At 37.4% G+C, this 71889-nt stretch overlaps 3 protein-coding genes across 5 annotated transcripts; 2 read left to right on the top strand and 1 right to left on the bottom strand.

The window, feature by feature from the left end:
* Window positions 1-35644: 35644 nt before the first annotated feature.
* Window positions 35645-38917, bottom strand: LOC116730300 (gamma-crystallin M2-like). The gene is made up of 3 exons (XM_032579394.1): window positions 38802-38917; window positions 37003-37245; window positions 35645-35967 (listed from the first exon to the last, which is right to left on the bottom strand). Exons 1-3 carry the CDS (start codon window positions 38832-38834, stop codon window positions 35689-35691), a joined length of 555 nt encoding a protein of 184 aa, XP_032435285.1. The 5' UTR covers window positions 38835-38917; the 3' UTR covers window positions 35645-35688.
* Window positions 38918-41300: 2383 nt separating this feature from the next.
* On the top strand, window positions 41301-51973 carry inpp5e (inositol polyphosphate-5-phosphatase E). Of its 3 annotated transcripts, XM_032579392.1 has the most exons (12): window positions 41307-41392; window positions 42278-42306; window positions 42499-43319; window positions 44891-45014; window positions 45089-45186; window positions 45261-45385; window positions 47370-47489; window positions 47610-47717; window positions 48256-48417; window positions 49138-49253; window positions 49330-49466; window positions 51042-51973. In XM_032579392.1, the coding sequence occupies exons 3-12, from the start codon at window positions 42565-42567 to the stop codon at window positions 51172-51174; spliced, it is 1878 nt and encodes a 625-aa protein (XP_032435283.1). In that variant the 5' UTR covers window positions 41307-41392; window positions 42278-42306; window positions 42499-42564; the 3' UTR covers window positions 51175-51973. The 3 variants fall into 3 exon arrangements, with proteins under 3 accessions (XP_032435282.1, XP_032435283.1, XP_032435284.1); XM_032579391.1 differs by lacking the exon at window positions 42278-42306 and having other exon boundaries at window positions 41301-41392; XM_032579393.1 differs by lacking the exon at window positions 41307-41392 and having other exon boundaries at window positions 41409-42306.
* Window positions 51974-57120: 5147 nt separating this feature from the next.
* On the top strand, window positions 57121-68624 carry pmpca (peptidase, mitochondrial processing subunit alpha). Its single transcript, XM_032579192.1, has 13 exons — window positions 57121-57214; window positions 58285-58487; window positions 59172-59251; window positions 59324-59406; window positions 60060-60154; window positions 60228-60328; window positions 61070-61333; window positions 63440-63532; window positions 63604-63722; window positions 63794-63884; window positions 65090-65152; window positions 65222-65366; window positions 65678-68624. Exons 1-13 carry the CDS (start codon window positions 57168-57170, stop codon window positions 65845-65847), a joined length of 1554 nt encoding a protein of 517 aa, XP_032435083.1. The 5' UTR covers window positions 57121-57167; the 3' UTR covers window positions 65848-68624.
* Window positions 68625-71889: the final 3265 nt, after the last annotated feature.

Raw genomic sequence — 71889 nt, 5'->3', positions numbered from 1 at the left:
AAGCACATTTTAAAAAGGAAAATGTGTAAAACTCATCAAAGATGCTGTTAAAGAAATGCATGGCAGTACATTTAAAATCCTAAAAACAACTGACTCTTTATCATCATACTTAGCTTTTTTAACAAAAAAAAATTATGCAGTTGTATGAATTCCTCATATTTACATTTATAGCAAAACAAATCAACCCAAAATTTAGCTTGTGAGTGATGATGCTAAACTAGTAAATCAGTTTGTTTAGCAAAAGAAAAATATTTTATTAAGTTGTTTTGCTTAAGTTCATTTCTTATTTGATCAAAATCTGAGCTGACAAACTTTAGCTTAACTGTGGAAAGTTTCGTTATTCGTCAAACCATTGTACAGTTACCATAGTTACAATTCATGCATCGAACAGATGCATGAATTTGCCATAACTTTCTCCAGCTGAACAGAAAGAAAACTGAAGTTATTCCTAAAGAAGAACGATCAAGAGAGACAACCAAAATCTGGGTGTGGCGACCTGAACCTTCAGGTCTGAGTCAGATAAAGACAGTTACAAAGTCAGTCTTCTATCATCTGAAAAACATTTACAGGATTAAAGGACTAATGTTCAGGAAGATCTAAAAAGACTTATCCATGTGCTTATCTTACTGCAACAGTGTCCTCATAGGTCTGCATAAAAAAATCAATCCTCCAGCTGCAGCTGATCCAGAACGCTGCTGCTGCAGTTCTGACTAAAACCAGGAAAACAGAGCACATCACCCCAGTTCTAAAGTCCTTGCACTGAGAGAATAGATTTTAAAACACTGCTGTTAGTTTCTAAATCACTGAATGGCTTAGCACCACAATACATTAAAGATCTGCTGCTGTTGTATCAACCTTCCAGACCTCTCAGGTCTTCTGGGTCTGGTCTGCTCTGCATCCCAGGAACCAGAACCAAACGAGGAGAAGCAGCATTTAGCTTCTATGCGCCACAAATCTGGAACAAACTTCCAGAAAACGGCAAAACAGTTGAAACACTGACTTCCTTTAGATCTAGACTAAAGACCCACCTGCACAGAGTTGCTTTTGATTCATAATAACACTGACTAACATGTTTGATATTTATTGATTATTTTAATGATGGCACTTGACAAAATGTCTGTTACTGGTTTTCACAACTGTTGACTATATTTGGGGGTTTGTTGCTGAAATGCACAATACAAATAAACATGATTGACATCTCTCTCCAGCTTTTCATTAAATAGATGACCTCCAGTGTCTGGGAGTCTGAGTTCCCATCAACATCTGCAGAAGGTGGAAATTAGATGTCTGGCGTGAGCTGAATGGAAAGAAAATGGTCATCTATTTTCTGGCAAGGTTAGGTGTAAAATAACAATCAAAAGAAACTTTATAAGCACACATGCTGTTGAGGATATTGTGTGTTTCTACATCACAATGTTTTTGGTAGACAGATTCACCGTCCAAGTTCAGCAGAAAATGTAAGATTCCCACCTCCAGCAACTCCAGCAGCTCTTATCTAGCCTGACATCAGTTTCCCACACTGCGTCCGCTGAGCACAACATTCCTGCTCTGTTTGCGGTTGTTTTGCGAATGCTTACGCTGCATGATTTATTTTGCTGCCAGCATCAGGTCAGGCGTTAACGCTTCTTGCTTCCCGCCCAGGTACTCTCAGAGGTGACACCTGCCATCTTGTTTCTTCCCAGCTTGTGATCCCTGCAGCATAACGGAAAAACGCCTGAGGGTTTTCACTATTGTTTACCCACCAACCCCCATAACTTTCCACTTCTCTGTACACATGATTTGTGGGAATTTTTTTTTTCTTCTTTCTGGAATCGTTTTGGGAAAAACCCTGCATGAGAAAATAATATTGCTGTTTGTGTTCAAACAAGCTTTTTGATTTGAAAAAGGCTTGGATTTCACTTTGTTTTGATTTTAATTAGTCTAGTCACACCTTTACATTTTACGTAGCTCATGTTTGACAACTCCCTTCTGAATGGGGGTAAAAATCAAAATAAATATCAGGGCGTCTATATGATCCACCTTTGGCTGCAACAGAAGACAGTTGATGACCTAATCTAGCAGATGGTATCATTTTCATGAACATTATCCTTCAAACTGCACCAACGCCGAGTGACTTTGCATAACTGAATTTCATTAAACAGTTCAGCTGTGTAAATGTTTTGTGTCAGTTTAGCAACAGAACAAAAATATTTATTTCAGCTGAAGATGGAAAGCTCCAAAGGATTTAGTTGTCTTTCCAGCATTTTTCTTTCCTTATTAAAAAATTAACATAATCCGCAGTGTTTTTCAGTCTTGTGATGATGTTCAGGAATATTCTGCTAGCTACATAAAGTTACCAGGTTTTGCTAAACATGCTAGGTTAACCAATTGGTTTCCCTGTGATACGTTCAGTAGGTATGAGTGTAACAGAGTATTATTTAAGTATTATTATAGATGTAAAGTTTGCCCGAATTGACTTAATATTCTTACAATTCATTTTGTTAAGTCAAAAAGTTATTTCTCCTAACATTTACGATATAAGTTAGCTATGGTGCGCTCGACGGTTGGTGGTTACCACAGCAACCAGTAACTGACAGCTCGTCCCCTTTTCCCCTTGTCATCTTCAGATGTTATTTCTTTACAAGCATTATGTTTGAACATATATTTTGGTCTTATTTATTATATTTTTCAACAGTTTTAACCTTTTATAAATAATTTGTGATCTTATTCGTTCATTTAATACGACGGAGTAGGCCTATTATAGCCACGCTAAGAAAAGGAAAAAATAAATAAAAATATTATTACATATGAAAGCCTGTTTCCGCAACTTTGATTAAAAAATATCTCATTATCTCACTATAATGATTTAATAATATTATATGTATTTTTTTATCAAAATAGAGGAAACGGGCTTTCATAATTACGAGAATACAATAGTATTATAATAGTATTACAAGAATTAAGTCATAATATTACGACTTTATTCTCATATTATTACAACTTCCTCCTTGTATTACTACTTTATTCGTGTGATATTATGACTTTATTCTCGTAATTTTATTTTTTTTAAATTCCCAGTATGACCCTAATGCTTCTAGTTTCCCAGTGATCAAGAGATAAACAAGTTTCATGTTATCCACCCTCAGTATCTGAAAAATGCCCATTTAGTGTAATGTTTGTTGCGCTCCCCTCTGACCCCAGACCGGTACAGATAACTGTGCGGACCTCTGCAGGGCAGATGACCTCCTGATGGGGGTGAACTGGTCATTTTCTCCATCGTTGTCTGCTCTACGCTGAGAATAAAGGCTCTTACTGTGCGCAAACGGCCCCGGTCGAGAACAGCCAGGCGCCTGGATCTGACACAGTCGAACCGGCGGCGGCGAGAGCCACACAGGCTCCCCGCCTTTCATCGCAGCTCTGTTCGGCCCCTTCGCTAATTGCTGAAAGCTGGCCGGAGTGAGGCGAGGATGGGGTTCAGACTTTTATTGAGCAAAGGACACTGGGTCACAGCCACTGGTGCTCATTAGTGATTGAACAGTGGCCAATCTCCCAGCTCCCTCAGCTCCACACAGAGATTACTCAACATCTATCACACAGAGACTTGTTTTCGACAAATGTTACTTGTCACTTTCTGTCAAGAAGATATGTAGTTTATTTTACAACTTTACAGTTTCTCCTTCCTTATGTCTTAGTACATTGTATATTTTCTTGATAGCTTCTTTCGACTCTTTGTGTGGACAGAAGGGAGGACTGCACACGTTTTTCAGAATGACAGTAGTGGCGTTTCCATTACAAATGTGCGTAAAACGTTGTCAATATTCCCCTAATGTCGAAAAAAACGTCACAATTGCGGTGTTTCCATTACATTAAAAAACATGAATAATTTTGTCTTTTCCAGTAGTTTTAACATCTGGCTACTGATCACATGTAATGCGGAAAAAGTGTTTGCAGTGTTGCAGTTTTGCGAAATACACTAGTTTCACACCACACACCTCACCCCCACAACTCAACATTTACACTCGCACGTGAAAACAACTGCAAACACATGCATAATTATATAACTGTACATCTTTGAAAAGCAGAATCGGAGCCTCCTGCACAACCAACAAAAATGCTGCAAGTGGTTTTCGATTAGTAAGTCCAAAACAAAACACTTATCTCTTCCAGCAGCCATTGTACAGCAAATACAATGGCTGGTAGGTAATGCTAGCAAGCCCTGCTAGGTAATGGCTTGGGTTGGTAGGTAACAGGGCACTGTCTTTTGATTGTGACTCAACAATGAGGTGGTTTTCGAAACGGCTCGTTCTTCAGACACCAAAAAAAAAGCTTTTTACCAAAAAACAACCAGTTGTTTTCATTAAGTGCCTGGTTTGTTCAGAAGCAGATGAAACCCAGACGGAAGTACAAAACATGCAAAATGTGAATTTTGCACAATAGATCCCCTTTAATTTAAGCCTAGTTGTTGTTTTTCTTGGAATGAAAATCGCAATGTTTCTTAGTGTTTTACATTAAGACAAGTGAAACAATAGGCTTAGAGTTATGGGTGAAAGTTTGTGTGTACATCAGCTTGTTACTGCTGGACCAACTCCTTGTGTGTTGGCGGCCTGACTGAGGTCATGGTTCCTGTAATGATAAGGTGAATTTCATGCTTGATTGTGCTCAAGAGTAAAAAAAAAAAATCTCCGGAAAGTATAAAGTTTGTTCCCTACTTGCAGTCTGGTGCCTTTCAGGAGGAAGCCAAAGTTGATTTCACTGCAGAAATGTGAACAAAACAATTAATCAGAGAGCATAGAGGTACTGGGCATGTACAGAATGCTGCCTTTAAAAGTTTAACAGTTTATATAATAAATGAGTTTTTCTAGAAAAGGATTTATGTTTTCTGATGTTTCTAAATAATTTCTCTTTTTATAAGTGAATTAAGTGAAAGAAAAAAAAACAAGATTATATATCTTTAAACGGTGTTGCAAGAAGGGAAATTTAGAAATAATCTCGAACATTTATTTTGGGATGATCTGACCCAGAACAAAGGAAATGCTTGAGGTAAGTTGTAAGATCAGGAGAGGACATCAAACGCAGGGAGCAAACCTATGCAAACAGGAAGTGATTATTATTAAAGCTCAGAATGATAAATCATCCTTAAAATGCTAAACTCCAAATTAAACTACAAGGTTCTGATAGCAAATAAGGGCAGAGTAAAGAGTAGTCTTCAATAACATGCTTTATTCAAAGAATATTCCCTTGATCACGCTGAAGAGTTTCTATTTAACCTTTAAACAAAATAGCCAAACAACAATAAGCGTTGCAGTAAAATAAAGCAGTTATCTATGTTTAAAATCCTGCTACCAGGACGAACGAGGCGCCAAATCTTGTACATTTATCTTCTCCAAAACATAGCTGACAGGCTTGTTCTTAACAGTAGCTCAGCACTACAGAACAGACAGGATATACTGTACACTGCTTAACTTTCTCCAGAGGGAGTTCTCAGTGATTTATGTCACGTCTGAAATGTCCGAGTTCAGACCCGGCTTAATCTGTCAGCATATGTCTGCCTCTGACTGAACGCCAGCCATGGCTGCCATGACAGGAATGTAAGGAACACCATGCTACTTCTGTGTCTTCTGGTAGACTGACTCACTGGACTGAATCTCAGACAAAGAAAGCCTGAATAAATACAAAAGACACATTTGAAATGTAAATTTTTATTTCTTAAAGCTGAAGTATGTAGCTTTTATATACAGTAGAATATGTTGGGTGTTTTTTACATATTGGTTAAAACTGTCACTATATTATGAGAAGAGGCTCTTCCACCTCCTCCCTGAGCTACTATGGCCTTCTGAAGAAATCTGCTACTCCCGACCAAAAACAACCAATCAGAGCCAGGAGGAGGGTCTTAGTGCTCTCAATCAAGCTCATGTATTCACTGCTAAATGTGCTAGTGGTGGAAAAACAACTTATCATTACAGGAAAACTGTGTATCTGCCATTATCAATGGGCATGCTAACTAGCCTAGCATTCACGACAGGCTCTGCGAGCTACAGCTTAGCAGAGAGCAAGGTGGGGAGGGAGCAGTGCCACACGTAGGGTGATTGACAGCGCTAAGACCCGCCTTCTGGCTCTGATTAGTGGTTTCTAGTTAGCACTGCAGGCAGAGGAGCTAATTTTTTTCACAGATGGTCTGTCTTAAAACAACCTGTCACAGTATAGTGACAGTTTCAACAAACAAAACAGTAAATAACATATTCTTTATAAAAGTTACATACTACAACTTTGAGAAATAAAAATTCCATTTCAAAACTGTGTGCTGTGTTTTTATTCCAGTTATCTCTGCCTGAGATTCAGTCCACTGGGTCGGTCTACCAGAAGACACAGAATAAGTTTGGGGTTCCTTACATTCCTGTAATGGCAGAGTTTTTAAATGTTTTTTTTTTTTTAAATAAAAGTTACATACTGCAGTTTTAATGGAAACATGACAATTTAAAAAGATAAAAATGTTCAATAAAGTGTTTTTGCGCTTGTGTGAATTTGTTTTTCAGCTGTGCAATTAAGGTTTTTTTTTTGTTGAAACTGGAGTCTAAACAATTTTTGGATCACAGAAGCAACTACTGGCAGAAATCACAAAGAAGATGACAGGAAATGGTAGGAGGATTATGGCGTTGCATGATTTTTAATAACTTATGTGAACAAATTTATTCACATGGGATTTTAATTGGATTTTTTTCTTATTTGTGTAAAATTTATAGCTCCACCTCCACAGATCATAACAGTTTAAACATTTTAATCTAAAGCATCATGGTGGAAATAGTGACTGCCTTATTATCATCCATGGAAACTTGGTAAATAACAGAAGCTGAGCTGTCAGAGTTGTCATTTGCTGTGTGAACATGCTAAGGTCATCGCCCATCATAAACTGCAGTCCCTGACATCTTCCACTGTCTGCCAGGAAGGAGCATCTGATGTCATAAAGGTATCCTGTTTCCTGCCAGACTCACAACAAATTAACATCAAACGCATAAGACATATTTGACAGATGATCCAGTTTCTCTGAGCAGGTCTGAGATGCTGTCAGGGGGATAAACAGGAATTTCTCCACATGCCGGAGTGTGTTTTGTTTAGGGTAGCACTTGTCTGAGTCTGGCAGAGTTTCCCGTCCCATGCTGTCAAATTATAATCAAGTTCAAATATATTGTTGAGTATTTATTCTCAGATTTTAAGTGTCAAAGCTAATATACAGACATGTCTACATCATTAGGGAACATCATTCACCAGATTTCCTCTTTAAAGAGGGAGTATTATGCAAAATCAACTTTTTAAAACTGTATATCATGACATAATGTTATTTCCTCATCAAAAACATTCAGTTTTTTAAACTATTCTTGATATAACTGAAGGTAATATAGTTGATTATGCTAGAAAATGGTATAATATACCACTTTAATTAAGCTTACACAAGATGCTCATTAAAGAGAAACTATTTTTCAAAAATCTAAATTTTTTCATGTTTTGTATTTCCATTTAGGTCTCTGCTGCTTCTAAAAACAGAAAAAGCACAAAGATGTTTTTTTTTTCTTTTGCAATAAGTCAAAAACTTTCCAGGCTAAACTGCCTGGAAATGAGCCGTTTCAAAAACCTCTGGAATGTAACGTCCCAAATAAGCAGGCACTGCCCGTTACCTAGCAACCCCAGCAAAGCCAAACCCATGACCTTGCAACCCAAACTGTGCTCAAGCACATTTGGTCACCTGGTTTTATTGCTGTATGCGCTAATGGCTGCTGGAGTGCTTTGTTGTTGACTTAACATCGAGAAACAACTTGCTGTATTATTGTTGGCTGTGCAGGAGGCTTCACTTCTGCTTCTCAAAGATGTGCAGCTGTAAATTTGTACAAGTGTTTGCATCCATTTTCATATGCGAGTGTAAACTTGACATGGGCAGCAGCAGCTTATTTGGATTTTAAGTGACAAGTGCCCCTAAAACAACTCATTCTGAAAGGAGCTCAAAATAGACAGAACTGATCAGACTAAAATCTCATTAGCTAACAATGATTATGAGCAAAAAAATCAACATTTTACACCTTTCTGAAAGAAGAAAACTATAAAAGAGTCAATATCTCACCTGTTCTCCTGAGTAATCTGAAAACACTTCCAGCTTATCTTTTCTCTGCCCGATAATATCTTGCTGCTTTTGCGCTTCAATAATGATATATAAAAAAGGAAATTGTCACCGTCCACTACTTTATTGGGCAAAAGTGTGATTTCTGGAACGAATTTTTCTCTAATAGTATCGCCACAGACCACTGGAGCAATTAGCTGCGAACATAAGAAGGTGGCTTCCATGCAAGCAGCTGGCTGCTGTTTTGTGGTCACTGACTGCAGGCCGTGCATGCTGCCGACAGCTGCAGCGCATGCATGTGTGCAAGCCCACAGCCGTAACAGACGTCTTTACACACACAGGGTGCCATTGTTAGCAGCTGGCAGGGATCTAAGTGCTGTAGTACTTTAGGCACGCAACGGGAGGCGAGATAATGTGGCGTGGTAACATTGACTGTCAAAACTGTGAAAAAAAATGAAACAATGCTGCATGAATGCTCATTTTGTTTGTAGGGGATAAGTATAAATCAAGAATAACATTGTAATCCCTCTGTAACCAAATAAGAACATAATCATGAATGACAGTGAAAAAAACACACATTTATACAGTTTTTTTTGGAAGGATACTGTGTTTGCTCTAGTGAGAGGAAATGCTATCTGTCCTTGCTTTGCAAATTAAATCACAGGAAAATAACACCAAAAAGACAGGAAATGCTCAAACACAACATACTTTTTTAGTTTGCTAGAAGATAGCATGGGGCAAATGATGTGACAAAGGTATGTTTCTCCTTCTTTCTCAACAAAACATGCATGTTAGTGGTTTAGTTTTTTCACAAAAGGAGAGCAAGAAAATGTATTGCTGCGTTTTCTTGCAGCAATACAGCAATAATTAAAAAGCTTTAATTAACTTTTTAAATTAACAAGGCTAGAAAAGCATCCAGGTTTACCTTGTGTGTACCATAGTGGTATACACAGGTAAAAAAAAAAGTTTTTGAAAGTGCTGAACAAACTCTTTGGCTCATCAAGTCATCTAAAGCAACACTTACAACAAATTCACACTAGTCCTGTTTAGTCCTCTTTAGTTTGTTTGCCTGGAAAGTGCGGTTCATTTGGGGAACTGTGATGTGGACCAAAACCACCTAAAAACCTAGTTCTTTGTTCAGTTGAAGTGAACTTTAGTGAGGTTCGTAGAGCAGGGCATTGTGGGTAAATACTACCAAAACAAACACGAGTCTAAACGGCTTCCGATTTTTAAAAAAATCCAAAGACAAAAGAGAAACCCTACAACCGTTAAAATTTGACGCTACTCCATTTTTGTTTACATTTTACGAAGAAAGACGTATCTTCTTCTGAGTTTTTTTTCGTGATATTTCCTTCAGTAGTTCTTGGTGCAGCGCCACCACAGGCTGGGCGGTGAACAGGTTTTTCACCACCCAGCTGGAAATGTAACAAACGTTGCAATTTTGGTCGCCAATTGAACCGAGTCTTAATGGAAACACCCTTAATTTCTACCTTATTGGTGTCCAAATATCACAAAGATTATTAACATGAAGAGTTTAATGTTCTATTATTCTAGTTTTAATGGATCCAGTTATTTTGGTCAGGTAAGGCTGAGACCTGCACATACTCTGTCGTGTTTATAGTAGAAAGCACCCAAATGCACAGTAAAATATAGTTGAAACAGAGTGCTTAAATAATAAAATGCTTAAATAAAAAACTTTAATACATAGGCAGATGTGGAAAATCACAAAGATTCAGATGAGCTAATCAGCGGAAATGTGATGCAGCTGTGGTTAAGAGAACAGCACAAAAAGAAACTAAAGGACTTGGAATGTTGTTCCAGTGTGCTTTATTATAAATTCTGGCATTTTAAAATAAAAGAATAATAATTGGGTCTTTCAGCAGAAAATGACTCAAATCCTATAGCTGAATCACCAGAGGAGTAAGTCAAATACAAACATACTTTGTGTTTTTTTAATTATTAGCTGGACAGAGCATTAGAATAAGAAGCTTCTTTTTACCATACAGTTATCTCATTAAATATGACTAACTTATATTTTGGTGTTAAAATCATTAAATTTTAAATCTAATCTCTAATACGCTTCAACTTCTCTTTTTGAATCTCACGTCCTTGTTTGTCTGTAACTCTTTCCTGAAAAAGGAGCCTTGGATAAAATTAAACTTTTCATTCCCATGGAGTCAAATACTGCTGTTTTGTCAAAGTTGGCTATTTCCCAAGAGAAAAAAGAAAAAGTATTTTCATTTTCCATGACACAAACAGGGAAGGCGGTACTGGGAGGAGTGGAAATAATGGGAAACTTGTGACACTTTTTCCCTTAAGTCCGGTTTTCTGTCTCTTATCTTCTGGTTTGTCTTTTTAACCCTTAGCTAGGTTTTAAACAACAAATCCATAGATCATATAGAACTAAAATGAATCCAGATGTATAATGTAAGCTGAAATTAAAAGGTAGCACTTTAGTTTTCTAAGGTTAAATAACCAAGGCAAAGCCCTGACTTTGAAAACATTTGATAAGAGACAGATAAGACCGAGGGAAGGGCTGACCCGTGGAGAATTTTGCTGATCTGCAGCACAAATACAAGAGGCAAAGACTGAAATGTGTCACACGGAAACAAGTGAGAGTGGTGGGGACCCATTTCTGCTCAGAGACCAGTAAGAGCACTGGGGGTGTGGATGAGCATGGTTCCCATGCCCTAGAGGCCCCTGGGGTGCGGTGGTGGCAGATGTGAAGTCTAGGGGCCAGCCTCCTTCTCTTCATCTCTGCTTCTCTTCCTCTCCAGCCTGAATGTCGCTCTTCCATGTCCCAGTTTGTCAGACTAAATCAAAATGGTTTCTAATCCATCACTTTATGCTCTTTACTATAGAAGAGACTCATAGTTTACTTCCCAGCAGTGACACAAAGTCTTAATCTATTGTTTCTTTTTTTCCAGATTGTTTTCTCATTTGTTGTTGTCTTTTGTAATGTTTTTTTCAATTATTTTAATTCAAAAATACTTTACTGATACTAAAACAAAACTAAATAAGTATTAGATATTATGTAAAGCATTTTGAACAGTGTAAACTGCACATAGATGTGCTATAAAAACAATATTTGCTTTCTTTTATTCTTATTTTTGACTTTTTCATGTGGAAAAATGTTGTTTATTTAATTCACATTTTGAGCGGTTTTGTACCATTTGGGTCTAAAGTGCTTTTGAAAACAGCCCAAGTGTTTAAATAAGAGACCTAGCAGTGTTTTTTGGCAATAAAATAATATTTTTTCTCCTGATTCCTAAGTTGCATTCCGGGGGGGGGGGATGTGCCGTTACCTAGCAACCTCAACCAAGCCCAGCCCTATTACCTAGCAACCTAACCTGAATTCCAGCACATTTGGTTTTACCGGCTGCTGAAAAAGAAGTGTTTTGTTGTAAACTTTACTATCCAGAAATCACTTGCTGAATTCTTGTTGGTTGTACACGAGGCTGTATTTTTGCTTTTCAAAGATCTACGGTTGTTTAATTGGGCATCTGTTTGCAGCCATGTTTGTGCCAGTGTAAACATTGAGTTGAGGGGCTTATTTGGATTTAAAGAGATAAGAGGCCCTAAAACAGATCATTCTTAAAGGAGCTCACAGTTAAAACACATTTTGTACACCCAGCAGACCTATTCTAACATGTTCAAGGAAGCAAAATAGGCAAAAAAAAAAAAAAAAGTTTGAACCCATTAAAATATATTTAATTTGTCAAATGGATTTATTTTTGAGGTATTTAACACTTGATCTATTATTTATCAATCATTTTCGACATGCTTTATGATGCTTGTTACATCCCTGAACATATGAGGACAGTAAATAATAAAGTGAGCTAATATGTGTCAGAGCCAACAGCTCCAGGGTGGATAAACGGGTCTGTGTCACTGTTTGCTTCGAAACAGCTGTTTGCTCACAAGCTGCAGGCAGCTTTTGATGTCACCGGGTTTAATGGACTGAGTGTCTGAGCCACAAGAAGACTGAATTTTAACTTCTGTGTCTCCCTTTTACTGGTTTATTTCAATTTTATGGGGCAGAACATGTCAAATTTATGTAAGATTTAAATTGTTAAGACAAGAAAAAAACCCATCTTGGGTGGTATTGGCCCATGCTGTCTATTTTGGATGGTCCTCCATGTTCTCCAACTGGTTGTGATTACCATGAGCCCATCGACACTATTTGACCAATAATTCCTCCCTAAAAGTACTCTGACATGATATTTTGCACAATGTTTTTTTATTTGTTAAATACACATACAAAAATGTCTACATGACATATTTACTCTGCTAATGGAAAGTCAAACCGTAAACTTCAAAACACAGAAGAAACATTGTCTTGAGTTAAATAATATTTTATTGAGTAACATTTAAAAAGTCTGACTTAACTGTTTTAACCAGATATTTACGATAAATAATCTGTGTTACTGCCCTCATTAAAAATACATCGTTATATTACCGATGACTATTAAACTACAGCAGTTTTTTTTTTTTTTTTTTAAATAATGCCGTTTTAAGTAGAACTACTTAAATCATCTTTTGGGGAAAAATTACATTTTGCCATTTGGGCCAAAAATGTTAAATTGAAAGCACTCAAACGCCACGTTTATTTCTTAAGACTTACCATATACTGAATAGGCAATATTGTAATAAAGCAAAGTAGTTTTATAGTAAATCAATCGATAAATCCTTGTCCATCCAAAATATAAGCAGGGTCTTGCACAGTTGCTGTTTTAACTAACAGGTAAATATTTTTGAAAACTGTTTTGGGATTTATTCTTTCATGTAATTATAAAAGCTATTTATGATGTTGCAATCTACTGCAGTAACATGATGTATTATATAAATATGAGGATGTATTTTGAACAATGAACGTTTGTAATCAGTTCTTATTTTGCTGGGGTGGCAGCTCCACTTTTCCATAAAGGAACAAAAAAGTTCTTTTCTTATTTTAAACCTAAATATAAGTCCTTATGTGGCAAACAGATAAAGAAGACTCACATCTTTGATAATTCTCGTGTCTGAGAAACTCTTGAAAAATTGCTGAGGCCTTGCGGAGAGGTGAACTGTGTTATGAACCCGAAACCTCAAGGAGTCGGATGATTAAAGAGTTTTCAGGGTAAAAGTGAAGACAGAGCTCAGGAAAGTGTGAGGCTGCGGAGACCTGAAGAGGAGATACGGCGGCGGAGAGGGAAGGGATCAGTTTTTCCAAGAGTCTGTCAGCATGAGACAGCTGTGGGGAGAGGCCTTTATCTCGCTAATGCACCGCATTACAGCAGGACTCTCGGAAAAAAGCCCTGCCTCTGTGCGGCTGGATGAAACAGATCCGGCCTGGATGCCCTCTCTCCTCTGAACAGATTAGGAGCCTGAGAGCAGTCACACATCTGCAACATTCCTCTTTGAAGTCTTGTTAAGTGGCTGTCGACACCCATCAAACATGGCAGCCGGAGCGAGGCCTCCGACGCTTCGCCGAGGGACTACCTCTGAGAGTCTGAAGGCCAGCGGGCGTCTTCCTCCGAGGCCTCTGACGGTCTGTAAATAACCGTGTTTAAAGTCCCACACTGATAAGAACCAGCCCGCTCTTTGTGTCGTGTTGTCACCGGGAGTTAGAGGAAAAAGAGGTGATGGAAGCGTAACAAATTAGGAAATGGCTTCCTGGGTCTTTGGGAAACCACTGCAGAGCGTTTTGTAGCTTGATTGCGTCGGGAACAACAAACAGGAAATGAGCTCAGATCCTCTAAGATACGGTTACTGTAAAACGGACCATTTGAGATCAGGAGAGCTGTTGCTTACGGAGGAAGATAAGGGCCACTAGAGATTTAAAAAACTAAAACAGATTCTGAATCGTTCTCAGAATTGTGACTTTAATCTGAGAATTCTTACTTTTTTTATAATCAGAATTCTGATTGATTGTAAAATCAGAATTCTTACTGTTTTTTAAAATTAGATATCTGGCGTTGGAATAATGAGATTTTCAGGATTCTGAGATTGTTCTCAGAATTATTTAAACAGTTACTATTAAAACAGATTACTCAGAATTCTGACTTTTTTCAAAATTCTGATAAGTATCAGAATTCTGACTTTCTTTTTCCTGAAAATTCGGACTTATTTAAAATCAGAATTCTGACTAAAGAATTTATTAAAACTCTCACCATGTTGTGACAGTTTGTTATGAGACAGGTGATCTGTAAAAGATTAATCTCCTTCCTTGAGCAACTATTGCCTAATAAAGAAATTCACTGTTACCGGCAATTAAACAACCAATCAGAGCCAGGAGGAGGGTCTTAACGCTGTCACTCATTATCATGTACTCGCTGCTGAATGCTAATGGCTAAGAAACCACATACTGTTAGAAGAAAAGTGTTTATCTGCCATCATCTGTGGCCATGCTATTTTGCCTTGCAAGAGGATCTGCTGATAGAAAAACCTGTAGCAGTAGCAGAGTGCAAGGGGGGGGATCAAAACAGGGATGAGCAGCGTCATACTACATTGTGATTGACAGCGCTAACACACACCTAAGCACTAAGAGAAAGCAGAGGAGCTAATTTTTTCACAGATTATCAGTCTCATACCATACTGTCACGACATGGTGGCAGTTTCGACAAATATGTAAAAAAAATACTGAATACATACTGAAGCTTTATTATCAGAATTCTGACTTTAAGCTCATCTCTATCTGATTCTGAGAAAAAAAGAGTCCGAATTCTGAGAAAAAAACTCAGTGGCACTGATCCTCTTCCGTACATGGACATTTTTACAATCATGTGAACTGCAGAGCTCAGAGTTTTCCCCCCTTCGGCCCCTGTGGGGGAACACCACTTTCTGCAGCACCTGTTACACATTGCAGGGAGGATGTTCTCTCATCCTCCAGCCTCTGACCTCCACATCACAATACAGACAGCGCTGCGCTCCTCTGGAGCACAAACACGGCGTTAAACATAGACCTCAGAGCACTTGTCCCTGTGGAGCGACTATCTGACACCATTGTCTCTGGGTAAAGTCACACCAGGCTGAATGCATGAGTGCAGCTTTAGCAGGAGGTGAGTGGGTCAAACACAGGGTAGTTTGCCCCACCACGGTGCCTTCCTCTCTGCTTCATCATCACTGCTGAAACTGTGACAGAAAAATCCTGCCAGCATCACACAGCAGTGGAGGGTTGAGTTTAGATGTCAAGGTTTGTTTCTAATCTTCAGAATTTAAAAAAATTAATAAATAATCAAAAAGAGTGAGTAATGACTCTACTGCCTCCTTCTGGCCATGCAAGGTATATCCTGACTATTCATAAAGTTCTTAAATTCATTTATTAGCAAATGTTGATCTATAGAAATGATGTAAGTAACCATAAACTATCACTAAAACAATTATGAGACAGAGATGCATGAAAACTACTTTCATTTTCCCTCAAACAGTTCTGTTGTTCTCCCGTTCGTTTGTTTTACAACTGATTTTTTTTCTGTTTTGCTTTTTGTCACACCTAAATATTTCACGTCATCCACATCTTGTAACATCTGTAAACGTGAGAAAATACAAAAGTCACATAAAGCCGTCCGAACTGAGAAGAGAAGCCTGTTGTTGCTTAATGAAGATCCTATGGGAATTTGTGCAGAGTTAGCTATTTTTCTGTTCTAAAATCTGTGAGATTTTTCTTTACAAGTCAAAGAAAGTTAGGAGTTATCTTCCAGCTGCTGTATTATTTTTTGGTGGGCTGGGCAGCAGGGAGGTGCTGCTATGTTAGTTTACACCCACAAGGCAGCTGTGTCAACAACAAGACCCGCGCCAGAGACTGATAATGTTATAATGTGTTACGGAGGGAAGATACCAGATCCCAGATCAGTTTATAATACACACAAATTCTTGAAATGAACAATTAATGTTTACACTAATAAAGTTTCACTTTTTGGATCCTCTACTCACACAAAAATGTGTGGAGCTCTAATTAAATAACTTTAAATGGCTTTTATTTTAAATCCCCATATGGATTGTATCTGCTGGTTTTATTAAAGGGTCTGGACCCAGGTCAGAGGTCACTGAAGGTCAGTAGAGGCTCTTAAATTTCTTCCCATCACAACTGCAGACAAAAAGCTTTGCTGTGAATTTCTCAGTTTATCTGCACAAAGAAATTAAAGAAGCTCCTTAAAGTCAAAGGTCTGCTGTCACTGGCTAGAGGGCAACTTTAAAGCTTATTTGTATCCAGTTACTGAAATGCATGAAAAACACATTTAATGTTAAAATTATAGTTTAAAGTTCAAAAGGAGAATTCAAAGATTAGACTGAAATTGATACGTCCTGGTGTTAATGGTTAACTTTGACTTGTAAGCCCAGTTAACAAACGTACTGGTCTTTAAAGTGTTTGTTCTCAACTAACAGGGCTACTGTGGCAAAGGTCAAAGGTTAATCCACTGAAGCGGGCTCCCAGGACAAAAAGCATTCCCCTCAAGTAAACTAGCTCCTCTGTCAGTGTTCCTGTGTGTGTGCGAGTGATGCATCTTTTCCAGCGAAGATCTTGGTGGAGAACCTGGGCAGCCTACACAGGTGGAGCTCATCAGCCGCATCAGAGTGCTGGGGATAAAGGAGCAGCAGAGCCTTCACTCAGTGCTGGATGATTAACGTTTACTGGTAATCGCTCTGGCCTCCTCTTGTAGTCAGCTGCCACAAGCTTTGATCTGTCTCTTGAGCATTTACCAGAAGTTTCATAGTCCTTGTGTTTGCTGCCTCTACATTTGTCACTGGATCTTCCAAGAGGGATCAGTTCAACTGTTTTCTTCTTCTGTGGATCCCACCGCCGTTCCCCCCTTCTCCACTCCGCTCCATCAGTCCTCTGGCTCTCTGTGTCACCACCTTCCTCGCACTCGTCTCAGGAATCACCATCAGCCATTCTCCACACAGGACCCTGGGCACCTTTCCCACACGCTTCACCCAGAACCATCCTAAGCCCCACCGATCGCGTGACACTTACCACTTCCCAGAAAGATCAAGAAGATCTGTTAATTGTTGCTTATTCTTTTGAAAATAAAACCAATTCCTTAACTTGGACTTTGTTGATTCTGCATGTGGGTCAGAAAGTTAAAACCCAACATGTCAACCTCATTAGAGTGAAATGGAGACTTGAGACTATTGATTGTGGAAACAATTTAACAACAGTTTAATTTGGTAACAAAATGGAAAACTTTGTTTTTTCTTCAGAAATATTTTATCTTTGTGATTTGAATTTATGTCAGGTTAGGTCTCTTGGTTAAGTGAAGAATCCAAAAACAAAAATAACTTATAGTCTTATAATTATACATATGAAGAAACGCATTTCTTCATATGCAAATTGTTTAATTTTATTTTCATATGGTTTCATTTGGTAAACTTTATTCTTCACTAGAAATATTTTAGCTTTGTGACTTGGATTTACATCATGTTAGATCTTTAAGATAAGTGTTAAGCAACCCAAAAATAAAAATAATTATTTATAGTCTCTTTTATAAAGAAATGTGTTTTTGTAGACTTTCCTTATGTTGGTAAACAGACCAAGATCAGATGAAACGGTGAATAAAAACACAAGTTGAGGATAGTTAACCTAAATAAACAAAGAAAATCCATAATTAAGTTTGTAAACACTGTAGACATTTTTAAATTATAGTATTTTAACAGGAAGTTAGCAAAAAGAATGGTACTGTGTTGGTAGGGTAAACTGTGCCTTCCTGAAACTTATGGACTAACTCTACAACTTCTCAAAACTTAAAGGTTAATTTCCAAGAATTCATATTGATTCTTTTTATACTGTACAGATTGAATACCAGAACTTACTTCTAAAGTACTAGAAAAAAAACATAACTTACAGAAAACTTTACAACATACAAGATAATTTCCATTTACTTATCCTGTCCTTTTGGAAACCAAGGCTACGTTCAAACTGCAGGCCTTAACACTCAATTCAGATTTTTTCTGAAATCTGATTTTCTTTTGCGTAGTTGTTCACGTTTTAATGACGTTTTGTTACATTTTGAAGCCTGATTTTATCACATTATTGCGCCGTAGTAAGTCAATTGGCTCTAAAAGGTCGCATCAGAGGTCACCACCTGATCCCACCAACCTCCAGTGCTTCATGGTGTGCTTGTGTTGGGGAAGTTAGGGTGGCACACCACACAATAGTATCAGCTTTGCCCCATCACTACAAAATTCACTCTCCACTTCCCGGGCATGTGGAGGGATGAAATCAGTGGGCTGCAGTGTTTGTTTCTCCCTGCTGGAACAAACATGAGGACGGAGAACAAACACAGAGAGGGAAACGCAAAGCGCCAGAGCTGACATTCCTCCTAAAAAGCTAATCAGCAATGGCTGAGACAAGCGAAGGAAATGGTTCTGTAACCCATAGGAACCAGAGTTAGCATTCAGGTGGGACTGTAGCAGAAACGTCTGATACCTTTTGACCTGTCAAAAGGTACAAATAATTTCCATTAACTTACATTCCACACTGCGCTTTAAAGGGGACCTATCACACAAAATTCACTTTTTGTACATTTATATTCTTTCAGTTGGGTCTCAACTATTTACAAAAACAGCCAAAGCACTTTAAAAAAACCCACCCAGCCATTTTTTGGAAATATGTTAATGTTTGTTGGTGTCTGGAAAATGAGCCGTTTCATAAACCTCCCAATTGTTAAGTCATAGTTGTTACCTAGCAACCCAGCCATGCCCAACTTGTTACCTACCAACCCAAGTGGAGCTAAAAGATGTTCAGTCAGATGGTTTTACAATGGCAAAATCAAGTGTTTTGTTATTGACTTACCAACCAGAAATCCCTGGCTGCATTCTTGTTGATTGTGCAGGAGGCTCTACTTCTGCTTTTCAGTGACATATGGTTATTTGATGGTCCATCTGGTTGCAGCAATTTTCATGTGTGAGTGTAAACGTTGAGGTGTGGGGGGCGTGTCAAGCAGCTTATTTGAATTTAAAGTGACAGGAGGCACTAAAACATCTCATTCTGACAGGAGCAGACTGAAATCTCATTAACTAAGAATGATTTTGTGCAAAAAATGTAATGAACATATTTTGTACAGCCTACAGACCTGTTCAAAGAAGCATAATAGATCACCTTTAAGGTAATCCTAAATCATTTTAAAATTTTTCAGGCATGTAGTTCTTCATTCAGTATGTTGCCCAGTTAGTGCCTGAGGCCTCCAACGTGTGTCTGCTGTCTGTTAGCTGGAGATATTATTACTACAATTAGCAAAGAGCAAATATGTTGGCACATGTTCCTCCTCAGTTTCTCTGTTTGGTAACAGTTACAGCATTAAGCTGCCCTGAGGAGAAAACTGCTGCACCTGCCTCTGCTACAGTGTAAACAGCCTTTCTGAGCAGGACTGATTTGCACAAAAGAGATCAAGTTGTCAGGGAGCACAGAGGTCATCTGAAGAAACACCTTTCTCTTATTTGACGTAGCAGATCGCCAGGATCGCTGGAATGAGTCTCAATGACAAGTGTGAGGGACATAATGCAGGAGGTTGGGGTCTTTAGATCTGAAAGGTGTTCTATGGTCTATAGAAATTATGCTCATTACATTTTTTGTACAAAATCATTCTCAGATAATGAGATTTTAGTCTGCTCAGTTCTGCCTATTTTGAGCTGTTTTAGGGCCTCTTGTCACTTTAAATTCAAATAAGCAGCTCCTGGCCACGCTCCCCACAACTCAACATTTACACTTGCACATGAAAATGTCTGCAAACAGATGGACAATTTTACAACAATACATCTTTGAAAAGCAGAAGTGGAGCCTCCTGCAAAATCAACAAGAATGCAGCAAGTGGTTTCTGGATGGTAAGTCAACAACTGAACACTTGAATTTTCCAGCAGCCATTGTACAGGACAAACCAGCCGACAAAACGTGCTAGAGCTCCAAATGGTTGCTAGGTAACGGGCTGGGCTTTGCTGTGGTTGCTAGGTAACCACAGCAATGTTACATTCTGGAGGTTTTTGAAACGGCTCATTTTCCAGACACCAAAAAACATTAACTTATTGCCAAAAAACATTTGTAATGGAAGAACAAAAATTTTGCTTAATAAATCCCCTTTAAAGCCTTTTTTACTCATCCTGATCATGGAGTGTCAAAAAATGTGATGGAAGGTGTTAATTAGATTACATATATCAGTATTTGACAGCACTGACTGTATTTATATCTATACTGTCTAAAAATAATGGTTTTAAAGTAGAAAATTCTCCCACAAAGTAATAAATTTGTCATTTTGTAGTAGCTAGCTTTACCTTTCAGATGATCCCTCATCTAATTTGTAACTTCAAAAGTTACCTGAACTCCTTGCTGCCAGGATATTTGCATAGGTGAACGATAGGAGAGAAGAAAAGTAAAATATTTCTTAATCTGAAGATTTGCTCTTTCTGTGTAGAGTGATTTTCTTCAACTCCACAGGCCAAAACGAGGCAGGAAAAATGGAAAAACTGCCAAACAGAGAGCTGTGATTTTGAGAATCCCGCCTCAGGTTAAAAGACGGTGAACTATCGCAGACTTTGATCTGTGTTCATATCCAGGCAGAATAACGATGGCTCCTTTCACCACAGCTAATGAAGCTTCTGCAGCGCCTGAGCAAGCTGCAGAGGGGGGATTTGTATCCACTCCGGCACCTTTAATGAGTTTTATTTGTTTTGTTTCATCCCCCTCCACCTCCCACTCACCTTAGCGCACCAAGTAATGATGAAGCAGAGCTAGTGCAGGATAAAAGCCAGCCTCTCCTTCATGGGGCTAATTATCCAACCCTGTGGATCAAGCATCGTCTCTCAGCTTCACCTAAAGGAAAAAGAGATTTCTCTCCCTCTCTTCCCATAATTCAGTTTCAACCCTCTTTGTTAGTGTCTGTCTGTTTGCATGTGGTTATTTTTCTTTGGCATCTTATTTGTTAACTATTCCTTGAAACTAGCAAGCAGAGCAGGCTGCCTTATTACTGCTGAGTGTTTAAATAAACGTTTTCCTCCATAATCCCACACTGTAAAAAAAAACGGCCTCATTTTACGGTAAAAAACTGGCAGCTGAGTTGCCAGAAGTTTACCGTCTTTATACGGTAAAAGTCTGGCAACCAAAACTGCCATTTTTTTACCGTATTCCTAAAATACGGTAAAATTCTGGCAACCAAAGCTGCCAGTTTTTTACCGTATTTCTAAAATACGGTAAAATTCTGGCAACCACAGCTGCCAGTTTTTTACCGTATTTGCTAAATGCAGGATTTCACCGTATTTTTGAAATACGGTAAAATTCTGGCAACCACAGCTGCCAGTTTTTCACCGTATGTTGTAAATGCAGGATTTTACCGTATTTTTAATATACGGTAAAATTCTGGCAACCACAGCTGCCAGTTTTTTACCGTATGTTGTAAATGCAGGATTCTACCGTATTTTTAAAATACGGTAAAATACCGTACTTCCTAAAATATTTTAAAAAAAATAAAATGTGGTTTTGCCGTAGTAAATACGGTCATGCTGACTGAGGCATAATATCTACATGAGTGAAAAACACATCCAGACTGTATGATATATTGACATTTTATTGTAAACCCTCCCCCCCAAAAAAAACTTATGGTAAATTACTGGTCTCTGTTCCTACCAGAATTTTACCATACAAATTATAGTACAACAACCAAGGAAGTGTAACTTGTCAAGCATTTCTATACAGAAAGTTATAAAGAAAATAATTTCTAATTAAACAAAAATACAGATTACGAGTAATCCACTTAAAGAAACAATTTCTATTTAAAAAGTCAAGTTAAAAAAAGAACTGATTCTATTTTATGTCCAGTTTCCTCACGGTATTACTGAGATCTGGAAAACAAAAACAAAACAAACAGTATGTGTCCACATAAGAGATAACATATTGTAGAAGACAAAATGGTGATAAAAGGATTCTTGTTCTGGGTTGAGAGTCACAAGTCGCTGAGATCAGACGTTGCTCAGGATGGTTGTAGTCTTCCCAGTCACAGGTTGAAATTGAGACTCGCATGTTGTCAATCGGGTGTTTCCTCTCTGCTGGAAAACAAAAAGAAAAAGTTAGAAAGATGCACTACATGAACATCTTATTCGCTTAAATGTTTGTTTCACCTTTGTTGACTTGCATATGGACACAGGTACTTCAACCAGGTGGTGTGATCATTTCTGACTGAAAATTCAGTAGTTAAACCTTTGTTTGTTGTCAACAGGTGTGATCCTCTGGTCTGCAACCAGACAAAATACACAAACTAAAAACAAATATAACTGTTTTAGGCAATTTATGAAATAGATACTCACCATTTATCTGAGTCTCATGAAGGCCAATAGGTTGTCTTCAACCATTTATGTAAGTTACATTTCCTGCAAGCTAGCAGAAACAAAGCTGTAAATGTGAACACTTTTCATACAGGCAAACAAATTGATACAGCTGAGACAATTTATGCTAGGTTAGTTTTTCTCAGTCACTTTTGGTGCATTTCTCGAGTCATTGTTGGCATTTACAAAACAGTAAGCGCATTTCTCAAAACAATTTGTAGAAACAGGAAAAATAGCATTTGTTTGCTTTCAAAATCCTTAGTTCAGCTCTTAAAATCCTGTCTGTTAACATATCAGTGACTCAAAATAATAAGTTATAGTCTCTCTATGTACAGATAAGACAGTCAAATCGATTAGTCATGAGAAGAGACTACAAAAGGATCATTTACGCCAGTGTTTCTCAACCCTGGTCCTCAACGCCCCCCTGCTCTGCATGTTTTAGATGTGCCTCTACTCCAGAACAGCTGATTCAAATGATTGGATGACAATCAAGTACTGCAGAAGCTTGTTAATCATCCAGAGATACAATTCAGGTGTGTGGCAGAAGGGAAATACCTAAACCTGCAGGACAGGGTGACGCTGAAGACCAGGATTGAGAAACACTGATTTACGCTTTTGCTATAATTTATTCATGGACCATGCCATGGTGATTCAGAAAGAAAAAGACAGAAATGCAGAGAACAAAAAAAGTAGAAAAGGAGCCACAGGACAATCTCCTCAAGGAAAACTGTACAGTGCTGTAGAAATTACATTACATTTTAATTTCCATAGTCACTTTGTTCCTTAACTCCACTGAGGAATCTTTTTTCCTCAGTGGGGTTAAGGAATGAACAGTAGGGTGGGAGGACCTCCATCAGCATCATGTTGTGGGTCTCAGCCATGTCCTGATGTTGGACTGATGGAAACTGGCAGATGTCCTCAGCCTCTTCTGACTCTTCTTCTGCTTTCCTCCCAACTATTTCCTCCTCAGCCTCACTCCTCTTCTTCTCTCTGGCTGTTCACTCTGCCCAGATACTTGTTCATCAGTTCTCAGACATGTAACATTGTGTTGTGTTCTGACTATATAGAGCATAATGTTGCCAACTGATGGTTCACAAGATGCACCTCCAATCTGTTTCAGAAAACTGGTTGATCGTTGGTTGAGCTAATGGTTCATACACTGACCTGTTAGAGAAACTCAGGACTCACTTGGGAGCAATTTACCAATTCAGGACAGATTTAGAAAATAATAGAATATAAATTAATTAATATATGATTCACATTATGACAACTTTAAGACTTATGCATGTTAAGACTTACACAATGAACTGATGCTATTTTGGAAGTTGAGAATTCAACACAGACACGTTGTTGTCCTGTTGTCCTCATTTTCTGTATACACCCTTTATCCTCCGGGTCAAAATGACCCGTCTTCAATAAACCCCCAATATAAGCAGCTTAATTGAATTTTAAACACCAAATTCTATCTTGTATATTGTCACTCACCACAAAATGTGTGAATACTTGACTTTTCCCTCTCCACTTGAATTTCTATAGCTTAAGAAAAAAAATGTGCAAAATGAGTTTCGAATGCATTTTTATTCATCACAGTGACTAATTTTCTTTTACTTTTCTCCAGTGAACAAGAGGATGTACAATACAAAAATATGAAAAATAACATAACCCATTCAACTAATTGGCACATGTAGGGCAGTATGCAAGTGCACAGCCTTTGCAGATATATTTCTTACACCTGCAGCACACAGTATGTGTTTTACAGTCTGAGGGCAGAACTGACATCTCTTCCTCTTACTTGGCTTAGCTGAGGAAGTGGCTGTGGTAGATGGATCCTCAGGTTGATCAGGAGCTGCTGCACTCTGAATAGCTTTCACAACTGCTGCTGAGGCTTCTGTGTGGGGGACATGCTTCCTTCTTTCAATGAGTGGAGTTACAAGTGCCTTTCCTAGCTGCTCCAGGAACACCCTCTTCTTGTTGTGCTTATGAGACATCCAGGTTGGGTTGATCTCTATCCAAATCACAAAGGCATTGTAGGAGGACACATCAATGATGTTGTGGAAGATGACCAGGGGCCAGCGGGCAGTCATTCTTCTGCAGCTATATGCTCCAATCACCTTATCTAGGTTGTCCACACCTCCTTTGTTTCGGTTTTATTCCAGGATGATGATTGGCTTCCTGTCCTCACGGTCACTAATGTCGCCGTCTTTGTGCAGTGTGCTCAGAAGAACTACATTCTTGTTTTTCTTTGGGAGGTAGGAAACTAGAGTGGTGGTGGGTGTGAAGGCAAACTTTGAGGAGAAGACCTCTCTCTCCTTTGACCCAAGCAGTGCAGGTGGGAGCTCAGGCTTGTTCTTTTGAACTGTACCAACCATGGTGATCTTCCTCTTCAGGAGCTGCTGTCCGAGTTCATAAGAGTTGAAGAAATTGTCACATGTCACATTGTGACCCCTCAGTCCCTCTGTCACATCAAGCACAACTCGCAACCCCTGGTTCTTCTCTGGGCATCCACTGGTTGACTTCCCAGTATAGACTTGCATTTTCCAAGCATAGCTTGATTCAGAAGCCACCCATGACTTGATCCCATATTTTGCTGGCTTGCTGGGCATATACTGCCGGAAAGGACAACAACCTTTGGACAAAAGACATTAGCATCAGTGATTAGTATCAGTGTCACAGAAAACAGTCAAAGAAATCAATAGTGAAAATCACTTTTATTACAAATATGAAAACAGATTACCTCTAAATGGAACCAGTTGCTCATCCACTGTTACATCAGGCTCTGGATTGTAGAGGTAGGGCAACCGCTCCACCCACTTGTCCCATACCTCTCTTATGGCTGCAAGTTTGTCTGTCATACGTCTTGCTGGTCTTGATTCACGGTCATCAAATCGCATCAGTCTTGAGTAGGTGTGAAAGAGTTTGACTGGCATTGTGGCTCGGAAAATTGGCCTTCCACTCTCTGCTCACTTCTGCTACTGATTGATCTGAGACACAACTAAAACTTTGTAACATTTTATGGTTTGTAAATAACTCTGTGACCTTGATTTCAACTCCATTTGCCTCACGGGTCATTTTGACCTGAAGACCATCTTTGTACCTTTTTTTGTACAGCTTACATGGAAATGAGAATAAAAGCAACACTGAACTTTTTCTATTGTCTGGGCCAATCTAGGAAAAGTCTTAAAATCTCAAGTTAAAAAAATTACATTTAGGGGATTTTTTGGGGGGGGGGGGGGTTTAACACAGTGGCGGGTCATTTTGACCCGAGGACAACAGGAGGGTTAACATATTTTGATCAAGACGATAAAAGCAAATTACAATTATAAAAGCATAGAAGTGTACATAACCAGCTACATGATGTACAAAAGCAAAACTTGCAAAACTAATTGTTTTGATGTGCAGAAGTGACACAGTAATTTGAAGATTGAACAGGTAGTTTTAAGAATTTCAATTCTGTTCTGAGAGATGCACCCAAACTGAGAAAAGCTGTAAAATATTAATATTTAAATTCTCTTATCTTCAAATCCTTCAACTGTCATGGACCCAGTGACTTTAGTGCAAGTATTTTGGGTGTGAGAGTCAAGAGGTCAAAGGAAAATATTAAATAATATCTCTGATGCCAAGCTTTATACTTCTAAGTATTACCAAAATATTGAAACAAAAGCTAACATGTTCTTCAGAGATTTAACTTGCATGCATGAACATTTCACACTCAAAGTAATTCAAATTAATTATTGAACCAAACTTGGAAAAAGTTGCTTCTGCCATTAACAATAACTTTAAGCACATGTAGTCTGAAGTAGACCAGAAATATAATCTATGCAGCCGTTCCTACAGAAACATTAATGGAAGTGTTGCATCTGTGAAGATTAAATGTTCCATATAGTAAAAATATCTAGCTGCAGTGCATGTACATAAACAGCATGGCTCAGAAACTACACATTTCTTTGTCAGTTGGTTAAAGTTAGCTAACTTCAGTTGAAACCGTGAAAGGGACTCACCTGTGATGTGTTGCCCTTCTCCTCCTGAACGTGCAAAAATAGCAGAAATTTGATTTCAAAGACAGTAGCAGCATCTTGACAAGGACCAGGCCTACTGGGCTCTCAGCACCCTAGTTAGCAACCTTAGTTAGCACAGTGACTTTACTGTGTTGAGTTCAGGACACCACTACAGGAACAGAGTTAAAAGAATCTTGCTGCTGATGCTGAAGGATCAAGCAGCAATGCAAACTAGATAATTATTTGTTTACATGACAAATAACAGTCTCCATTTACTGTAAACCCTACTATTTATCACAATAACAAAATGAAAAACTCTCTAGACCAGGGGTCCCCAAACTACGGCCTGCGTCATTTGGTCTGGCAATGCCGGATCTGGCCCGCCTCCTCATACCAGAGAGCATTCAGTGTATTTTTTCATATATTGTATTTTCTGGTTTGTGGATTTCTCTTCAACCACCAGGGGGCTCTTGAGCAGATGTTAAACTAACTTTCCCTCAAATATATACTAGTCAGTCCCAGTCACCGTTTCACTCACGGTTTTTTCCATTTCCATTCTGGGTAAAAATCTATCTAAAAGCGACCGCGAATGTGTCGTAGTCAGCAACCCCCCCCCCCCCCCCCCCCCCCCCCCCGTCGACAGTTTCAAAGACAGAACAGCCCCCCCCCCCCCCCCCGCCGACAATAAGTTTCTAAGGTATCTTTCTCCAAAAACTAAGACCGGCCCCCGAGCAGAGAAAGGAACAGCTATGTGGCCCTCGCAGGAAAAAGTTTGGGGACCCCTGCTCTAGACTATTCTCTACTAATAGCACAATATTTAAAACCAAGTGTGGGATTTGTGAAACTTCAATGATGGGTGACTTTACAACTTGTATGATTTTGGATAACACTAGAATTGTTCTTTATTGAAGTTTCACAAATCAGATAAAGGTTTTACAAATCCCACACTTGGTTCTAAATATTCTGATATGAGTTGAGAATAATCTAGTCCAGATTTGAAGAGTCTAGGTGTTGTAGTTTTTTAGCTAGAGTAAATTAAAGATGCTGATTGCAGTGAAAAATTAGGTGGAATTGCCCTTTAGCCATTTCCCAAATTGGAAGCAGCAATTGGAAACCAACTTCAGCTTCATTCAAGCAAGAGGGGCTAACATACAGTTCTCTTAATGTTAATGATCAAATGCTCTCATAAATGATGGTGGCGTTGGCTGTAGGAGTTTGCTTTGCAATCGGTGGATCGCCAGATCGATGCCTGGTCTACTGCTGAGATTTCAGTTTGGTGTATTAAAGGCATTATTAAAAAAGAAACCAAAATATCACACCAGCATTCTGTTCTTTGTAAAAAATTATTTTGCAGTCTTGTTTACGCTTTTACATTGTAGATCTAAACATCAGCAAAATTTGTAATTTTGGCTGATTGCTACTGTTAAGTTTAGGGTAATTAACTGCTGGCAATATTACAATTTTTTAAGAACTTTACAATTACTTATATTTTTACACTATATTTCTGTATTTTCTACATTCGTGACTGTCACAATTATTTAGGATATATGTTTATTCAGTTATGATAATGCCATGTATTTTCTACGGCAGTATAATGCTGTGAATATTCTGGTCAGTAACTGCTGGCATTTTACAATTTTTTACCGTAAATTTACTGACTTTCTTTGCAGTTTCGACTTACGGTAGTTCCATGTAATTTCTACGGTAATGCAATGTTTTTGGATACGACGGTCAAAAACTGTTGGTTTTTTACAGTTTTTTACCGTAAATTTACTGACTTTTTTTACAGTGCAGTTGGAACAAGAAAACCATAATCCTTCATCAACATATGTGCATAACTGTGATTCTGTTACAGTAGAAATTATATTGGAATTATGAATTTATAAGGTTAAATTATTAAAGAAGAAACAAAAGAAAGGAAGATAGGTAGATGGGTGGAGGGAGGGAAGGAAGGAAGGAAGGAAGGAAGGAAAGAGGAAGAAAAAGAAAGAAAGGAAGGATGGAAGGATGGAAGAAAGTAAGAGAAAGAAAGGAAGGAAGGAAGAAAGAAAGGAAGGATGGAAGGATGGAAGAAAGTAAGAGAAAGGAAGGAAGGAAGGAAGAAAGAAAGGAAGGATGGAAGGATGGAAGAAAGTAAGAGAAAGGAAGGAAGGAAGGAAGGAAGGAAGGAAGGAAGGAAGGAAGGAAGGAAGGAAGGAAGGAAGGAAGGAAGGAAGGCTTCTGCACTTCCTTCCTTCACCCAACAACAAAGCATTAAGTGGTTTAACTTATTGCCACTTATTGGGTGTTTTTTTAAAGTGTTTTGACTTTTGTTAGAAGCACAAAAGTCAAAATGTGAATTTTGCACAATAGATCCCCTTTAAACTTGAGTAAAACTTTTATTGTGATACTTTTATGAGTCTCTCTGTGGCCCAGATTAATCTTTCTGTCCCACTTCAGAGTAATTTCTCATAAGTCATAATTAGACATTGCTTGGGAAGCGTGTCCTTTAACAGTAATCGGTCACAGCACCTTCTCCACAACGCGCTCCTCTATCTGTCTGTCGGACGGCAGGTCCCAGTCCATCCCATCCTCATTAAACATATGTCTGGCTTTCCATTTCAGACAAGAGATAACATAGAAGTGCACACAAAAGCACTATTTTCAGGCCCTTCTGCTCAGCTAGTCTGAAAGTCTAATGAGAGCGGATCAAATAAAACTGACACCAAGGGGAGACAAAGGGAGTCGTAGCCCTGGGTGAGAGATGAGGCCAGCCAGAACAATGGGCCTGAATGCGCCATCATTGCGCCGGTTTATGGAGCACCACCAGAAAATGCAGATGATTCTGTAATGAGGGATTAAGTGGTGGATTATGGGTCTTTATTAAGATGTTTCTGATCCTCATTAGGCTGAATCTTGTATCGGGGCATCGATTCCCCGCTCGGCCGCTGGATTGGCTGCTCTCTGGAGGAAGAAGGAAAAAGAAAAAGATGGAGGAGGAATGTTAGAAAGTTGCGCTTGTGAAATCCTCCTTTGAGGAATGAAAACAATATGAGATATGAAGGGATTTATGCTATCCATTTTACAAAACTAAGAGGCTGCTTTGAAGAACTGGCAAGGATGGTTTGAGCCTGGAGATGAATCTGTGCAACCAACGTACAGATCCTGCTCTCAGAAAATGAAGCAATGTCTGAACATCCTGGGTAATTTCTTATGTACCGTTCGTAAAGTCCCACTGTAAAAAATTAACTACGATATTTGGTTTATTTAGTCTGTCAAATAGGTAAAAAAAAAAATTGGTGTTCATTTCTAAAAGTCACCTACATTTATAAATGTCAGAGTTTCAAACTAAATATAGTTCTGAACTAAATATTTAGCTTGAAAACTAAATATTTAGCTGAGACTTAAACATTTAGTTTGGAACTAAATATTTATTTAAAAAACTAAATATTCAATGTGAAAGCTAAATATTTAGCCCAGAATTAAACATCAAGGTCGAAACTAAATATTTGCCTTTCAAACTAAATATTTAGTTTTCAAACTAAATATTTAGTTTGAAAGGCAAATATTTAGTTTGTGAATTAAATATTTAGTTTGGAACGAAAGGCTAATATTTAGTTTGTGAATTAAATATGTAGTTGAACTACATATTTAGTTTGTGTCAGGATCTGTGTTTTTCTGTGTTTATTTAGAGTTTTCTGTGTCCTTAGTCTCTTCGTTGTCCTGTCCTCCCCTTGATTGTTCCCAGGTGTGTCTCGTTTCTGTGATTACCCTCCCGTGTATTTAACTCCACCTGTGTTCCTTGTTCCTCGTCGGGTCCTTGTCAATGTCGTCGTCAATGTTTAGTCTAGTCGTGGTCAGTGTTTCCTTGTGCCTGCTGCTGGACTTACTTACCATTAAAAATCATCATTTATTCATCTTACCTGGGTCCGCTGCGTCTGCCTCACCAACCCTCACCACACTTCATGACAGAAGGACCCGACCAGACCGAACGGTGAGGCACGCTATTTTTTATTTTTCATCATGGACCCAGATGAGTTAAAGGAGCTAACTGAAACGATCAGGGAGTACGAGGAGGCAATGGCCAAGCCGTACGCTGCCATCCGACGCCTCGGTTTCGCCATCCGCTTGGGACTGCTGCTGGACTACTGGGTTCCTCGCTTTCCGCACCCGGGGTTGGTGGAATTGCAGAGGGAGGCAGAGTGGGAGCGTAAGGCGGCCCTAGCCGTCATGGCTGGCGAACCTCTGCCTCCCAAGCCGAACAGTTTCTCCGCCAGCCCAGATCCCGCTCCAGTTCCGGGACCAGCATCTCCAGCCAGCGTTTCAGCCGGCGTTCCAGCCGGCGCACCCGAGGCCGTTTCAGCCGGCGTTCCAGCCGGCGCACCCGAGGCCGTTTCAGCCGGCGTTCCAGCCGGCGCACCGGAGGCCGAATCAGCCGGCGTTCCAGCCGGCGCACCGGAGGCCGAATCAGCCGGCGTTCCAGCCGGCGCACCGGAGGCCGAATCAGCCGGCGTTCCAGCCGGCGCACCCGAGGCCGAATCAGCCGGCGTTCCAGCCGGCGCACCCGAGGCCGAATCAGCCGGCGTTCCAGCCGGCGCACCCGAGGCCGTAGCAGCCGGCGCACCAGAGACCGAGACCTCCTGCGTTCCCCGCGTTCCTCCCGAGACCTTCAGCGTTCCACCCGAGACCGAGACCTTCAGCGTTCCACCCGAGACCGAGACCTTCAGCGTTCCACCCGAGACCTAGACCTTCAGCGTTCCACCCGAGACCGAGACCTTCAGCGTTCCACCCGAGACCCTGACCTCCAGCGTTCCACCCGAGACCCTGACCTCCTGCGTTCCACCCGAGACCCTGACCTCCTGCGTTCCACCCGAGACCCTGACCTCCTGCGTTCCACCCGAGACCCTGACCCCAAGTGTTCCGACTAAGACTCTCTGTGCTCTGACAGAGACCCCGACTCTCTGTGCTCCACCAGAGACCCTGCCTCGGGGGGCTCGTCGTCGCCGTCTGTGGGCGGCCCCCGGGACTCATCATTCCCGCCTCCAGCGCCGCGGACGGCCGCCGGACCGCCTCCGTGGTTCCCGCCTCCAGCGCCGCGGACGGCCGCCGGACCGCCTCCGTGGTTCCCGCCTCCAGCGCCGCGGACGGCCGCCGGACCGCCTCCGTGGTTCCCGCCTCCAGCGCCGCGGACGGCCGCCGGACCGCCTCCGTGGTTCCCGCCTCCAGCGCCGCGGACGGCCGCCGGACTGCCTCCGTGGTTCCCGCCTCCTTTGCCTCCGCCCACCCTGTGGGTAGTTTTTTGTTTGTTTATGGACTCTTGGCCCTCCCTGTGTTTCCGCCCACAACGGTGGGTTGTTTTTTGTTTTTTCTGAACTCTGGCCCCCCCGTCCAGCGCCCCTCCGCCCACCCTTGTTGTGTTTTTGTTTTTTGGGCGTCTGGTAGCCGCCCTTGAGGGGGGGGGGGGTACTGTCAGGATCTGTGTTTTTCTGTGTTTATTTAGAGTTTTCTGTGTCCTTAGTCTCTTCGTTGTCCTGTCCTCCCGTTGATTGTTCCCAGGTGTGTCTCGTTTCTGTGATTACCCTCCCGTGTATTTAACTCCACCTGTGTTCCTTGTTCCTCGTCGGGTCCTTGTCAATGTCGTCGTCAATGTTTAGTCTAGTCGTGGTCAGTGTTTCCTTGTGCCTGCTGCTGGACTTACTTACCATTAAAAATCATCATTTATTCATCTTACCTGGGTCCGCTGCGTCTGCCTCACCAACCCTCACCACACTTCATGACAGTTTGCAAGCTAAATATTAAATTTTAGAATTAAATAGTTAGCTCTCAGACTTAAGCATTTAGTTTTAAACTAAATATTTAGTTTGCAAGCTAAATATTTAGCTAATGGTGTTTCCATTAAACAAATTTGTTTTTAAAATGTCACATTGTGTGGTAAATTAAAAAGCAGCTACTTACTTGAATTGCATTTAGCTACTAGAAAATGTAGAATGATTACTGCATGACATTTTACAGGGTTCATACAGGTGCTTGAAATCCTTGAAAATACTTGAATAAGGTGTTTTCCATGTTTGGAAAGTGCTTGATTTCTGTACGAAGTCCTTGACAGCACAGATTTGTAGTAAAGTTGTAATAAACTTTTAGGAGAGCCGACTAAAAGAAAGTCAAGTGATTATTTATATTGTGTTTCAGCATTTAATTTGAACCGATTTGTTTGATTTCCTGAACATTTATTAATCCTAATTGATCCGTATAACTGAAGTAAAGGTGGTTTTATATATTTTTAAGTAAAGTTAACTAAATTGGGGATTTTTCTTTCCGTTATTGTTAAATTTGTGTTTTGTTCTCAGACCACTTTGGTCTATAAGGAGTGAGGGAGAATTTTTAAAACATAAAATGTTGCTATATTTTACTTTACTTTGTCGCTGATAGAATACCATCACAGGACATTATTACCAGTAATAAATGATGTCATATAATAGTGAACTGAAATTGCCTTCTTTAGTTCATTTCTATTGTTTTATTTCCAGAATGTGCTGTTGGGAAAGTTTGAAAATTCCTTGGAAGTGCTTAAAAACAGCTTGAATTTTACTGTGGGAAAAGTGTAGAAATCCTGTTTTATGTGTTTTGTGTGAGTTTATTTCCTGTTGGATAATTGTTTTAGAGCGTTTGCACATTGATTCCAGCACTTTTCTTTTGTTGTTCACAGAAAAACAATCTCAGGTGGTCCAACATTAATATTTATGCTTCCAACAGTTGAGCGGCACTAAAGCCAAATTAAAAACAGAGACAGCTGGAAAACTATTATACTATTTAGTCTGTAAACTGGAAGTTTATACGCAAATGCTACAGGCATAACAGTTTTATTTCCTTTTGGATTCAGATTGAAACTCTTCCAGCTCAGTGTTTGGCACCTTTATTGTACCAGGAAGGCAGCAGCAGCAAAGCTCTTTGGCTGAAACTAATCTGGCCATCAAATCTTTTTCATGTTATCGTTATTTATTTATGTTTTTGTGAATTAACTAATTCTTCATGTATGTACAATTTCTGCAAACAAATTACAACTTTGTAAGATGTGTTTCTCTAACATATGTGGATATATGGTTAATGTACATTTTAACAAAACTGATGAATTTAATTAATATAAATAAGTAACAACTGAAAAATGAAACAATATTCTATGTAAAATATGATTTAAAAAATCTGGTGAGGAATAAGTTAGGACACCCCACACATCAATTCCCTCTTAAAATGGCAAAAAACAAAACAAACAAACACAAAGACACACCATAACAGGTACACATCATTAGAAAATTATTACTTTGAAAGAGTTTTTTCCTGATTTAGCAGCATGTGCTCTTAAATGAAAATATTTCTTTTTAAAGAGATAGAAATTGAGAAATTAATATTTAGCACCCTATAAATCTGTGAATGTTATGAAAAAGATCTTGAAATAATCTGAAATCGGACACTGCATTGCACTGGAAACAGTCTGGAAGTAAAGGACATGCAAAAACCACTGCTAATATTTAACCATCCAACCAACTTCACCCTGAGAGCAGACTGCAAGATGCTAAGAGAACTTTACAGAATATCTAAAAAATATATATATTACGAGAAACCAGCCAAAACCCAAATGAATATTGTTTTTTTTTTTAGTAAATTAGAAGATGCATCACAGTGAGTATCATTTGTCAGATTGAAAGTATATTTTGAAATTAAGAATCTTTTTCACTTAATCCACCTACCTGTTTTTAAAAATAGTTCTTTATTGATCTTTTGTAATATTCTGATTTTAAATGTAGTGATTTTATTATCTGTAGCAGAAAATCATCATGATTAAGAGAAATAAAGGTGTCTGTCTCTGTCTAATTAATTTATGCGTCTCACTTTGTGATGAGGCTACTGAAATAAATGAACTTTTCAATAATATTAAAATGTATTGAATGTGTCTGTAGTCTGACAGATTGATAAAACTATTCCTTGAGGCTGCTTGAAAATATTATTAAAAGGTCTGACTCCTGATGAGTCTGACTAATATTACAAACCAAACAATAAGTCAATAGAAGTTGATTATTAAAGTGGTGTTTGACGTCTATTTGTGATTTTTATCTGAAACACCCTAATGAAGACTATTGAAACCACATGGAGTCAGAGAACACAATACATACAGAGAACAATCACATAAGTTTCAAACTGTAAAGTTATTGTTTCCTCAACAAGAAGAGGATATTTCACTGTCTTAATTAATCAAATTTAAGAGCATAAAGACTAAACGCGTGATAATGTGATGCAATGGTTTTCAAACTGTTTTCAGTATCGTTTGTTTTTAATTGCACATTGTCTGCAAACTGAATGTGCTGCTGTTAAAGCTGACAACGCCTAAATCGTGGTGGTGACTTGTGCAACCTTGCACTTTATTGTCAGTTTTTCTCCAAGTGTGACCACTATTCACAGACTCAACAATAAACAACAGAAAATATATTAAAACAAAAAGTCTGAAGAGAAAGAGGTAATAAATCAAGTGATAAAAGAGGAATTTTCTACTTACGGTTCTTTCCTATCGCAATACTTTTGATTGGTCTCCCCCTAGTGGTCATGTAATGCAGTGCAAGTTTAAAAGCGGTTTCTTGTGGACTATCTTAATTTTTGTTTTACAAATTTTGTCTCATACATAATCAATTTTGCTCTGTTTCCAACTTAACTTAAATGATTCCGGTTAAGGTAACAAATTTAACCGGAATAGTTCATATATCTGGAAGGAATGCGACTGAATTTGAATGTGAGTTTAAATGTACTTGCTTGAACTGTAATGTACTCTACCTGTGATTATGCTAAAGTAAGCTACTATATCCCTTATGACCTCTTACTATTTGAAATGAAAAATTTAATATGTGTTTTATTTACTTTGCTGAGCAATTTTTAAACATTAAATGATTGATGTTTAGATCAGACACTCAATACTTTGAGCAGTGATTTTACCAAATACTTTTTTACTCTTACGTACTTTCTTGGACGGCTACTTTTTACTTTTACTTAAATAAATACAAGTTGAGAAATTTCTACTCTTACTTGAGTGTAATTTTTGGGTACTTTAGACATTTAAATTTAATTTATATTTTGAAAGCAGGTGTAATTTTCTTTCCACTTCACTTTTTTTTCCTAATTTGTGTCACCTAAGTAGATTCTTTTTTTTTTTTTATTTGATATTTTAAATGTCTCAAACTTTTCAAGCTTATGCTTTCATCAATAAGTTTGAAAAAAAATGTGTTTGGAAATAAACAGTAGCTTCAACCCAGCAGGAGTTTATTTTTTGACAGCTTTATTCAGTGCAAAGAGAGTTTAGTAGTAAGAGTCGGTGATGCGCCTCATGCTCATCCACCTCATCCCGCTCCCGCCCATGTTGCTGAAGCTCCGGTACTCGCCAGGCCTCATGTACATCATCCTGCCTCTGAAATGGGGCTGCTCGTACATCAGCCAGTGGCCGTCCATCACGTTGCAGGACATGCAGTTGGACATGCGGTAGCGGTCCATGATGCTGTCGCAGTCGTCCATCATCTCGTACATCTGACCCCCGAAGTTCTCCCTCTCGTAGATCCTCATCCTGTAGGATCCTCTGTACTGTGACGCGAGACAAAAACAGGGTTACAGCTCAGAAATTACAACAACGCTGTAAAACATTTGAGCCGCATTTAGTTGTGTCTGCTATCTTCTAGTCTTTAAGTCAAATAAATTGAGCCAGTTTTAGATTTTGAACCTAAATGTGAGTTTGTGTAAGATACACTTATAGCAGTAAGTTGTGTTAACTTTTTATTCATTTGGTAAAACCTCCAAAAGTTGAATAAACCACAGTTTTTAAAAAACTGAGACAATAAAAAGACAGGTGTGGGAACTATTTCCCAGAATGCTTAGCGGCTTGTTTCTGTATCCTGAGGTGGAAGTCCGTTACAGTGATCTGACTCTTGTGTTTTATTAAGGCACATGTGTATATTAATGCAACTGGAGAATAACATCATCTTCACACTAAATGTTTTAGGTCAGAATTCATTGTGACATTTAATAAAATTCATTATCAGAACAGAAATTTTGTTCATGCAATTTGAAACAAGAATTTAAGTTATTCTAAAGTTTAACTTGATATTGTGAGTGAAAATAACAGAGAAATGTGTGCTCTTTAACTAGGTGACGGCAGTTCCATTGGCAGATAAATTAACTCATAAAATGGGAAAAATGTCTTGTTATAAGTGAAATAATCTGACAATGCAACAATACATTTTCATCAATAATAAGGAAATATTTACTTAAAACAAGCCTCTATATCTTACTGAAAAGTTACTTTTAAGTTAGTTTGTTTTATTTCAAGTGTACTAAGATATTCGCTCTGGAAATAATACCAAAAAATACTTAAGATTTTGTCCTTTTGCAGTGTATGAATTATTACTATTTACAGAATAATGTCGTAAGAGAATAAAATCATAAAATTACGAGAATAACGTCATAATATTTACAGATTAAAGTAAAACTATAATTTTATTTATCTTTTTGCTAGCATTGTCCTAATAGTTTGTGCCACCCTTTCACAGTTTGTGCCCCTGCTTGGGCCCTTTAAAAAAAAAAAGTGTAGTCACGCCCCTGGCTGAGTGTGGGATTGGTTACCATGGGGATCATGCGGCAGGACCGGATGCCGTCGTTCATGCCCATCATGCTCATGTAGTCGGCGTACTCGCCCCTCCTCATGAAGTACTGGTTGCCCATGTAGTTGGTGCGGTCGTAGACCATGAAGCAGCCTCTCTCCACCCGGCAGGAGTGACACCTGCTCAGGTAGGACGACATGTCTGGGCAGTCGCTCATGCACTCATAGGAGCGACCCTGGAAGTTCCGGTCCTCGTAGAAGACGACCTGAGACGGGAAGACTTTGGTTAGCTCCAGGGTTGCGTAGGAATTAGCTACATTTACTCAATTACGTTTAGTATTTTTACTAAAAAACTTTTTATTTTTACTTGAGTAATCTTATTTTATAAATATTATAAGTTTGATCATTACTACATTTAATAAATGATATGAATGTGTTAATTTACTAAATTTATTTAATTGTTAAATTTTATAAATTATTTACACACACTCTTTTTTAATATGCATATCTATATGTTACAAAAATTACTTTATTATTATTAGTTTTTATTTGAGTATTAAATCAGGGACTTAATCTGGGACCTGAGTTTGAATTTCATACCACAAACAAGTAAAGGTGGTATGACATTAAAAAAAGTCTGTGAATCCTTATTATGAAGTATCACTACTTTCATATGAGTAAAATTTCTGGATTCTCTACTTCACTAAATAAAAGACAAACATGTTTTAACCAAAAATTCACCATAAACAGACACAAACACCTGCAGTGTTTTGTTGAAGTTTCATAAGTTTTTAATTTTTAATTGAAAGATTTTTTTATGCCTGATTTTGTTATTTTTTGTTACTTATGTAAATTATTGTCATTTTCATCCTTAAAATACCAAAAATCCCATTTAACTTTGTATTTTGTTTTGTTTTTAAATATAAAATGATTAATACTTTGATTAGTTACTCAATACTTGAGTGGACCTTTTACCAAATACTTTTTTACTCTTATTTGAGTTGGATGGCTACTTCTTACTTTTACTTGAGAACAATATGTTGAAGTAGCTCTACTTTTACTTGAGTACAATTTTTGGGTGCTCTACCCACATCTGGGTAACTCGAGTTGTTTCTTTAAGCCAGAAATCAACATTTGTTGCAGCTCTTTTTGGGCTTCCTCTACGTTTCGGCTGTTGAAATTCATTTTTAATTACTACTGTCATAATTGCATTTTATATGTAAGAATTTCTTGTTCATTGTAGATTGTAAATTTGACATAATTGACGTAATTAAGATATTTCAAATAGGCATTTGGTCTAGTCAAAAACATAATGAGAGATATCTTCATTTACTAATACTTATAGTAATAAACCAATATCAGATATCTGGAATGTAAGTGCGGTGAAACTGATTTTATGTTAAATTGGCTTGCCATAGGATAACTAGCTAACAGCAGCGCGTTACATGGTCTTGTACTGCGGTCAACAATGCAGCGTTGCAAACGCTGCATTGTTTGCAAAGATGAGCCAGGAGAGTCAAAGTGGTGCGATCTGTGCTCAGATGGAGGTTTGGATAAAACTAAATATTGCAACGGTGAGTTATCTTTCCTCTGAAGCGCAAGCAGTTTATAGTTAACATCTCTACATTAAATTTTGGAACAATATGTAAACCTGGAAAACAGACAAAAAAACCCGTCTTTTTAAAATAGATATATTTTGAAAACATGCATATTTGCATCTCAAGCTTATACAAAGTTGAGCGTAGTGATTAATCGCGCTGTTTTTATTTCATTTTTTGATAAGTTTTCCTCAAAACACATAATTAAAGAATGCCAGACTCACCCTGCTCATCATGTTCATTCCAGGAGAGGTCATTTTGGTTGTCAGTCGGCTTTTGCTGCTGCGGGAACTGCTGTTGTTCTTTCTCTTGCACTAAACTGTGCCTTACTTGGCTTAACCCTTTCCTTTTATACTTGACCCAAAGACTGCCCCTTTTTGTTCAAACTCCCTGAGCCAGCAACAATGCCATAGAAAAACACAGAATATGGAAAGAGTCGTCAACATTCCCGGGGGGCCAGCCAGCTCAGAAATCCATTCAGCGGCTGTTTCTCATGAAAAGTGTCGGCGGGTCACAGAAAGGATGGCGGGGTTAACAATCGGCGCTCTCACCTTGACGTTGTCCATTCACCATGACCTACCTCAGCATCAACAGCGCTCTCTTTTTTGTTTCCCCCTGACATAATGAGCTTTGTGCAGTCAGTACTTTTGGCATGTTGCTAAGCGTGTGGAAAGTTATTGTGTTTCCATTAAAAGGTAAAACAATTTGAAAGAAAAGATCGAAAAGTGCTAACACAATACTAATTTTTTATTTTTATTTATTTACTTCAAACTGACAAAAAGTAAAAACTAGAGAAAATAAAAGTTAAAACAAATTGTCATGCCCAATTGACATGCAATTTTACATTATCTGTTCGAAAAGAGCAGAAGATACAAGATCATCAATTTACAAACATTTAAATCTCCAAACATTAGACAAACTTCAATTATTTCCACATTATATGACACTAAAATCTCACATTCTCATCCTTAAATGTACAATTATTTATACATTTTTAATATCATCAATAACATTTTCGATGACACCCATACCATGTTTCCCAATAAGCTCCTTTTTAAGCAGTTTTTTAAGCTGGTTTATATTTCTATCATCTAGTCCATTACACACTGATAAATGTTCTAATACATTGGTTTTTAAATTATAACTCCCTTCTTTGTCACAAAACATTTCTTGTATCATGTTTTTTTTTTTTACTTTAAACATGAATTGTACAGTTTTAAATGTTACAAGGTCTAAGAATTTCGGTCCATTTGATTTAAAAAATAACAGGTTTGTATTCTCAATATCCCATTTTATGTTATATTCAAATTTATTTATTTTTTTCATATTACGTACAACAGTTGTAAATTTGTTTTGTATGTATTGCCCCAAACTTCCACACAATATGTCAAATGTGGTACAATGTGTGTATTATACAAAATAAATAAAATTTTTTAGTAAATTCTATAATGATAGAAAAAAACTAAAATAGTATGTGTAGAAATTAAAGCAGCAGACTTTTTATTTGGTTTTAATCTATTTTAATCTACTCTGAATAATTAATGGAGAATTCTGTACTGTTGATAACTGATAACTAGGATCAATTGAAATATTGGTGTGATTGAATTTAAATTGAGACTACATTTGTTGTCTCTATAAAAATAAACCAAATTGATCATGTGTATGATTTTTTTTAAATTGGTGCATCCCAGAAATAAATTAAGGATGATTCTACATTGGGTTTAAGGTAGCCATTTTTCAATATTCAAAATTATTTAAATGTTTTCATGTTTCAAGTTTGAGAGAAACATATTATGTTTTGCCGTCTCCAAAGATATTAAGGCAAAATTAACTAAATGTGATCTAAAATTAAACCACATGGATCAGAAAGTCTTAACAGAAAATAAAGAAATGACTTGGACAAAATATGTAATACTGCTTTTTAAAAACTGATTTTATGTTTTTGGATTTTTGTCTTCCCTGGTTTGACTTGACTTTTTTTTTTATCGAATAAATGCAACAATAACTATAGTTACTTTTACTCAGTTACATTTACTTGAATAATTTCTGTGGGGAAAAATACTTTAGGAGTAGTTTTACTATCTTACTGCTTACTTTTATTTAGATAATATTATTATGAAGTGAGTGAAATTTCAGGATACTTTTCCTACTGCACTAAACTTCACTGAATAAAGAAAAAACGTGTTATGTTAAAGTGAAACTTCTTATTTGTACTCTAAGTTTATTGTTGTCTTTTATATTTTTTTTATTTTCTTAGCCTGTTGTGACATTTTGATGCCAAGAAGATACAGCAAGGAGCAAATATTGTCACCAGAGCATATTGATCTGTAAAATAAATATCTGTTGTGAGTTTTAGTTTCATAAGATATTTATATTGAACTAATTTGACATTGAACATGTCAATTTTGTTTTGTTTTGTCTGACTGATAACATAACTTTTAAGTATTAAGTCAGACCTGATCAGTTACAAAATATTTTTTACTCTTACTTTAGTGATTTCGTGGATGACAACTTTTTACTTTTACTTGAGTCAAAATATGTTGAAGTAGTGCTACTCTTACCTAAGTACAATTTGTGTGTACTCTGCCCACCTTTGACTGTAAAATATCGGTACTTCATTAAGAAAATTAAAAACGACTATGGAAGTGATTGAACAGTTGTAATATAGCTTTCTGACTGAGGGGGGCGCTGTGACGCATCTCAATCCAGTTCTCTTCTGTCTTCTTGGCAACAAAATCCGTGTTGTTAAACGTTGCTAGGGAAGTCGCAGAGCTAACTTTAAAATTGCTACTCAGATGTTGACAGTTCACTGAAGGTAACACTACATTATCATGATTTCGATTTCTTTGAATAAAGGAACACAAATAAACGGAGACTTTATGTTAATCCGGCTGAAAAAGATTTAACAGGAACGTTATCTAGCTCAGCTAGCTAGAATATAAATGCTGTGGTTAGCATTTAGCATTGCTAACCACAGCAGAATTGATACCCAGTGTCCATAAAATAGTGGAAATGAAACAGCTGCTTTTGTTGTGAAACTTTCTGGTTAGAAAGTAAAACGCGTAAAAGTGGTAAAATATGTTAAAGTTAGAAATAACTTTATTTTTGGTAAAGTAAGTAAGTAGCAATGTTCGCTAGCAGCAGTGATTTGACTGATTGAGTCAAACATTTGAGTTTTTAACCGCTAAATGTGACATTGTTTAGCGATGTCAGCTATAACAACAACATCTGAATTATATTCTGCGCTAGAAGGACAATAAAAAGCGATACTAAACTTAAAGGTTTGGTTTTCAAATCACAAATCAGAGTTCGCTTGTGTGGAAAAGTTACAGATGAAAAATGTATTTGTAACGGGCAAATTTGTTAGACCAAAGTAACAATGTATGCTGTTAGGGATGTACAAAACGAAACAGAAGCGCTTGATTTATGTAGAAAACGTTTTTGATTGTGAAATAACAGAATACCGCAAACTTAAATGGAATCTCAAAATGCAGATAGTCCACCAAATTTAGCAATGATACATATAAAAACTTAAGGACACCAGATGTTATGCTGGAGCTCCCTGATCTAAACCTAACTGACGTAGCAGTGGTTACATGTTCAGGTTTGAATCTTAACATCTAGGATTGCTTTGAAATTTCCCTCCAGTTTACCCTAATTTCCTTCCCTCTGTCTGCTGAAAAACGGCATTTCTGTTTAGATGCTGCCATGTGGGTCATGGTGGTAGATGTAAGTTTAATTTTCTGCTTTTAATAGTATTCTGCATGTAGATATAAAGTTTAATTTCACTTTCCTGTCATCAGACTGTCTTCTTCCACTTATCTTCTGTATTTCAACAATACCTTTCCTATTCTCTGCCACCTCAGCTCCTCTAGGCAACTTATTTTACATTTTACTGAGATACTTTCTGTTTATTTGCAGGTCTTCTAATAGCAATGAAAAAGCTTTATCCAGCTCACCACAGCTTGTTTCAGACATGAAGAAAGGATGACTGAGAATGGAGAGGACTGTACTCTCAACCGCCCCTGTGAAGCTCCTGGGAAAGGAGACTATGGTGACGTAGAAAGCAAGATTCCCAAAACTCCTTTAGTTGATGTAAAATCTACCAACAAGAACAATGATGCAGGACAGGCAGACAGGGAGATCCCTGTGTATCTGCCTCGCCCTCCATCAATACCCAAAGTCTCAAAGTTTGGCAAAAGTGTGTCTGTGGAGGATAGCATGAGGACCAGGAAACTGAGAAGCAGCCAGGAGAGTCTGAGTGACAGAGCAGAGACGGGTTCCTCCACAGACTCTCTCAAAGATGACCAAATATCTCAGAGAAATGAGCAGAACTCCAATTCCAGACCCCAGCCTGCATTCGCAGTGGGATCTCCGGTCTTCCAGGACAGGAAGAGCCGGCAGCCTCAGCACGAAGCTCAGCCGTACAGGCAGCAGAGCGTCTCGGACGACCAACGGGGGAGAGCCGCCAAGGCGCGGCTGTCTCCAGTGCATCCCACAGGGCCGCTGCCCACTTTGGACAGCAACTTTGCGTCAGCCACTTTACGGGCAGCTAATAGGATTGACAGGGATTGTTTGGATTATGGCATGCTGGTCAAAGAGAAGAGCGGTGAGTGCCTCCACAGGAACCTGAGCGACAGCCGGCTTCTGGAGAACATGGGGTCGGACAGCACCTCGGTAAACTCCATGAAGTCCATCTACAGCGTACTAAGCCCCATCAGACCCCAGGATGTTCGAAACAGGTAAGGTGGACTTAGGACGCCGTGTAAGTGCCGGGCTCAGATTACCATCAGGTTGGCATTAAGGGTTTTTTGTGTAGCTTACTCTTCTTGCTATAACAGGGTCATTAGATGCTGATTACTTTTAGCAAGGTTGATATGGATGCTTAAAATCCTTCAAAATGCTTGAAATTCATATATTTTTTCAAGGTTTGGAAAGTGCTTGATATTCAGACTACACCGTTTTGTAATAAAGTGTAATCTAATGTTTGAAAGCCTAAATTTGGAAAATGTTATTTACAGTTGAAAAAAAAATATTTTCATGCACCTAAAATATCAAAAGACAGACATTTTTTCACTGTCTGAAGTTAGAATTACCAAAATTATTTCTATTTGTAAATGCCAGAAAACTTAGCGAGAAAACATTTTTTAGAGATTTTTTTTTGTAACTTATTTTGTGTTGTAGCATTTAATTTGAGCAGAAACGTAATTTACCTTAAAATAATTTGTTTGGATTGTTTTAGTCTAATGAATGTTTCTTATTCCTAATAATTATTGATCTGTGTATTTTAAATAAAGTTTGGCTTATGTTTTATATGCTAAACAACATTATTGAAATTGGGGGCTTTTTTTTCATTAGTGTTTTGTTTTTGGACCAGTCAGGTGTTCAGGAGAGACACATTTCAAAGCATAAGATTTTATTTTATTTTAATTCACTTTGTCCTTGTAGAATGTAGAATACTGTTACAAGACATTACTAATAACAGCTATAAGTGAAGTCATATAATTGTGAATTGAAACTATCTTTTTGAAATTAATTTGCATTGTTTTTATGTCCAAAGTTCAGTGCTGGAAAAGTTTGAAAATTTACCTTGAAAAGTCTTGAATTTTATTGTGGAAAAGGTGTATGAATCCTGTTCTAGGGTTACAGATTAGAAATAAAGAGAATATATTGATAATAGCATAATAATGCAAGACCAATAAACTTTAATTTTGTAAATAATACTTACCATTGTAACTGGAAGATATTTTAAACATGCAAAATAAAACGTGACAAACAGACACAATAATAAAACATAAATAAGAACCACTTACAACCAAAATAAAGTCGATTATAATGTCTCTCTAAACAAAATTTCCCTTCAAAAAACATTAATCATTAGAATCAAACTTGTCAATTCAGTTTATCATGCGATCAAATGCTTAATTGCGACAGGCTTAATTAATACATTAACACAAATGTCTTCTCGCATCTTTGTGTTGTTTTTCAAAAACGTCAAAGAAAAAAAATTGCAAAATACCAAAATTTTGTTTTCCTTTTCTGTTGTGTTTCCCTGCAACTTCAGGTTTTACAAATTTATTATGTGCCAACATCTTGAGCAGGAAGAGTGGTGTTAGAGAATATACTTGTTCAGCCTCATTTTTGACAGGAATGAAGCCAAAAATGGGTAACAGACTATGATAGTTTTTCTCTTGTCAGCAACTATTAAAGACAAAATCCAAGGTTTTCGTTTCAGCAGATTGTTTTGGGGGGTTTTTTCACGTTAGATGTCAGCTGTGATGCAGAAACTAATCCTAATTTTGTTTTCTCTCAGGAGTTTCCTGGAGGGGAGCATGCTGGGAAGCGGTGCCTTGCTCGGGGCTGAGGAGCTGGACCGCCACTTCCCCGACAGACAAGTCGGTGTTTACGTCGTCACCTGGAACATGCAGGGAGAGAAGGTAGGAGGAAGCATCACACACCCTTACAGCATGTCGTTGACCTCCAGGTCATAACCAAACGTCTGACCTTTCAGTTCTTACCAACCAACCTGAACGATCTCCTCCTTCCGACGGACTCTGACTTTGCACAGGATTTATACGTCATTGGGGTTCAGGAAGGCTGCCCTGACAGGTACGTCCAGGTAGAGGGTTTTTATGATTAATGTTGAGTTAATGATCAATTTATATGCATGTGTTTGCTTGTAGGAGGGAGTGGGAGACCTGTCTTCAGGAAACTCTGGGACCTCACTATGTTATGCTTTACACGGCATCGCATGGCGTTCTCTATCTTACCGTGTTTATCAGGAGAGACCTCATGTGGTTCTGTTCAGGTCTGTCCTCTATTGTCTCTCTGCTGCTTATCTTTACATGGTGAATGAATCATTTCAATCACTTGAAAATGAAAGTCCACCTGCTGCCTTGAAAATGCAATTAAAGTCAACAAGAAAATTGTTTTGTTTTTAACTCAGAAATTAAAGTTCATGAAATTGATTTAACAACAGGAGACAAGTTGTCTAAACATTGTTTTTTTAAGTTCATTGGTCTTGAATTGTGAGTTTTAACTAAATGCTGAAATTTAAACCAAATATTTTTTTCACAGTATGCAAGAACAAAACTGCCCTCACCTAGTTAAAGAGCCACATTCCTATATTATTTTCTCTCACAATATCAAGTTAAAATAGCTGCTTATTTTGCTTTAGAATAATTACATTTGTTGTTTCAAATTGCATGAACAAAATTTCTGATCTGATCATAAATTTTATTAAACATCACAATAAAAACATTAGTGAACAGGACATTATCCTCAAGCTTTACAAACTGACAGTGTAATTAAAATAAACATAACACACACTGGATACAAAAACATGCCGCTAAGCACTCTGGGAAATAGTTCCCACTCCTGTCTTTTTCTTCTTTCAGTTTTTAAGCGCTAACCTAAAAACTGTTGGTTATTCGACTCTTGTAGGTTTGACAAAATTAATAAAAAGTTAACACAACTTACTACTGTCAGTTTATCTTTCACAAACTCAAAATATAGATTCAAAATCTAAAACTCACTAAATTTATTTTACTTTGACTTTGTTTTATAGTTTTAAAGTCTTATCATGATATTTTGTAGTAATGCGATAACGATAAAAAGATGATAAGAATTATTAATTCCCTCTTTTTAAAGCAACTGCATGGCAGTGACTGCATGACAAAGTGCTTCTTTAGGACTTTGGTCACAAAGAAATGTGATTTACATCTCTAAGCTGCACAAGTTAACGGCATTTAGTCATATTGTCAGATAATCGCATGATAAACCAAACTGACAATTTTGATTATAATAATTAATGTTTTTTGAAGGAAAATTTCGTTTAGAGAGACATCATAACTATTTTATTTACGGTTTTGGTTGTAAGTGGTTCTTATTTATGTTTTATTATAGTGACATTTATTAATACTGTCAATAAAAAAATCATGCTAGTAATGCATACAAAGTGAAGTTATTATGTATTATAGCCACAAACTTTGTCTTTAGAACCAAATTTAGTTCTAAAAACAAGTTAGTTTGACAGTTTTGGGGACGTTTAAACATGATAAATGATAAAGAATACAAAAATTCCCACTCATACAAGAAACTATCAGAGTTTTTCTTTTTGCTCCTTTCAAGTTTTTGTTGAAGTCCTTAAATAAAAATTGCAACATCAATTTGCTATGATATAAGCAAGTTTCTCATTGAACCACTAAAGTTGAATAACTGTTTTAATAATCTTAACTTTAACCCTTAGAATATTCAGCATACACCCAGATTTTTCATACTGATCCTCAGATTACAGTTAAAAGTCTCATATTTTTACATTTGTTCAATCTTTGTTGCCCTTGTCGCTCTCCTTTCATTTTTGAGAAAAGCGGCTGCCTGCATTAAGTTGTTTTGTGGGGTTTATTCCTGGGAAAGAATTATGGTGAAACTGGATTCTGGTAGTTTGTTTATTGAATTGAAATATTCTGGTCGCCTTGTCTCAAACACCAACTAATTTGAGAGTGTACGAGTAACAAGATTTCAGGGATTTTTCATTGAACTGTAAGAAGATATTGAGTTTAAAAAAACAAACATAAGATGAAACAGTTACTTAACTTGCTAAAGTCTTTAAGTATGTAAGTGTTTCGGTTATTTTTCATTATTATTAAATTTAAATCAGAGTGGCCTTAGAAATTCTTACAGAAAAATACAGAAATTTTGTGAACAATTTCAGGATATTATACATGTCTTATTTATTTTTTGTTAATTTTGGTTTTTAGTCACAAGATTTTCTTATTGTTTTGTTAAAATAGAGGTGGAACATGCCACAGTCACGACCAGAATCATCTCTCAGATCAAGACGAAAGGAGCCGTCGGCATCACCTTTACCTTTTTTGGAACTTCCTTTCTCTTCATAACGTCCCACTTCACATGTGAGTAGGTGTGTCTCCTGATGAAGATGGTAAAGAAGGTGTACTAAGACTAAACTGTTTTGTTGTTGTTTTGTTTCCTCTTTATCTCTGGATGATTCTGTTTCTTGGTTTTTCCTTCAGCTGGAGATACCAAAGTTTACGAGAGAATACTCGATTACAACAAGATCATCGAAGCTTTAGCTCTGCCCAAAAGCCTTCCGGACACCAACCTTTATCGCTCCTCGCCAGGTAAGACGTTACAGTGTCTTTAAATGTGAACAAATTAAAACAACAGCTGTGACTGTGAATGAGGTCTTTTTACAATGTAAACAAACGTCTTCCTTGAACATTTGAACATTCTTATCTTTATTGAATAAAATATATAACCAAACTTTTTCACTCACAAACAAAAGTTTGCAAACTAATATTACGCATTTCCTGCCAGAACTAAAATCTCTGACTGAACCCCTCAAACTAATTAATAATAAAAACAGTAATGTTTCTTTCTAATTACAAAATATTTTCCCAAAACTTCAGTCTTTTTTATTTAGTCATTTATTTGGTTTTTTGATTGTATGATTTTTTTTCTTATTTTTCCTTGATTAATTTATTTTGTATTTTTATATTTCTTTTCCTTAAAATATGTATCTCCTCTTGCTTAAATTTATCCTTTAATATCTCACATATCTCCCTCTTTATGCATTATATCTCGTCCTGGCTTTGGATGCGCTGTCCTTTAAATCAAAACCTTTTTTATTTCACGTGAAATATTTTTGTTTACTTGCAGCCGATGTCACCACAAGGTTCGATCAGGTCTTCTGGTTTGGGGATTTCAACTTCCGGCTCGGTAAAGACCGGGCGGAAATAGAAGCCATCATGAAGCGATCTGTAGGGGGCGATATGAGCCCTCTGCTGGAGCACGACCAGCTGTCAAACCAAATGAAGGACGGTACGTATGAGGAAGGCTGAAGATGGCCAATATGGCTGCTTGGTGAGAAGACAGAGCTAAGAAAATAAAATAATAAAATGACGAGAATAAAGTCCTAAAATTATGAGAATTACGTTATAAAATTACAATGAGAAAGTCATCAAATTCTGTGAATAAAGTCATAAAATTTTGTGAATAAAGTCGTACTATTAAGAGTATTGTCCTAATATTAAAACTTAATTCTTCTAATATGATTCTATTCTCAAAATATTGACTTTATTCTCATATTTTCACAACTTTATTCTTATATTAATATAACTTTATTCTCAAAGTATTTTAACTTTACTTGCATAATATTATGACTTCAACCTCAAAATATCGTGACTTTAATCTCATATTATTGCAACCATATTCTCATTATTTTGACTTTATTCTTGAAATATTCTGGCATTATTCTTGTATTATTACAACTTTTATAATATTACTTTATCCTCACAATAAGACTACAATCTAAAAATATTACAACTTTATTCTCCTATTATTTCGACTTTATTCTCATGCCTTCATGAATATCATGACTTTATTCTTTCATGACTTTTATCTCAAAATATTATAACTTTATTCTCGTATTCTTTCGACTTCATCCTACTAGTTTACCTCATAATTTTATTTTGTGTTTTTTTCTCAGTATGACCCCGGTATTTGGTACTCTGTCGTATTTGGTTGTCTGTCTCTGTGCAGGTTCGATCTTTAAAGGTTTCCAAGAAGCACCGGTTCACTTCTTCCCAACATATAAATTCGACATCGGCTGTGACAACTACGACACCACCTCCAAGCAGAGAACGCCCTCATACACAGTAAGAAGACAGCCTGCTGTTTTCAGCGTCTCGTTGCTCTAGGTCTTTGTGTGGTTTAGCGCGCTTGTTTTCTCAGGACAGAGTCGTGTTCAGGAGCAGGCAGGCCACCGACATACGAGTGCTGAAATACAACAGCTGCTCCAGCATAAAGACCTCCGACCACCGACCCGTCATCGCCGTCTTTCAGGTCAAACTTAGGCCGGGAAGAGACAAGTGAGTCCATTAAAGACTTTTTTCTGTCGGTCACCTAGTCCCAATGTTGTTCACAGCCGCAGCAGTTTTAGAATGTAAATTATTTTTATTTAACCAACATGTTTGTGATCATTTTTTTTCAATCACGTTTAATAAAAATGTTTTCCCTTCTCAATAATGAATGGAATCATAGCAGCCATGTATTTAACATGGCTGACCAGCTTTTAGTATGTTTCCAGTAGTTTTTTTTTACCATTTCTCTTTGGTGCTGAGCTCTGAATGTTTGCTGTTGGAAGGCCTTCAGGCCATCACCCTAATCTTTAACATCCTCCACAGATCTTCTATCAGATTCAGGTTAGGAATCTGTTGGGCCAGAAAAATAGTAATGAAACATGTTTACACCTAAAGCTGTCAGGGATATGAATAACTGCAAACTGTAAATTTAAATGGGTAATATTTTAATTTGCTCAGCTGATGGGATGAATTTGGATTTGTTGATTTTTAAAGATTGCTTCTCAAGAAACAAATCTGGAAACATTCAAGACCTTCTGGTCTTCAAAACTCAGAAGTTTTTTTTTCAGAAAATTTCTGAGATTACGCTAAAAATGTTTGTGTTTTTTGGTGGAAATTTACTGGAAGTAATTTTAATCTAATAACCTGTTAAAAATGGAGCTAAATTACATTACTTGGAAATTTCTGAGTTTCAAATGTTGAATTTTGAAAAGAAAATCCTTGTTTTTTCTAGAAAGTCCTTGAGATTAATCTAAAATTTTCCAAACTTTGTCTGGGCATTTTTTGACTTTTATAACTCAGAAATCTTCTTATTTTTTCTAGAAAATGTCTTAGATTAATCTCAAATTTTCCAAGTTTTATCTGGCAATATTTTTTCTTTTGGAGCTCAGAAGACTTATTTTTCTAGAAAATTTCAGTTTTTTCTAGAAAATGCCCACCTTTTGAAACTGAAATTTCTTTGTTTTTTGTAGAAAATTTCTGAGATTAATCCCAAAATTTAAGAGATTTTCTAACAAAGTTTTGACTTTGTTCTCAGAAATTTTTGTGGTTTTTTTGTAGAAAATTTCAGAGAATCTCAAAATGTTGGAGTTTTTTTTAGCTAATTTATGTATTTTGGAGCTCAGAACAAGGTTTCCCCCAGGAAACTTGCTAAGCCTGGTGGTTGGATGCTCGGCAGTCATTCATCTAGCAGCTGTTGTGTTTTTGAGTTAAAAAATGACAGGAAATTTTAAAATATCACCTGATAATTATGTGTTATTGGAAGATTAATATTTGAACACCAACTATAGTCTAAAAAATGCAAACATAAAATTTTTTTTAATAAATAAGCAAAGCTAAGTCTGGTGGGGGCACAAGTAAAGCCTGGCGGCCCGCCAGGCTTATAATACACTGGAGGAAACCCTGCAGAAATTTTTTGACTTTTCAAACTCAGTAGTTTTTTTTTCAGAAAATTTCTGAGATTACGCTAAAAATGTTTGTGTTTTTTGGTGGAAATTTACTGGAAGTAATTTTAATCTAATAACCTGTTAATTGACCATGGTAATTTGATTTTCCCTTTACTGTATTTGCTTGTGTGTTGGTCAGTATTCCTCTGTGTGGAGGACTGTTTGACCGGAGTTTGTACTTGGAGGGCATCAAGCGGAGGATGACGGCCAGAGAGCTGAAGAGGAGGGAGGCCATATCGAGCCAAAGCAGCACCATCTGCGCCATCTCTTAAACGTTCCCATGGACTCTCTGTGCCACGCGTGGAAATGGACCAAAACAAAAACCAGTGTTGTCTTAGCTGCTGGGACGACGGAGTGCGAGGACCATAAGGTCAGACAGATACGAGGTTTGCAGACATCAGCAGTCTGGCCTTTACTTATCTAGCCTTCTTTTCTCAAAACACGCAAAGTGAGAGGATTTCTCTTCGCACACATGCTTCGACTGACTCGACCTCATTCATCCTAATTTGTGTTTCACTAACATCTTTAGCCATAATGTTGCATTTTTATGATTAAAGGATCAAATGCCTTGTGATTTATAGTGCACTGAGCCTAACTATTGTGAAAACGCAGCTGTTTGGCTTTTTTTTTTTTTTTTTTTGGTCATACAATTTCTACCGAGGTTAGTAAAGTTTAAAGAGCATGAAGAAGAAAAAGGAAGGTACGACTTGTTTCCATTTCAGGGAAATCTGATGTTTTTATTTATATGAAGAACTTTAACTTTTCTTCAGGGAACTCACTTCTGTAAAAACTATGTTGAAATGTTTACCATCATTTAGGCTGCCCAGTCCTCATCATAAACACTAACTTTATGCCTTACCTCTCATCTAATCCCATAAATACTGTAAACTTTGAATGTACTGTATGTAGCACAGCTATGAACCTGCATTCCGAGCTTAAAAAGCATTCTGCTCGTATTTAAAAAAGAAAAAGTGCCTGTGGGTCTTGGTATCATGTCAACATGACCCGTCTTAATTTGCAACTTTTTATGTAACCTAATGTGTAATATCCGGTAATAAATGTGTGACAAATATAATTTTTTGCTTAATTTTATTAATGGCTGCAAAGTTTTACTGATGTTTGTATTTATTTTTCAGAGTGGAGACATTTGTCTTTAAATAAGAGAATAATAAAGTAGAGAAACTTGCTAAATATGAGCCATTTTACAGTAGTGGCCTGTTTATTCAGGGCTGCATGACATTTGATCCAGGATTTTTTGGGGGGAGTTTCAATAGAGATAAGTTTAACCTTCAATGATGTACAGATAATAAATGCTACATTATCAGTGTGAGGACACTTAGTTGGAACTGCAACAAATGCTTTAATTACAGCTACAAGTCCAAGTTTAAGTTTATTTCTTTGTTTATAAAAAACAGAAAGAATGGAAAAACATGTTTCAACTCTAAAATATTAGATTAGTATCAGCATAACAAACTGTGTCTCATTTTCCTCCAGTTTATAAATTGACCATAGATTTCTCCCTGAATTTTGCTTCATTTAGTTAAAATTCTGTGAAAAGAACCTATTTAGCACCTTTTTTACCCAATTATTTACCAAAAAACAAATTAGTAGGCAGTATTTTGCAGAGCGGTGCGCTCCATCCTGAAGCCGAGCGGCGACCTGAGCGGGGCGGAGAGCGGTTAGAGGATGGGACGCTCCAGGTGTTCGGCGCCGAACACAGCATGCTGGGGGGGGGGTTCTAAAATCCTGTTTAGAGTTTTACAGACAATAGAAAAAACACACAAAAACAGGCTAAAATTACTAACGTTTTTTCATATTTTATAAAGGTATGATATTCTAGTAAAATGATTAGTGCATACATCTGCGACAACTTTTCATGACACTTGTTTATTTAAAAATGCCAGATATCGACCCAGTACCTCAGAGAGCCGTTCTGGTGCATTCTCAGAAGTATACTGAGGAGCCATTTTCCTGCATATTTAGCCGATTTCCCAGCTTCCTGATTTGCAGCAGCTCTTTCTTCAGAAGGCCTTTCCACGTCCTGGATGTACTCAGACAAAAAGGCCTGGAATTCATCATACTCAGATCTAGACAGTCTGGTCACCTTTATTCCAATGTGTTTATCTCTACATATGTCCTCAAGGGCATTCAGATGTTTGTTGAATTCTTCAAATGTCATATTTCTGATCCTATTAAGGTCCTCCAACCAGTCTTTAAAAATAGGGTTCCTTTGCTCACTCATTGTTATTCCGGTCTGTCTGGACAAATACAATAAAAGTTAAATGTTTTCTATTATTTTTGCGTTGGGAAACACCTTTTGTCCCAGAAATCTTACGTTTTAAGTCTGTTGTTCAGAAATGAATCGTTTTCTTGGTTCTGTAAGGTTTGACACTGTAGAATTCAGGAATGCAGCTTTATGATAACATTTGTATTTTCTATTTAAAATTGTAAATCTAGGGGGAACAAACTATAAAATGCAAGTAAAAATGTTAGAAACCAGTCATTTTTATATAAAACATTTATACTAGTCATCAATGAAATATCAATTGCTTCTGAGCAAGTGATATTTTCTGAAGATCTGAGATTTAAGACAACTGTACAAATGTTTTATACAGTATTTTACAATAACCTCATGGTTATTCCACTAAATATTTCTGAACTCTTTCTGAGTTTAAACAGTAGTATTGTTGTTTCTAAATGACTATGAACTTTTTTCTTTGCATTATTTGAGGTATGAAAGCACTGCATCCTGCACAATCCTGCAGACACTCTGTGTATTTCTGCTTATTTGGGTGCAACATGACATGAAAAAACACATTTTCACAAAAACAGCTCAAATTAAGTTGTAAAGATTTAAATAAACTCATTTCTTTTATTATTACAATACATTTACAGTTCACAATTTTGAAAAGTAATATCAGAATTGTCTGGGATTTCTACGTTATGATTTATAGCTGAATATTTGTTAATTAAAACCAAAAGTGTGCAGCAAGAACAGAGACAATAGATGTGAGGAGGAGGAGGCCTGGAGAGATGAAGAAGGGATGTGCGGCGTCATGGAGTTCAGTTAAACACAAAGCCTGCTCCAACATCTGGTGAGTCTCAGCACTGATGCCTGAAACATAGTAGACTTATCAAAAATCAAAAAATCTAGTTTATTTGTGCAGCATGTTTCAGCAACATGGCAGATCAAAGTGCTTTACAACGTGAAAACAAACAATAAAAAAAATCATAAATACATAAAATATGTTGGTCAATGTTTCATTTATTACGGTTCAACTTTAAAAAGGTAGGGTTTCTACTTTGATTTAAATGAACTCAGTGTTTCAGCTGTTTTGCAGTTTGCTCCAGACTTGTGGTGCATAGAAGCTGAAAGCTGCTTCTCCATGTTTGGTTCTGGTTCTGTATCCCCAGAACAACAGGAGTGTTCAACAACGGGAGATCTTTAATGTGTTGTGGTGCTAAACCGGTCAGTGATTAATAAACTAACAGCAGTATTTTAAAGTCTATTCTCTCAATGTAGGGACTTGAGAGTCCCTACATTGAGAGAATGTAGGGAGTCCCCCTCAATGGGGACTCCCTACAAATATCAACCTGAACTCACATTTATCATTTTCCTTATCACAAGTAGCCCAAGAGAAAAAGAACCAAGAAGACGCGGCCCAGATCGGCCAGTTAGTGCAAACAAAAGTTCTCAAATGTGTACAAAAGAGTTTCAGAGGGTAGATATAGAAAAACAAATTTTTAAAAAACTTTTTCTACTCAGCCCTGCGTTTCTTGCGTGACTTTTTTTTTTTGTAGGGAGTACAAATACATATCATTTATAATCTGTATTTTTTAGACATACGATACAAATGTCAAATTTATTTAAATGTACAAAAGTGCAAACATATGTTGAGAACTGTTGAACTAAAGCTGATGGGACTCGAGCAGCTGCAGATGTTCAGAATGAGGAGTTTCATGTTTCGTCCTCAGCAGCGAACAGCGCAGTGATTATGGCACACACCGTTTGGTCCGTCCTCCTCCCAGAAACCGCCTCGTCGCTGTGTGGATGTTCAATGTGCGCTGCTGCGTTCCCCAGTTTCCTGTTCCTCATTCGTGTCGGTATTGGTTCGTATAACGTTTAGAGCTGGTGTTATGTGCTCTGTTTTCCTGGTTTTAGTCAGAACTCCAGCAGCAGCGTTCTGGATCAGCTGCGGCTGGAGGATTGATTTTTTTAAGGCAGACCTGAGAAGACACTGTTGCAGTAATCAATGGGACTAAAGATAAATGCATGGATAATTTTCTCTAGATCTTGCTGATACATTAGTCCTCTAATCCTGTAGATGTTCTTCAGGTGACAGAAGACCGACTTTGTAACTGTCTGTATGTGGCTTTGACCACATTCACATCTAATTTAAATGAAATTGTTTTCAGAAAGGCTTAATTTCTACTTCTCACCATGTTGGGACCACTCCCGCCAGGCGTGGACATATGCAGGATCAAATTCCCCCTGAGAAGCTGTTTTAGAGTAAAAAAAACAAAAACAAACTTTGCTGAGAAGTTTTCTTTTTGGAAATGTGTGCCAGTCCTGCGATGTCTCCATTCCTACCTTCGGAGGTCTCTGTCAGAAGGTGCTTCAGCTCTTTGAGGGCTCGGGTGAGGTTCTCCAAGCGGTGCTGCAGGTGGAGGTTTTCTTCTTTCAGAGTATGGATGGTGTCCTGCAGCTCATACGCTGAGCTGCACCGCGAAAGCAGAAATATCCACCACACCACTGCAGTGACTTGTAAGATGGGCAGCATCTTTGGATCGATTGATAGCTAAACGTCCGCAGGGCGGCTGGCCAACGAGGTACTGATGTAATCCTGCTGGTTCTGTCTGCAGCTACTTAGTGCTTCAAAGTTGTGTGGAAGTGTTGAAGTTATTCAACAACTGGCCTTTTTTTTTTTTTCCTGTTTCTGAGTCAGAATCCATTCACTAATGGCTAAATAAATGATTCCAACCCACTTTAAATGATCAATTGTTCTGTTTTGGTTCTAAACGACAAAAATAGTGATACAGAGAGCTGAATGTATCAATGATTAAATGGGGCTACGCTGTCATTATCGTGTGAGGTTAAAGCATAATGAAGTTATAAAAGATACAGCTTAGAGATAAATAAATAAATAACAATTGAATTGACTATAATCAGAGTTGGGTAGCAGCCAGTTAAATTTACTCAATTATATTTACTTGTGCAACTCTTTTGAAAAAAAAAATACTTTTAAGAGTATTTTTGCTATGCTGTATTTTTTACTTTTACTTGAGTAATTTTATTGTGAAATATCTCTACTCCTACTTCAGAAAAATTTCTGTAACTACTCAGAATGAAATTTTTTTTTTTTACCAAAAATTCACCTGACCCAGACACACACCTGCAGTTTTTGTGTAAGTTTTATAAGTTTTACATTGAAAGGAACTGACTTGGAAAAAATAATTATTTTGTCTGATTTTAAGATTTATATTAAATATTGTCAGTTTTGTCCTTAACATACCAAAATTTCCACTTAACTCTATATTTTTGTCAGTCTGATAATGTAATTTCTAAATATTAAACGATTCTTAACTTGATCAGTTACTCGGTACTTGAGTACGCCTTTTTACAAAATACTTTTTTCACTCTTACTTAATTTCTTGGATGGTTACTTTTTACTTGAGTAAATATATGTTGAGTGCTACTCTTAATTGTTTATACTGTTCTCACCTCTGCCTATAATACATATTTTAATAACTTTTAATCCATAGTGCTGCGACGGAATGTTGCTAAACATGATTTTGTTGTGTAGAAATTAAGATATACGGTGAGCAAAGTTTTACTACTGCATTAGAACAATTGCAAATGAAGGTTAAATCCTCCCCCGATTTGTGACTTGATGTCTCTTTTAGTGTCACGTTTTAATGCATGAAGATAACTGAACATCATGAGAGAAGGTTTTCAAAATTTGGGCATTAAACTGTGTCTTCTTCTTCTTCTTAAATTTCGCCATACATAAACTGTTAGCAAACAGCAAAAGTGTGAATTACCGCCATCTTCTGAATTGGAATGTGAACGAAACTATTGACTAAAAAGTACTGATTTTATAAGAAACTGAAAAAATCCGCCTTACTTAAAATATTAGAATTTAAGTAAGGTGTCAGAACGGTGTTTCATTAAACAGTTAAAAAAAAAGGAGGCACGTCTGCCCCGGAAGTGGTAGAGGAAATTTCTATTTTGATCCGGGTTGATTTCCGGTCAAAGACGAGCAGGATGGCGACTCACATGTCGAGGTGCAGGACTTTGTGTCGGCTTCAGAGGTAACCGGTCCACACGTTCTCACAGTTGACACTTTATAGGTGAGGCATTTAGGCAAAGAGGTGTAAAAATCACAGCGCTGCACGCGCTTCACTGTCACGTGCAGGTTTTAAACGGTTGTCCGCCCTGGCTCCTAAAGATTAGCCTGCAGTTAGCATCGAGCGTTAGCCTTCTCTTACATCAGTTTGTTTGCGTCAGAAAAAAGTAGGATCAATACTTTACAGTGATTTATAAAGCTTATAAGGATATATATTTGTTTTATGTGATATTAGACTTTATTTATCAACAGCTGCATATTTATGTAATGTTTTGTTCCTGAGTTTGAAGCTGCCCTATGGGTTGGATGTTCTCACTAAATAAATCATTTAATTTTTTATTATCTGTAGAGAGATGGACATGTTTTGTTGTTACCGAAACAGCAAAACATCCCAGAAGTGAATGGGAGCAATTGTTAGCCCAGTGCTTTCATACGTTCCTCATTTCCAGTGTTCATTTGTAGTCTGGAAAAGGATGAAATTTGAGTTTATCATCTGGAGGAATATATTATCTTTTAAAGCAGCTGCAGTAAAATCTGTCGGTCAAAACAGAGAGTAGCGTTAACAAATGACAGAGGATGACAAGTAGCATTACCAAGGCTTTGTAAACATGAATATGGATCATTCTTTTTATCCCGATTCCTATTTTATATATATCAACTTCCAAACTGAATTGTTTACATGCGTTTGTACTAAATTATGTCCAGATTGAACCATTCCGTCTAGATTTCTAATTTGTTTGACTAAACAATGACCAACTCTGAGTGTCTTTACGTCTGTAATACAGATTGGCTTTATATTTACAACATTTGTAAGACTAGATTCTCTGCTGTCATTAGTGTGTTCCAGCTACTAGATGGAATAATCTCCCAGTTTATAATTTCTTAAGGCGTTTTTACCCAAGATATTTCCACGCTAAAGCTATTTCCAATTATTAATAATTATTCCAATTATTATATTTAAATGCTAATTTTTAAAGACACCAAACTCTCAACCTTCCACTATCTCTGACTCCTTCTACATTATTGTTGTTAAAGGTTTGGAATTGCAGCCTACAGAAAGTACAGCACAGGTGGAGGATATCCCAATATCTCCCTCTCTACGCCGCTGCCTGGCATCCCAAAGCCAGTGTTCGCATCCGTGGACGGTCAGGAAAAATACGAGACCAAGATCACCACTCTAGAAAACGGCCTCAAAGTTGCTTCTCAAAACAAGTTTGGTCAATTCTGCACGGTTGGAAGTAAGTTGCATTTTCTAAATCTGAATGTTAAACATAGAGACTTTTATCCTCTCTGTAGTAGTATTTCCGTTAACCACAAAACGACGCTGATTAAAAGTTCTGAAAAGAAATTCACTGTAAAATCGACGACTACATTTCCCCCAAAACGCCGCTTAAGTAGCCACCAGGTAAAAGGGTTTGTCGCTCCATCGCCTGAATAAGACGCCTCCTCTGTTTGCTGAATTATGAATATAATCCCATGTAACTGTTTTCAGCCATTGCTGCCATGATTTTTAATGATTTATTTTGTGAACAAACTTATTCATATCTGATTGTATTTTAATTGTGAAATTGAGTTTTTTTTTACTGAATTTAGCTGAATTCAGACAGAGATCTGGGCACATATGTGTTGCACCACAAATCTGGAACAAACTTCCAGAAAACTGCAAAACAGCTGAAACACCAAGTTACTTTAAATCTAGACTAAAAAGCCATCTGTCAAGAGTTGCATTTATTGTATAAATGCACCACCAAATTTGATGCATTTATGATTTTTAAAAAATGTTTTTATGATTTAAAGCACTTTGAACTGCCTTGCTAATGAAATGTGCTACACAAATAGACTTGATTGATTGATTAATGAAAATGAAGCTAGAGGCTATTTGATAAATGTTTTTTTTTCTAACAGTTCTTTTTTATTTTTAGTTTTAATAAATTCTGGATCGAGACATGAAGCAAAATATCCAAGTGGAATTGGGCACTTCTTAGAAAAACTCGCCTTTTCTGTAAGTAAGCAAAAATAAAACAAAGCAGAAAAGTTAAATTGTTCTCAGGCTGCTAAATAATGTTTCTTTTAGTCCACAGCTCAGTATGGGAGTAAAGATGAAATCCTTCTCACACTGGAAAAACACGGGGGCATTTGTGACTGCCAAACATCGAGGTATCTACCCAGAGTTCTCTCTCATCATCACAAACTGGAAAGTTTTTGTGTCTCCAGAACCAGAACCAAACACGCAGAAGCTTCTATGCTCCACAAATCTGGAACAAACTCCCAGAAAATTGTAAAACAGCCAAAACTCTTGTGAATTATATGATCCTGGAGAGGTGGAACCCAGTTTGGTTCAGTTCTGCTCATTTTTGTCACTGTTCACAACTAAAACCAGCAACAGTATGTAGAAGAAAATACCAGAAAGGCAATATGGATAAAATCACTTGGACTTTCTGCTTCCATCCTTATCCACGACCCTGAATGGCTAAAAATATAATTAATTATCTTTCCAAATGAAAAAATAAAATATTTGAAAAAACAGCCAAAACACTGAGTTCCTTTAAATCTAGACTAAAAACCCACCTGTTTTCTGTCTATAGTTTGTTTAGAGTTGCTTTTTTACCACAATAAACAAAACACTAGATAACATTTTGATGTGTAAATGACGACACTTGGATAAATTAAATTTAAAAATGTTTGATTTTTGTGTTTTTATCATGTAAAGCACTTTGAACTGCCTTGTTGCTGAAATGTGCTATACAAATAAAACTTGATTGATTGATTTTATATTATTTTCACATATTATTTTCAATCTTGTCACTCAGAGACACTACCATGTACGCCGTATCTGCAGAGGTCAAAGGTCTGGACACTGTGGTCAGTCTGCTATCTGACGCCGTTCTTCAGCCTCGCCTGCTCGGTACGTTCGTTTTTATCTACAGAGGAGAACCGTTGCTGTTAAATAAACAGTTAGGTTTTTTGTTTCCGTGCAGACGAAGAGGTCGAGATGATCAGAATGGCCGTACGCTTTGAGTTGGAAGATTTGAACATGAGGCCGGACCCCGAGCCGCTGCTGACGGAGATGATCCACGCTGTGAGTGACAACTCTGTGACCTTTATTGATCTGTTTCAGCTGGATGGCCACCAGGAGTTTCAACAGAACTGTGGGTTGATCAGGTTAATAATGTTTTAGTGCTTTTTGTTTAATTTGTACTTTAAATTCTAAAAGAAGAGAACAGAAAATGTCTTTTATTGTCACAGCTTCAAATTAATTTAGGTAAGGGAGCATGGAAATTCACACACACACAAAGAAAACATATAAATTATGATAAAATACTGAGCAATAGGGGCAAATTTACAACATAGGGAAAAATACTGTACAGCCATTAAAAATAACCCAGATTCAAACAAGAAATGTGCAACTGAGTAGGATAATTTAGAGAATGTATAAAATATGCATACAAATATATTTTTTATCTAAACTTCCTACTATTTCATACTTCCTTTCCTCCTAATATCCTTTCTAGGCATCCATTCATCTTTCTATCCTTTTGTCTTTCCTTCCTATTCCACCATTCTTCTTTTCTTCATTACTATTCATTCTTTATTTTTTTCATTCTTTTTTCCTTGGCACCCTTCTATCCACTCTAGCTAGCTTAAACTGAAAAAGCTAGCTACTTTTGCTAGCTAAACCTGGCTAGCAAGAGTGGCTAGCATAGAAGAATGGCTAGCTAACTCTTAATTTGAATTGGTGAAACCTGCAGGAACCCTGGTAAGGCTCCTGCTGTCTGTCCCATAATAAAGGGAAACTAATTTAACCTTTGTTCGTTTCCAGGCTGCGTATCGCGGGAACACCGTTGGCCTTCCTCGATTCTGTCCTGCAGAGAATGTGGACAAGATAGACAAGGCGGTTCTTCACAGCTATCTGCGTAACTACTACTGCCCGGAGCGCATGGTGCTGGCCGGCGTGGGCATCGAGCACGAGCAGCTAGTCGACTGCGCCCGAAAGCATCTGCTGGACGCGAAGCCCGTGTGGGGAGCGAGTTTAGCCACCAATGTGGATCTCTCTGTAGCGCAGTACACAGGCGGCATCGTAAAGGTAAACATCCGAATGTATAACTTAAAATTGACCTGTTTTGTAAAATGAATTTTTTTTTAAGCTTTGCTTCTTGTTATGTTATCCCTTCATTTTTAAATAAACCAGGAGTGTTACTTTCATTCTTTCATGAATGTTTGAGAAATCCTTTACTCTCCATGGAAACCGTTTAGCTGTGCAATAACGCCTTTATTTGTTGTTTCTGTTGTTTTGTTAATTAATTTTGGATATTTAAAATATCTTCCAGTTCCAGAGTCAAATGTCCATTAGAATTGAAGTTTATTGATCTTTGAAAATTTGTTCTTGCATTATTATGCCATTTCCATTATAATACTGGAAAATGGTCTCAAAACAACATTATTATTGTTTACCGCAATAACATTTGGGACAGTTTATCTTTCAGCAAAATTTGTTGGCTTAGCCGGCCTACAAGCCGTTTTTTGGCAATTAGTTAACGGTTTTTTGGTGACTGGAAAATGAGCCTTTTCAAAATCTTCTTGATTGTTAAGTCTCATTCGATGGGGACTGCACTGTTACCTAGCAACCGAAGCAGTTTTACAGCTGTATGCAGTGCACTGTACAATGGCTACTGGAAAAGACGGATGTTTTGTTGTTGACTTACCAACCAGAAACCACTCACTGGATTCTTGTTGATTGTGCAGGAGGATCATCTTCTGCTTTTCAAATGTGTACGGTGATATAATTACTAATCAATTATCAGCCATTTTGACATGTGAGTGTAAATTTTGAGTTGGGGGGCGTGGCCAGCAGCAGCTTATTTGGATTTAAAGTGACAAGAGGCTCTAAAGCAACTCATGACACTAAAATCTATTTATCTAGGAATGATTTTGTGCAAAAATGTAACAAACATTGTTCGAATATCTAATAGGTCACCAGTGATGGCATAGTTACTTTGAAAAAGTAACTTTAATCGGATTACTTATTACTCCTTGAAAAAGTAACTCGGATTACTGACTACTTGATTTGGAAAGTAACTAAGTTACATTAAAAGTAACTTTTTTAGTTACTTTCAGCAGCTGCTAACAAAAACGCTGTGAAAATTACATTGATCTTTGCCAATACTTAATTGTAAGCTATTTTATAATGGTAACATCAACAATGTGTCTCCACTTATTAGGTTGAACTGAAGGGGAGATTTTTTAATGGTTACAGTACAAAAAAAAGTTAGTAATTTGTGTGTGTTTTTGTGTGGTCCAGTATTGTCTGGAAAACTCTAAGAAGGATTTTAACCCCCGCCCCCTGAGCCCTCAGCCTCCAGGTTCTGCATTACGGCCCTGCGTTTGGTGTCAGAGCGCAGCGCTCCTCCTGCGGCTCCACAATTCAGATGGCTGCTGCACAGATTTGTGACACTTATCTTAACATTAATAATTATAATGGCGTTTAGTTGCACAACTTTACGGACTCGTTCATTGGTGGCTGGTTTCACGTTTATTGCGCTGTTCATATTAGTCTCGATGTTTCCAATGTTCTGGATAGCTCGACGTAATTGACAGGTAATATGTTAACTTGACATTAACACAGACACAGCGGGACGGATCATCCGGGAAATGATGGACAGGGAGAGCCTGACTAAAACTAACTGGAGGTCAGACACATTCTGGGGTTTATGTCTGCTTATTTCCAAGCCCAAATGAGCAACTTCACGTTCAAAAACGAGCCCAAAAAGCGCAACCCGCGACTCATTAAATTTGCTGGCGACTTTTAAAAAAACAAAAAATCTCAAAGCCGCTTATAATAATCGGACTTGGCGACAGAAACTCAAAGTAGTTCCAGTTTTTCTACCAACAAAATGCGCATCTCCCTCTTCCCTCCATTGTTTACATTTCTGTCACTGCTGATACTGTCGCATAAAAACGGCGATCACTCGACAAGACGCGTAGAGGAAATAAAATTAAATTCCAAAAGAAAATAGTAACGCAAAATTATTTTGATAAGTAACTGTAGTCTGACTACTGGATATGAAATAGCAACGTGTTAGATTACTCGTTACTGAAAAAAGTGGTCCGATGTCAGTAACGCGTTACTGACTAGGTCACCTTGAATCTCTTGTTTTGTGGTGGATGATGATTTTCCTTTCTAATTTGTCAGATGGAGAAGGACATGTCTGACGTGAGTCTCGGTCCGACGCCGATCCCAGAACTCACCCACATCATGATCGGCTTGGAGAGCTGCTCCTTCCTGGTTGGTGTTCGCAGCACATTCCTGACTCTCAGCCTCCTGGTTCATGGAGACTAAAATAATTCCTTCCACAGGAGGAGGATTTCATCCCGTTCGCTGTGTTGAACATGATGATGGGAGGAGGCGGCTCCTTCTCAGCAGGAGGGCCTGGGAAAGGCATGTTCACTCGTTTGTACCTGAACGTTCTCAACAGGTGAGAACCTCAAACACTCAGGCTAAAATCCTCGGCTTTCTTGTTACATTTAACTTAATTGTCTTCTGCAGGCATCACTGGATGTACAACGCCACTTCCTACCATCACAGCTACGAGGACAGCGGGCTGCTCTGCATCCATGCGAGCGCAGATCCCAGACAGGTTCGTATCGCAGTTTCAGGTTAAAAAAACCCAACAAAAACTCCAGTACAGGGTTCGTACGGGTGCTTGAAATCCTTGAATATGAAATAAAAAATAAGTTCATACTGCTACCCACTCCTTTGAATCTGTAAATATACTGTTGGTCTTTTGTTTTAAATGTATTTTCTTTGTGTAACTTTGTTCTTTTTTTACACTACGTTCAATAAAGTCAAACTTGAAATACTTGAAATTTAATTTCAAGGTTTGGAAATGGTTTGATTTCTGTGCTTAATATTCAAACTGCACAGTTTGGTAATAGAGTACTACAATCTAACATTTGATTAAAAGCTTAAACTTTTATTACTTTATTAAACTGAAATTATTTATAGTTGAAACTAAATGTTCACTTATCCCTAATAAAAATACATTTTTTTGAGAACAAACTTTTCTTTTATTAAGTTAGTTTGAATTTTCAAAAATATTTATATTTGCTAAATGCCAGAAAATGTAGTAAATAAACATTTTATTACCTAAAATTCAACAGTAGCAATAGCTTAGTGAACGCTTGATCATTTGTAGCAAAGCTGAAAAATCCTTCTACTGTCAGCAAGTTTCTGTTATCAATACTGCTGGTTTTATTTTTGTAATTAACCGATTAATAATTGATAGATGCAAATCTTTCAGTGTCTCACAATTTTAGGGTAACAATTTGATTCATTATTTTTTTCTCTATTCAAACGGTTTTTCAGATTCTGATTAAATTGTTACTGACAAAAAAGACAAACAGAATATTTATTTAATGTATCAATTTCCATCAGCTAACATTATTGACTGTTCAAATTACTCAGAATATCATACAAAGAGTTAAATAGACTAAAATCAAATTTGGAGCATTTTGGATTTATTCAGAATAGCCAGAACTAGAAATTGATATTTTCTATACAATCTTTTTTTTTCTCTGCACCTCTGATATTTAAATAATAAAAGGTTTTTAATAGGAGATTTTTTTTTTTTAAATCTTAAATGCAAGATGTATATATTTTTGTTCAGTTTTGGCTTAATATCTTCTGAGTGTGTTGTTCATTTAGAAGTCGACCTTTTTACAGTCTGTCTGACAAATTAATTACTAAATTAGTTGACGGTTATTTTAGTAATCAATTAATCACGATTAATCGTTTAAACCCTCTGGTCAGTAGGGCTAAAAGTTGCTGAATGTTGCTCTCCAGGTGCGGGAAATGGTGGAAATTATAACCAGAGAGTTCATCCAGATGGGCGGCAGCGCAGGAGAGGTAGGAATCCAGACAAACTGGCTTCCATTTGACAGTAAGTGAAAAACAAAGCCTTCGCTTTTCATCCAGATGGAGTTGGAGCGAGCCAAGACTCAGCTGAAGTCCATGTTGATGATGAATCTGGAGTCCCGGCCCGTTATCTTTGAAGATGTCGGGCGCCAGGTTCTGTCTACAGGAAAGAGAAAGCTGCCTCACGAGCTCTGTGACCTCATAAGTGAGTTGTTTTTTTTATTTTAGCAAATGAACACAAATATTTCTTCCCTTGGGTTGGAGTTTATCGTATCATTCATTGTGAAAATGTCTTATAAGGATTTTGATTATGTTAAAAAAACAAACATCCACTCTTTGCTCAACAAATACAGAGAAACAATAAAAAAACAATAAGCGAGCTAAGAGACTAATATTTCCATTTCAGGTTGTATATAATACGGTGTGTTAGTGCCAATTTAGAATATCGTGATGAAATCCTATGTCCATATCGCCCAGCCTTACTCCTTCATAACTGCTATTTAAATTAATTTGCAGGCAGCGTGACAGCCAGCGACATAAAGAGAGTGACCACCAAGATGCTGCGGAGTAAACCTGCAGTGGCGGCTCTGGGAGATCTGACGGAGCTACCGACGTACGAACACATCCAGGCGGCGCTGTCCAGCAAAGATGGCCGTCTGCCTCGCATCTACCGCCTCTTTCGATAAGACGCCGCTGCTGCTGCGTAACCCTGATGGGACGATTACTTTATCGTTTCCTCTCAAACAGAACTCGGCACCGCTCAGTCTGGGAGAGGACCGGACGTTTTTAAAGAAACTCTTTCTGCTGCGCTCAGCTGGGGAATCTGTATTTATTGTCCAGGAAGCCACAAATTACCAGGAGTTTGGTTTTAAAGGGACGGTTTTTCCTCCAAAAAACAAAATAATTATGTTGCTTGTTAGTTTATGGATAATTCAGAAGACCCGGTTTCTAAATTGCTTCCGTAAAAATTATAATGTTCTTGCCCCAAGGTGGAAATGATACTTTCTGTTAATGCTGCCTGAAATAATTAACTTCAGATATGCAGGTTTTGACTCCACAGGATTAAATACTTCCCTAGCTGAACATCTTTAAAAGAAGCAAATGTTCTTTCTGTACACTAGATTATGGACAGCTATGACATGCATTTTATCCCAGGAAATTACAGTTGTTTGTAATAAAGATTTGGAGAATGAGGTTGTGAGAATGAGGAATAAGATGGACTTTAGACAAAATTGGTTAAATTTAGTTATTGTCCAGCGAACTAATTCAATAGAACCTCAGCTAAGATGTTTCTGTATTGGAGATAAGTAAAGATCTTATCTAACTTCATCTAATTACCATATTTATTAACTTCATCTCCCCATCTATGCACATTTGAAACACCAACATAAAAAAGTTTAATAGAGGAGGGTTTAAGTGTTATTACTGATGTAGCTTTAATAAAATGTTTCAGTCCAGAACATATAAAAATTTTTTTTCACATTTCTCGAATGTGAAAAAAAAAGTTAATTATTGGAAAGTCTATTTTTGAAAAATATCCAGAAAATTTTACAGATGCAAACTTTTCTGGCTGGATCTGTAAAAAAATAACTTCCTGATCTGTTTTCTACCCAACAGCCACAAACACCTAAGATGTTATAAATACTAATCGATTTGCATCAATTGATCCATCGCGGAACTCCTATTGTACTTTTCCGTTAATCAAGAAATTAGAAAACAATGAAACACTAGTTGCTGTGGTAACCGCTAAGGAGTAGAGGCTTAGGCAAACAGGAATAAAGATAAGAATTTGAGCCTCAAACAAATAATATGCAAAAATTGTAGCTTATACCATAAATACAGCTTTTTTATGATTTTGGGATCATGGAAATTCATGGAGAATTCTGCATTTTTGTTTTCCAATAATGCAGGATTGTGAGTTTGACAATACTGCAATAATAAAATACAGACGAGAAGCAATTACTTCAAATCAATTTAAGTTCCATATTTAAAGAAAATAAAAATATGGATGCACAATAATCTACGTTTCCTTTACAAATGTGCACAAAACTTTAATATTCTGATAATGCATAAAAACATAATTTTGTGGTTGACGTGTTTCCAGTAAATAAGATACGCGATTAAAAAGCACACGAGTAAGTTCAGTCATTAAAAATAAGAAACTTTTCAGCAATATATGAGCTTGTTTGCTCAAATATTGATTTCCTAGATTTATATACATGTCCTACACACCTCTAAGAACTTATACAACTCTTATAAAACTACTTATCTAACTACAATTGACTAATCCATACATAAGAAACTACAGTGTAAAACTATGTAAGAATCATTAAAGTCAAACTTGTATTCCCACAATTCCCCTTTTGACCTGTGCCAAGAGCCCACCTCGGTTGCTATTCTGATTGGATCCCAATACATGGTACAGAGAGGCCATCAGCCTGCAGTCAGACATGATCTTTGATCTGGAGTTTTAAGCCTTCTTTCTCAGGATTCTACCTACAGAGCTACAATCAGCTCCATTCCCTCTTGGTCAATGTCTTCTTCATTGATGCCTCGAAACAACATCTGGTAGGGAGGTGGAGCTGAGGGGCTACTAGTCCCCTCTTCAATAGCGGCAGTAATGAGACGACAGTGGTACATGGCAAAATCTACTTTTAACGACAATAGCTAAAAATGTAGCAGTAGAAACTGACATAATTCCCAAACATGTTGGTGAACCACTTATCCAGCCCTCCGTCAATCCCTGAATCCTTGTGCATAGTTTTACTCAAAGGTTTTTAGACCTTCTAATGCTTTGGTTATGGACCCATCAGGCGTGCCATTATTGGGTATAAAAGTGCAGCACATATCTGCAAACATGGATGATACTCCCCCATCTTTGGCTAGCAATGTGTCTAAAGCCATCCTGTTTTGCACTGCCTTTAAGGAAGTGGGGGCCAGTTGGTCTTTTAGACCTTCATCTCGTGTCAGATTGGCTAACCTCAAGACATTATAATGGACATAGCTGATTAGGTCAACGTCTTTGTTGGGAGTAACTGGGAACAGTGAAGATACCAAAGGTATGTTTGTAAACCCTACTGCAATTTTATCCGCTAATTTATATTCATCCAGAGCTCCTCTGGGAACACCTATAGCGTTGATGTAGGTGGAGGAGTTAGATCAAAAATGTTAGCCGAGCGTCTACTAAACACTAGTCTTTTTTTCTTTTGCATGTGAGAGAGCTTGGAAAATGTTCTTGTGCAATAGGTTAAAGTTTTTTGCCCACAACCATGAGTGGCGAGACGAGTCATAGCACAGAGTCCCTGAACTTCATGGGAAACCCCTAGATATAGTGTGTTGCCCTCGCAGTAGTAGGATAGTCCTTCATAGACATTCATTGACTCTATTATTGATGAAAATTTATGTTGATGTTTCCTATAATTTTCTTCACATCTCTGCGATAAACTGCAAACTTTTAACAATATTTCCATTCTTGCTGCTGATGTAACATTTCATCTACCATGTCTGCTGTTCTTCATTAAAATAACCCCCCCGGCATAGATTATAAATTGGCACAATTGTACTTTAATTTCCATTTGATTATGCTGAACAGACCGCCAATTTACATTTGCAAGGACTTCATCTGGCCATAGTAGCACGCTGTCTGTAGCCATGTGAGTGAGAAAACCAGAAGCTACTGATCTGACAGCTCTGCTTATATTTTCTCTGCAACATTTTAGCGTCAAAACATCCTAAATGTGTAATGTTAAAATCTCAACATTTCAGCTTATTCTGTTAGCGTGCATAGTGACTCCAATTGTCAGCCAGTCTGGGAATCTCGTCACTAAAAACCAAAAGTACAATATAAACATTGGCACAACTCTTGAAAAAGAAAGAAAAATAGCCATGAAAGCAGTTCTCTAACTAAGATTGTCTTTTCTGAAGCTTTAGTTATATTACATTTAAATGATCTCACTTTTGGAAACTGCTCCACATTCCCATCATAGATGGATTGAGAGTGCTGTGACTTTTGACCTCCATTAGCCTACATTTATGTGAAAACACTCCAAGCATCAATTATTGACGGATTAACAAAGATCACTCTACTGATTTCTAATCAATAATTAGAACCTATGTAGTGTTTATTAATGCAATATAAAAAAATAATGGAGATGGTTTTTATTTTGACTAAAACAAATATTAACAAGAAAAAGTTGCTTTAAACTACAAAGTTGTTGAACATTTGAGATCAGTTTTTAGGTTCGCATGATTAAAAAGAATCAAATATCTAAATCAGTGCACCCCTAATCAAAAGGGTTACATTTTTATACTTTTTCATTTGTGAAGTACATTGCTATTTACAGAATCTGAGAACGAACGAACGAACGTTTTCCGCATATACTTTTTCCCAATGTTTTCTCTAAATAATGAAATAATCTTGAGAAAACAAAGTTGATTCCTTCCTTCAAAAGCATCCACTAAACCTGAGTTTAAAACACACACACACACACACACACCCACACACACACACACACACACCAATCATCAAGAAAATGTGTTTTCTTGAGATTATCTAGTGATCTCAAGAAAACCATTGAGAAAAAGTATATGCTGAAAATGTCCACTTTCAGCTTCCGTATCTATTTTTGCTTTTACAACTTAACATTTTGCATGTTGAGTTTTGGCTTCATTTGACCAGAGCTTTCGTTGTACAGCCATGTCTTTTTAGGTTTGCAGTTGTGTCATAATTTTTCTATTTTCAGATGATGGATTGAACATTTCTCTGCTCAAAGTGCAAAGTTTGGCTAATGTTTTATAATCCAACTCTGTGCTAATCACTTTCATAACTTTTTTCCTGAATTGTCTCCTGTGTTTCTTTCTGGTGCTGTTTGTTTGGTAATGTTTTCAAAGAAACCTCTGTGGTTTTCTCAGCAGAGGTATTTTAATAACAGAGATTAATCATATTAGTATTTACGGGTATCAGAGTTAAAAAGATTTGTATAAACAAGTTTTAGTTGTGTGTTATTTTCACCTAGTCATGTTGGAGTGATGTGAGAAAATGTGAAAAACATTCAAGGAAACAATTATTCTCTTTAATGACATGCTAAACAGTGTAAATGATCTGCTGTGAGCCTTCGTAGTCAAACAAATAAAAACACCCACAAGCTCTTAGCATTGTGTCAGTACAAGCAGCCACTGGCTCTGCAGGAAACCCACGGAGCAATTCACTCATGCATTTAGCTTAGCAATCGAGAATAACATTAGTTCTGCTCTGATAATGTTTTCTTTCACCGGGTCAAGTATGTGCAGACAGGATTCCCGTTTTGTTCCCTGAATATATTTCTGTTAACGGTGGAGAAAAGGTTTGGAGAAAATGGAGCACAAATGTTTCAGACTGATGCTACGGAGTGATATGGAGGGACTCTAGCATCAACTGGTTTTGTGTTAGAATAAACAATATGCAGCAGTAGAAACAAAGATTTTTTTTTTTTTGGAAAGAATCACAGACGATTGTAAATTTGTTTTTTCATCTTTTGTACATTGATAAAATCGACTTGAAGAACCCGATATTCTGATGCACAGTACCGTCACGTATTCTGCAACATCGCCGCAATCATTCTTACTCTTCCTACCGTTTCTCATTTACTTCTTGTCGGCGGCTCCACCTAGTGGCGCGGAGTGATATAGCACGACATAAAACAGTTTTGTTCACTGATTTGCTGAATAATTAGAAAATCTAATGGTTTAATTTTTTTAAAAAACATAAAGGTATTTAATCTTTTACATATTTTTTAACATTACAATCACAAACTTATTCTATTTGGCTTTTATGTAACTGACCGGCACAGATATGTGTGACATGGAGGGAAAATTATACTGTATAAATGCACATTTGTGTTTAACCCCATATACTCTGACATGAACTGAAACAGAAACACAAGGCATTAAAATACAAAGAGAAGTAAAACAAAACAGTGGCAGGAGGATGTCAGGGAAACTAAGGGAGGGAGACTAATTAACACAAATAGAGCTATGAAAATATCTTCAAAAGGAAAGATGAACACAGATCTAAGAGAATTAACTCCAGATCCACGCAAGGTGGTAGGAGAAAAAAAGTTGTTTTCTAACAGAGTGCATTATTTAAATGTTACAAACTTGAATTTAAATTGAATAATAAATACTGATAAGGTTAAGTACATGTGAATTGAACATTACGTCTCCATCTTTGTTGTGTCCTGATGGACTCTGTCCCTGCTCATCACTCATTGATCCCAGATTCTCAGGAAACAGATCCATGTGAGAACAAGTCATGCATTTTGATGCTCATGTTGCCTCCATACTTCAGAAAGTTGACCTGATTGACCAAAACCAATGTGATTTTTGGATTCAGCACAAACCCCCTGAAGGTTATCCTGCAATAGTCAGCCCCGCCCACTCCTCACTACTCCCCAGGGCTGCCTACTGACCAGTTCTCCGTCTAACAGGTCCGGAAAATCTCTGAGTCCTGGGTATTACCCTAAGAGTACTCTATAAGAGATAATCTATTTAAACTGGTGGCGAAAGTGATTCGTCTAGCTCTAACTACCTCCAATCCAGAAGTTATGACCCTTTACAGTTAAGAAACAATCAGCTGAGTAGCCCTCGCAGCTGCATAATTCCAATAACCACTTCTGTTAACGGTAGCCCACTTTCTAAATCATAACTTGCACTTGGAACCGGCTAGATTATGTTTAGTGACTTAGATGTAA

The sequence above is a fragment of the Xiphophorus hellerii genome, chromosome 12, assembly GCF_003331165.1.
Source record: "Xiphophorus hellerii strain 12219 chromosome 12, Xiphophorus_hellerii-4.1, whole genome shotgun sequence".
Taxonomy (NCBI): Eukaryota; Metazoa; Chordata; class Actinopteri; order Cyprinodontiformes; family Poeciliidae; genus Xiphophorus; species Xiphophorus hellerii.
Note: the sequence above shows the minus strand (reverse complement) of the source record. Positions and strands in the feature narration are given on the sequence as shown.

Excerpts from the sequence above, each read along its gene's own strand:
- inpp5e (XM_032579391.1), top strand. The coding sequence starts at position 42,565 with ATGACTGAGAATGGAGAGGACTGTACTCTCAACCGCCCCTGTGAAGCT. Across the intron at positions 48,418-49,137 it reads GTCAAACCAAATGAAGGACG|GTTCGATCTTTAAAGGTTTC; the intron begins GTACGTATGAGG and ends GTCTCTGTGCAG. Across the intron at positions 49,254-49,329 it reads AGAGAACGCCCTCATACACA|GACAGAGTCGTGTTCAGGAG; the intron begins GTAAGAAGACAG and ends TTGTTTTCTCAG.
- pmpca (XM_032579192.1), top strand. The coding sequence starts at position 57,168 with ATGGCGACTCACATGTCGAGGTGCAGGACTTTGTGTCGGCTTCAGAG. Across the intron at positions 63,533-63,603 it reads TGGAGAGCTGCTCCTTCCTG|GAGGAGGATTTCATCCCGTT; the intron begins GTTGGTGTTCGC and ends TTCCTTCCACAG. Across the intron at positions 65,153-65,221 it reads TGGGCGGCAGCGCAGGAGAG|ATGGAGTTGGAGCGAGCCAA; the intron begins GTAGGAATCCAG and ends CTTTTCATCCAG.
- LOC116730300 (XM_032579394.1), bottom strand. The coding sequence starts at position 38,834 with ATGACCTCTCCTGGAATGAACATGATGAGCAGG. Across the intron at positions 37,246-38,801 it reads GAATGAACATGATGAGCAGG|GTCGTCTTCTACGAGGACCG; the intron begins GTGAGTCTGGCA and ends TTCCCGTCTCAG. Across the intron at positions 35,968-37,002 it reads CCTGCCGCATGATCCCCATG|TACAGAGGATCCTACAGGAT; the intron begins GTAACCAATCCC and ends CTCGCGTCACAG.